Here is a 72,089-nt window from a genome sequence, read left to right on the forward strand (position 1 = left end):
TGACATAATATTTTTTGCAAATTGCAGTAGTGAATGGCTGACATATCAAGCAACATGCAGCTGTGGCTCTTTCTATATAGGCCAAACCTCACGACCATTAAGATTGAGAATTTCTGAGCATACCAGTGATATGAAGAATAAGCAATCAAGCAGTGCTTTATATAAACATTATTTAAAACATTCATCTGCCAAGCTTAGTTTCATGGTAATAGATATCATGAAAGGGAATAAATCCAACAAAGCAGGGTGGCATTCCATTCTTGACACTAAAGAGAAAAAAATGGTTTGTTAAACTGGGTGGTTTATTTCCACCTGGATTAAATTAACAATTTTAGATCAACCAATTACAAGCCTAATCTAATCAAATGCATGTATAAAAGAGTATCTGAAATGTATTTTATTTTACACTGAGGAAGGCTGTGTTGGGTACCAGCCGAAACCGGTTTGTTTGTGCATTGCATTAATTAAATAAATACATTTTTTCAGCCTTACAGTTTTCTGGCTTAAACTTTTGGTTCTGGATTTTACTTTTCTTAAGCCTTACAATTGCCTTTCGTGCAGGGGGAACTTTTTTGATGTAAGTAAGCACTGGGCCAAAAACTCAACGAGCACACTGCACCATCTACAACCTACCCAGGTGGGAGGCTACACCCCCACACCTCCCAATGTGAAGGGCTGCACCCCCACACCCCCCCTACATAAGTATACCAACTCAGGGATCACACTACAGTGAGAAAAGGGGTAAATCTCCTCTTGCTGGCCCAGTGTTTACTTACCTTAGGAAATGGTTCGACTTTGTGATCATTCGTTCATGTGAAGTTTTGACTTTCTCAGCTTGGTTATATGGTTTTTGTTTATGTGAAATTTTGGTATGTAAAGAACACCCATATATATATATATATATATATATATATATATATATATATATATATATATATATATATATATATATATATATATATACATATATATATATATATATATATATATATATATATGTATATATAGCTGCAGTGTTCATTAGTTCATTTGGTTGATCATTTAAAATATCGAACATTACTTTTGCTGGCTTAAGAAACTGAATTCTCTTCTGTGTGTGCAAAATCCTGGTACAGTGGGTGGGGGGATTTACCCTTTCCCTACCTATGTGCTGTCTTGAGTGTAGGGGGTGGGGTTGGGGATGGGGCTTGTCACCCTGCATCATTTTTTGAATTATTTTTTCATTATTTTGTGTTTTAGTGTTTTGTTATTCAAACAGTTGAGTAATCGATATTTCATTAGCTATTCAGATTGCTAGATAGAAAGACATGGAAATTTGGATTGATTTTGTGTGCGTGTCTGTGTGTGTGTGTGTGTGTGTGTGTGTGTGTGTGTGCGCTCATATATAGATTGATAGAGATATAGATATTGCTACATACATAATATACACACACATATCTATGCGTGTGCTCATGAATGTATGTGTACGTGAGTATGAGCTATGTGTGTTTGTATATATATATATATTTCTATATATATATGTATATATATATATATATATATATATATATTTATCTATCTACCTATATATATATATATATATATATATATATATATATATGTATATATATATCTTTAGATATATGTCTATGGATTCACTTTCAAAACTTTAAATACTAAAAATGCCAAATTTCAGTATCTCAAGATGGAAATATCAAAAGTGAAAATCACGAACCATGGAAATTGTCCCAGGGTAATTAAACACTTGTCCAAAACCACAAACTACATACCATAACCATCGTAAATCCACCTAGGTGGGGGGGGCCATGCCCCCCACACCCCCAATCATAATTACCAACTCCAGAATCGCACTACAGTGGGGAAAAGGGCATATCTCCCCACAATGGACAAGTATTTACTTGCTATGGGAGAATTCCCATGGTTTGTGATTTTTACTTTCGATATTTCCGTCTCAAGATACTGAAAGTCAACATTTTCAGTATTTTGAGATTTGAAAGTGAAACTATATATATATATATATATATATATATATATATATATATTCATATACATACAACAAAAATGCATAATATTGTCGCTTATCCCTGCAAAGTGGAAACCTCCAAATTTGTGGCTGGTGGAATTGCAGTCATGCTCCTTTATTTTCTCCTTTATATAGAAGCCCTCTTTTAATCAGTTTTAGAAAATGGGCTTGACTTTAATGGCACTCTTCTGGAGCATTGCCTAACAGGGTATTAAGGTATAGGTAACACTCAGTTAAAAGCAAGTCTTCTGCTTCACAGGAACATACTGAATCACTTTGAAGCACTGACATAAGAAAAATAAATAACTGCTATCTTTCTTACACTTGCTAAACACTTCTGAAATGCTGCAGTTCACAAGCCTGAAACAAATAATAAAAATAAAAAAATAATAATAAAACTAATGTGATTAATGTGATGACACTAGCTGCAGCAGCATTTACAGGGGCCTTCCATTTTCTTTGTTCAGTAAGTTAATATCTTAAAAAGCCATGCTTAGTGAATGTGGAAAAAATGAGTAGTGAAAATAATTGCAATAGCAGTTACAACTGTAACTCAACTTATTTGCTGAAGAATTCTGGAAAAAAACAAAATATAATGAGGGGAAACAATACAAATCAGGGACAAGAGTTAAGTATTACTCTAATTAATGTACAAACTGAATAAATCAACAAGCTTTGTTCTAACATGCATTTTTAAAAAGTGAGAAGAATGAAACTCTAATGTCTGGCATTACTTACTGATTATAATCTTTAGTGATTTACCAGAAAATCAAATTTTATGAGGGACAAGTCAAAAATATAAGTCAAATTCAGTGACATTTAAGAGGTATGACAATGAAGTGAAAGCATAAAGCTATTAGCATTAAATATGGAAGATATGAAGAAGATAACTGAAAAAGATTTATGGCAGACATAAGAATGACAGTGAGAGTTTAGAATAAATATGGAAGAAGGGAAAGCATTGTCTATGACATGGAATTATGATTCTTAGAAAGACTGTGTACTAGTGTACATTCAATGCTTATTTTAACAGAAAGTTTTGAAAGTGAAATGGTACAAGCTATTTTCAACAACAGGCGAAATATATAATAATGCTTTCAAGGGTGGGCATTATAGGGACGTAATAGACTGCCCAGTGGTGTTGTCCGGTCTGATACCACAGACAGAGGATCTCCCTATCCTTGGAAGGTCCATTGTTTCCCATTGACACTCACCCTGGAGGGCACTATTGCACTTTGAAAATGGTCTATCCATTAAATTGTTTTGTGTTTATTTGTTTTATTACTAGTATATATTTTATTTATATTTTTTATGTACACAATTCCTCTGCCTAATATTTCAAAGTTGCTTAAGTATATGTAATTTTGTTGGAGGAAGTACTTTACATCCAAAATGTAAGTTATACAAGTATTTAATAATGTCTAAACACACATATATGCAGACAGACAAACATTCCCATCCTCATTCCCACCCAGAAACTGTCCCCAGTCCCCACACAAGCTATAGAAACCTTCTTTGCGCATCTGTTTGCAGGAAGAGTTTTAGACTGGGGCCCAGAGGAGAGGAGGAGAAATGCGCACCCTACTAACCCTGTGTCAGAATACACTTATGCAGCCAAGGTTTGGGGCTGCAAGGTTACCAGAAGTTCTGAGCATCTACATGTTCTATTACACACTGTATGTCTTATTTGTTTGAAAGATAATTACTTGTTAAATATTACTTTAACTACTAACAGAAAAGTTATGTATATGTCCTCCAACATGTATACCTACTGATAAAATATGTAATATTTTTTCTCACATGAGCACACTGACACACACACACACACACACACACACACACACACACACACACACGCACGCACGCACGCACGCACGCACACACGCATGTATGTGTGTGTTTCTCTCTACTCTCTCTTTTTCTCTCTTTCACTCTTTCACATACTACATGCTTACTTACAGGCAAATTTTATTAATTCCAATTTAGCCTTTGGGGGTGCTGAAGGAAACCAAAACACCTGGATGCAACCCATATAGACACAGGAAATATTCCACACAGAAGAAGGTACAGCCAGGAACTCAACTGAGTGTCAAGTGATGTGGGACAGCAATTCTATTCACTATACTAGTGTGCCAGATATCAGTTCACACACATCCTGCCCAGACCAACAAAGATAGACATTTAATATGGCGATGTCTGACTGTTATAGAAAATAAAAGAAAATATGGCCAACATATTACTCTCAAGTATACTGCAAGACCCCCTTCCCCCCATATACGTGCACATATAAGCCTAAGCCATTCCAATGATCATTTTACAATGGAATTCAACAAATATAATATATTGTGTGAGGTTGCTGCGGCAAAGCCAGGTCAGTTATTTTTTTAACAATGAGCAAACAACAGCAGGGATAAGTCATTTTTTACCAGAGATGGTGCCTGTATCAACCCACTGCAATCACTTTATTGAATGTGTACATGTCATATGTCTGACTGCAATTTAAAAAATGACACAGTAAAATATCCCTACTTACTTTTCACAAATGAACATTAGTCGTGCAATGATAGATTAATGGCTGTTTAACTTGATCATGAGAGCAAGGTATGGTATTTTCATTCAAAGACAGTTCCTGTACCCAGTAGTTATACTACTTGCATCTCAGATGCCTGAATGTGGTAAAACTAAAGTAATAATATTCACAGTAATATATTTCAATTTTTTACAAAAACACATAATAAAGAGGGGCTTCCAAGATGGCTGCACATTGACTAACAGCTTGTTTCTAGCTCTCCCAGTGTGAAAACAGAAACTCAGCAGAGAAGGCCAGTAGACTTGTGCTTATGGGTAAATTTCAGTAACTGGCTAGTAAGTGCACTGTCTGGATGCCAGGAATAAAGAAATACAGAAGACCTGGAAAAAAATAGCTACAAAAAGTGAGGAAGAAACATTGACTGGGAAAAGTTCTGCAGCTTTTCAGCAAAAAGCAATGCAACCTTCAGATATGACTTCCAGTAACCTACAAGAAGATATAAGACAACTGCATACAGACCTGGTTAAAAGAAACACAGCACTGATGTAGTATATCAACAAAAACAACAAAAGGCTGGAAAAATGGAAGAAACTTTAAAAAGATATTCAGATGAGATGATAAAGCTGCAACAATCATAGGTCTAAATGAAGAAAAGGCTGGCAGAATATGAAACTGCTCAGGAAGAGATATTTCAAAAAATAATAGAATTAGAGAACAGAGCACATAGGGAAAACTTGAGATTTTCAGCTATACCAGAGAAACGGGAAGGAACAGACTGCATTCATTTTATGAAAGCACAGATAAGCAACTGGAATGGTATTCCACAGCAGGAGTTGTTAGTTGAAAGGGCACACCGTGTGTATGCTCCAAACCTAGCTATAAGAAAGCAACCTAGCTCTTCAATAATAAAGATGCACTCTTACCAGCAGAAGGAGTTGATTCTGACAAAACTATGGCAGAAGGACAAAATACTAAAAGTGGGAGACAGCAGAGTGTTTGTGGAGAATGATTACTCATTGTACACCAGGAAGGAGAGGAGTACATTAATTACACTATTCAAGACATGTTGAGACACAGGTGTGAGATTCAAACTGCTGTATCCAGCTATCTTTAAGGTATTCTTCCCTGGAGGCACAGAATCATTTTATGATGAAGTGCATGCTAAGGAGGAAATACAAAAGTTTGTCCAACAAAAAGTGAGCTGTGAAACAGAAAGAGATTCTATTTCTTGTTTTTCTGGTAACAAAGACCACAGAGAGACTGTACCTGTGAAACCTTTTCCAGTATTTCAACAGAAAATGTTGGAGTAAAGGAAGGGAGCACAAGAGTTGACTAGAAGAATCGAGAGTATGTTGTAAATGAAGCAGAGATAGGATTTGGGCAATGGAGAAGAACAGTAATAAAACCAGTAACTTACTGTGGGATTACAGTGCAATAATTAAATTAGTGAAATATGACACAACAAGAAAATCTGAAAATATTGGACTTTTTCAAAATCTGATGGACTCTGGGGGACTGTAAATTATATGCCCTACTTCATGTAATTAATGTTCGGAAAAATGCTTTGGGTAGAGGAAAGAGTGGAGAAAGATAACTGTATGTAAAGAAAACATTTTCTTTTCTTAATAGTACTGTATTTGTGGTGTATGGCTTTCTTTGCATGCTATTTTAAGTGTAATGGGGATTTTAAACAGGTGCTGTTGTATTTTTCCTCCCCTCTTCTTGCTTTCTTATTGTACAGTTTTGATAAATACAGGCAATGCAATGCAAAAAAAAAAAAAAAAAGCCTGGTTAAAAAAACATGACAAAGTTAAAATTAATGTGTTCTTTCTCATTCTTGCATGGGGGAATGACTGGATTAAGGACCTTAGATTGATTAGTTTTAAGAGAGAGCAAGTAAATGAAAAATAATATTGACTATTATGAGGCTTTTTTTCTAGTAAATGCATGTATACTTAGTTGTAAAGTCTGCAGCTGGTCTTCATGTTTCCATGGAAACAGTCTGATAAAGAGAAACTGGCTGCCTGGTTCTCATGTCTGCATGGAGACAATCTGATAAAGAGAAACTTGAGATAGTCTGGTGGAAGGGGATTGGCTGAGGGAAAAATAAAAGAGAAATTAGCTAGGATATAATGTTCTCTGTAAGCAATCAGGGGTTTTCCCAGCTGGGAGCTTTAAAGATAAGACATAACCAATTAGACTTGAAGTAAAGTTTTCTCAGATTTTTTTTTTCTTTTTCTCATTTCTTCTCTCTTTTTCTTTTTTCATTTTTAAAAAAATGTAAGAATTGCAATGTCAAAAAAAGAGGGGAGGAGAAGTGTGGGAGAGAAGAAAGGTCTGGTTAAGACAGTATGACAAAAATCAGTGCGCTTTTTCCTATGCTTTCATAGGGAAATGACTGGGTTAAGACCTTAGGCATTATCCAGTAACAAGTTTATTACAAAGAATGCAAATGAAAAAGAATATTGAATATTATAACGCTTTTTCTGGTAAAAAAATGTATCTTTAGCAGTTTTGTATCTGGTTTGCATGTCACTGGAAGAAAAATTGACAAAGAGAAATGGCTTGGAGAAAGTGATTGCTGAAAGCATTTAAGTGTCTCCTCAGCTGGGAGAGCTATAAAGATAGACAAAATCAAATAGCACATAGTAATAGCACAGGCTGTACCATGTATCTAAGCATGACTAACCTTTCTTTTTGGTTAACTCTAGCCCATCTGTGTGGTTATCAAGTTAAAACTTTTGTTTTTATTAGGAAGCAAAACCTTCAACATTTGAAGATGTACATAGTTTTGTGCGTTATTATAAAGTTGATAGTTTTTAGGGGGTGTTTGGGAGGGTTTGCTTGTTCTGTTTGAAGGTTTTCAAAAAAACAACATGTTATGTTAGACGTGGCGTAGGTTCAAATAGATATGACAAGAAACAACTGTATAAAAGACCAATCTGCTAATCAGTATATGCATGTAACATAAAAGCTGGAATTAGGCATTTAACAGCAAAGTAGTTATACATAAAAGATGGTAATAGTAACTCTATAAGAAAATAATGCTTTCTGTAATGTATTTTAATCTGAATGGTCTTACAGAAAAATATAAAAAAGAAAGAATAGTGAACTATATTAAAATATGTAGAGTGCGAATAGATATGCTACAAGCAACACACCTAAAAAGAACTGAACATGTGAATTTGATAAAGACAGGTTTTCAGGATGGTCATTCAGCAGAATATCTGGGGCAAATAAAAGAGGAGTACTTATATTAATTGCAAGAGGATCCCCAGTAGTGATAGAAGAGGAATGAAAAATATAATAAAAGAAGATATATAGTACTAAGGGGCTACTGACAAGGGAGGAGGATTATACTGGCATGCATTTACATTCCACCTAAAACTGCTATAATGAAGCTTATGAAAATTCTAGGAAAAATAATCAACTTTCAGCAATGAATATTGCTTATACGTGGAAACTGGAATTTCATTTGCAACAGTGAATATGTGTCTGGGGGGGCTAGAAGGGAAAATATAGCAAAAACGAATGAAAACATTTTGCATGGAAGATTTGCATTCAGTACTATGAGTTCGGAGTGAATTTACATATTATTCTCCAAGATACAAATTCTGGGCTGGACTAGATAGAATTTATATCTCCCAGGAACATGTGCATTTAATTGAAGGTCTTGAAATGCACCCAATAACTATTTCAGATCATGCGCCAATAATAACTAAAATAAAAATGCAAAGTAATGAAAGACAAATTTGACACTGGTGCTTTCCCACCTATTGGTTGAAAAGAAAGGAATTTAAGGAATGGGTTTTGGAATTCATTTAGGAGCTACTAGAGAAGATAGAAATTTCTTCTGAAAATATAGCTAGGGAGTGGGATAAAATGTTAATTGGAATTTAAAACTAGGGTAGAAATAAAGGAAGGGAGATATGGTTAAGAAGTAACAAGAATTATTTAGAGGGACTAACAAATGTTAAAGTATTGCAAAATAGGAAGAATCTCTCAGAACAGGAAAAGGAGAAACTGCAGAATGCTGACATAAAAAAGGGATTACCGCGATAATATGCATGATTTTAGAAAGATTGCTGTTAAGCAACTGTTTTTTGATAATAATTCTAGAGCACAAAAACTTTTAGAACAATGACTCAGGCAACAGAAAGTGGAAAGGGCTGTCACCAACCTTATAGAGCCTATAACAAGAAATATAATAAGAGATTCTGTGGATGTATTAGAAATATTTCAGAAATTTTATGAAAGTTTGCATAAAGCTGAGAAAAATGGAAATCAAGAAAGGGTACAAATGAAAATGTTTATGGAAGAATTAAATATGCCAAGGTTAGAGGTAGATGAGGTTCAAATATTAACAGTTAGGCTAGGAGGAGATGAAATAAAAATGGCTATGTATAACCAATCTACAGGAAAGCCCCCAGGAATAGATAGTATTCCTGTGGAAGTTTGGAAGTTAAGACAGAAAAAACTGATAAAGATCTGTAAGGTTTTGTTTAACAGCATTTTAAGAGGAGGAGAAGTACCAGCATCCTGGAAGAAAGTGGTGGTAATTGTAATACCTAAAGAGGGTAAAGGTCCATTGGATCCAGCTTCATACAGGCCCATTTCAATACTGAACTATGATTATAAAGTGTTTATGTCTATAATGGCTAAAAGAATAGATAAAGTGATACCAAAAGTGATAGATACTGATTAGTGTAGTTTTGTGGAGGGGAGACAAACATTTTACAATATTAACAGAACATTGATGATCCAGAAAGAAGCAGAATATAAGCAAATACCACTGTTATTGGTGGGTCTTGATGCAGAGAAAGCATTTGACAGAGTAGACTGGGACTTCATGAGCAGGGCAATGGAAGCATTTGCTTTCCCTGATACAATTATAAGGCTGATTAGGAGTATATATGAAGGATCAGTGGTAAAAATTAATGTGGACTGGGTCATCTCTGATAACTTATGCTTGAGTAGGAGAACCAGGCAGGCTTGTCCACTTCTCCTTTCTTGTTTGCATTATATTTAGAACCATTGGCAAATAAAATAAGGGATTCAGACATTCATGGATATAATTGGTATGGTAGTCAGGAAAAGCTGGCTGTATTTGTAGATAATAGTATGTTAGGCATGACAAAACCAGAAAGGGATATTACAGGGTTGTGGAATATTTTAAGACAGATTCAAATCTTCTTGGGATACAAAATTAATGAAGCTAAAACAAAGGCAATAGTGGTAAATTATGTACCCACACACAAACTGGTCCAACAATATCCATATTTATGGGGACACGATAAAATAAAGTATTTAGGAGTGTGGATTAGAAATAACTCTGCTGTGGCAGCTAAGGATATGTGGGAAGAGAGTAAATAGAAGATAATACAAAAACTGAGGAACTGGAAGCTTTGTTATATGGATGTGGGTACTTAGATACAAGCAATTAAAATGTTTTAATGCCTTTAGTCTTATACACAGGTCAGGCATATTTTTATCGACCAGAGGAGACGCTGTCTATAGCAACTAAAAGAGAGTTGAAGGATTTTATCTGGGAAGGGAAGACAGCAAGGGTCAAGTGGGATAAATGGATGATTCCAATAGAACAAGGTAGATTAGAATTACCCAATTTGAGGGGGTATTTTAGAGCAACACAGTTAAGGCTGTTATACATAGCACAAGCAGAAAGCTATAATTCAAAGTGGAAAGGAATAATGATGATATGGGGGAAGCTCAAGAAATAAGGAGAGATTGGGATCTTGGATGCAGAATCGGCAAAAGGAGGAAAAGTGCCAACTGTGTGTTTGCAGTGGATGGTGCATGTCAGCATTAATGTCTTGTGGTTTATTGCTGGTCCTGTGGTCTATTTTTCAAGAAACTGTGTGTCTGTGGTGGAAACGGCTATCTGAGTGCTTTACTGGATTTACTATCTTGGATGCAGACTCTTAAGGAGAACAACAAAAATCATTAAGAATATTATATTCATAAAATAGCAGGGAGTATTCTAAGAGCTAAATCAGCATGAGAATGGATAAAATAAATTCTGCCAGTAAGGATGAATGTGGTTTGAGATACAGATAATAGGGAAGAGGGGTGTGGAATCTATTGGAGAAAACTGGCAAAGGAACCAAGGTATTGGGAGCAAATAACTAGAAAGGGAAAGGTAATAGAATGGGAAAAAGCCAAGAATTTATTTGGACTGCAGGTTAGAGATTGCATTTCCTAGCAAGGATTGATATCAAAGTATAGGCAGAGGGAAAGAAAAAGGGGGCTCTTAAATGAAAGACCAGCACTGGTAGAGTTTTTAATAGAGTCTAGAACAGAAGCTGCTGCTATAAAAGGAATAATTAGTAGCATATATAAAATATTGCATGATAACTATAAGACTCAATCAGAGGAGCTTAGAAAGGATTGGGAAGACAAATTGGATAAGCAATTCACAAAAAGACAATGAGGAATATATGTGTATTTCCCAAATATGCAACAAAGTCTAGAAGATTTAGGATCTTTGCCTGAAAGTGTTTAAATAGGTATTTTTATACCCCAAGAAGACTCCAAAATTATTTTCCTCAGGTGGATAGCAAATGTTGGAGGTGTGACGGGCAGGAAAGAGGTGACTGGGAACATATTTTTTGGGAATGTAGTGAGCTGGCAGACTTTAGGGATTCCCTGCGGACTGGTGTGTTGAAGATGCAGGGTTAGTGGATTGCATTGACTGGGGAGATGATTTTTTGAGCTATGATACAGAATCAGAATTGCCTAGATATAGTAAAGGCTTGCTGAGTCTAATTATGGTGGCTGTCAAAAAAGCAATTACTAGAAAATGGAAATCAAAGTCTAGAATTGGGATCTTTAGAAAAGGGAAGGAGCAAACTATATAGGAAAAATGAGAACTGTGGGAACAATATATGCAGAGAAGGAATGAGGTTTAAGGGGCAGGATTTGAATGACCCATATGATGCTTAACTGACAATGACTAGATAGATTATAACTGATGTATAATGTTTGCAACTACAGTTGTTTCAATGGTGTCTGTGATATATAATGTTTGCAACTAAAGTGGTGTCAATATTGTTTGTTTTTCATTTATATAAATGTAAGGTTGTCTATGTAAAGAGTGGTAATTTAATGAAGATGTTTATTGGTAAAAAACACACAAAGTATGTCAACTTGCTTCGCACAAATGTACACTAACAATGAAAAGTCAGATAGAATGCTTAAACTGAGTAAATGTCAAAATGGTTGGTCACTTTGTTCAAGTCAGCCTGAACTCACTCATCAGTCAGTGCCATTCTGTTGATTGTGGAAAATCCAGAAGTATGATTGTAATAAAATAATAGTAATAATAATAACCACTGTTATGTATTTCTGTTGCCTCCCTATTGAAATCTTGACACTCCAAATACCTAGTGCTGACACTCTAAAAAAGACTGAAAATCCAAGAGAAGAGTGAATCTTCAGCATCGGCCTCCTTCTTTATGTTCTTTTTTTTTTTGCAGTGGGGAAATCACCCCACATTCTCAAACTTATATATGATAACTTCAAAATTGCCACACCTTGGAGAAAATGAAATATTCCAGGAAATCGCCATCTTGGACTATATATAAGTAAGTCCATTTTTGACCACTCACTCTGCATGTTTCAGGACCCATTAGAGTAGCTGTCAACATTTCAAATGACTACCATTTCTGTTTTGAATCACACAATTAGCACAACAAAACAAATCTAACTTGCTTCACACAATGAACTATAACCCTGCAAAGCCAGAATAGTGAGAAAAGAATAGGAGAATCAGTCATTTCCATCCACAGACAGATCTGGCTATACCTAGGTATTACAAATACTTCATTACCTTTGTTCCTGTCAAATGGCTGGCTATAATAAAACAAAAATAAATAAAAAAAGCAAACAAATTAAATACATAAAGAAAGAAACCATAAAAAGTGGCCACAGTAATGTATTTCAATTCTGTTTCACACAAGCACACAGTTTTCAGCCAGCCACAGTAAAGTACTCTCTCAAACATGAGTCTTTTAGAAATCCATCTGCTGCCCATAATATCTGGTTGTGAGTCACAATTAAAAAAAATACTTAACACATTCACTGAACTGTTGTCATTGTTTCACACATAGCCATCACATCCACTTTCCTGTTTAAACGTTATAGGCTTCTTTCTCCTCGCCATCCTACCTGATATTGAGACAATGAATTAGATTTGTTGTCTGGATCAGCAGTAGGACAGAGGAGAAAGCTTGCAAATTCAGTGGTCAGGCCAGGTTTATAGCATCTCCCCTTTAGGGTTTGGCAGCGATGGCTACTTTGAAAAGGGGCAACATGGACCACTTATTCATTTAACAGAAATAAACACTGCAACTATATTTCTTTAATAAAAATAAATAAATAAACATAGCAAAAGTACCCCTAGCTAACCACAGCCCTGAGCTCAACCTAATTTACCTAATGGTAAGGCAGCTATGTGAATACCTCATGTTTAACTTTCAAGTCTTTATATATGAACCTGCTTGAAAATATCCACATATAGGCTTTATCATTAATTTCCAGTTCTTCATGCTCCATATCATAAGTCTTCCCTCTAATGCCTTCCTTCAACCCCTTCCACATTTACAACCCTTACTCTACTCTAGCCCCAGTTTTCTACTTAAGCATAAGAAATAACAGCTTCTCATTTGTAATAACACTTCCTAATCTCTAATACTACTTTGGAACATTTTTTTTCTACCTACCTCATTTACAAAAGCAATGCTCCAGACTCACTGATAATCATCTTCTATAATAATATTAAGGAATACATTTATTTGATCAACAGCACAAAATGTTGAAAACTCAAAATACTGAAAACTTATTTAATGCAGGGGGCAAGACCCCCTTCACCCCCAATGTGAGGGGCTACCCCACACACACCTCTGCTAATTATACATACCAACTCCAGGATTGCATGGCAGTGAGGGAAAGGACAATTTTCAATATTTTTAAGTTTTCAACATTTTTCAATTAATTAATTAATTGATTGATTGGCATTTGATTACCAAGAAAGTCCGACTGGGTAGGAGCCCATTTTCAGCGGAGGCCATGGGGAAATAAGCTCTTAAGTATTACAAAACATTTTAATAACAATAATTTTACAGTCTTTAAAACTAATACAAAAACCAAATGCATTTTAAGTAATTATACCAAATTGACATCATATGAAAACATTTATTAAGAACAGATACAAGTTATATGACAATGATTTAATATTTAGGGAAGTTTTAGCCACTTTATAGAGACATTAAAGGTAAGTTAGTATAATACAAACCAGAATTGCAATAAGAAGTGGGAGAAAAGCAGGCTTGTGGAAGGTTTAGAGAGAAAGCCACGGGAGAGAAACTGATTGAAGTAAGTAAGCAAGTGAAGAAGGGAGAGTAAGGAGATGTAAGGTATTAAATAGGTATTTATTCACATTTAGGGATTTTGTGATTCAATATTTTGTTTTCAATCAAATGAATGCATTCCTAGCATTAACCATTGCAGTACTACATAGCTTCAGGTAAGAGTTGTTGCTGCCTATATGTGCACTTAATAACAGGTGACAGCTGGTATTTACAGAATCATATAATAACAGAAGGTGAGCCATAACAAAAGGTTGTACCTTATGCAGATGCAATGCCCCACTTCAGTAACAGAGAAATTTGTTGAATTATTTCTATCTCTGGTGATGGTAGAAAGATCATCTGTAATTCAACTGTTCGCTTCATGACTCCGTGCCTTACAGTACCATTATAACAATTCCATATTTCCTTCCTTTTATGCTTGACACATTTATATCCATAACTCTCATTAAACATTCTTTCCCTGTATTATTCTTCCTCTGCTTCCCATTACATTAAGTACTTTCCAGAATAATGCACCATTCCTTAAGCATTCCAGCCTTCCTACTTCAGCTACTTATTCTTCCACCTTTGCTTTCCCCTTCATTGCCAATACAGCTAATCATGACCAAAACACTCCACTTCCTATTTCTGCACATTCAGCCAACATGCTTTTTCTTCTACACTAATCTGAGCTAGCATTTATTCTACCATAGACAATTTTGTAAAATGCATAAAAATCACCCAGTTCCATTTAACTCTTCTACTAAAATCAGGAGATGCTAAATATAACTCTGGTCTCAGTATTGCCTCCTCTTCCCTCATTTGCTCCTCCCAAATCTATCAACCAAAAATTGCCTCAGTAGTAAATCCTGGCTTACAAAAGGTGACTGTCTCTCTTATTACTTAACCAGCCCCTCACCATAGCCTTAGGACTGATTGCCCTGACTGAAAAATTGCGTAGATGGATGCGCCATTCTGCTAATGAAAATAACATCTATAGTTTCTTCTTTATTTTGTATAAATTCAGTGTTAAAATAAGACCCATATGGAATTATTAAAATTACAAGGGCAGCAAAAGTATTCTGAATTTCTCCTCTGTCTGCCAAACTCTGTTAGAGTCTCCTCCCTAATAAACCACTCCCATGTTTCCTAACATGATTCGCTCCTTGGACAATTAAAGAAAGTTCTATTCTTCTAGATGACCTCAGTGTTAATTGGCTTAGACCCACACAAAACAGGCTTATGCAAATTGCATCTTTTCATGATGTACCAGAACTTCACCATCACTGCATCATGCTCAAAAACGTCCAAGCGTAATGATTCTTTATTTGAAGTTTTATTCACTAATTCACCATGTAGTCATCATCATGCCTTTGCTCTCCCCAACTTTATCAGTGACCACTGCCCATTCTTTTCACTACAGCCCTTCAAAAAAATCTGACATTAATGATCACTTAAACATTCTTCCCTTCTTATAATGAAAGATATTACTGGGAAGGCTCTGACTTCTGAACTAGAGCCCCACTTTACTCAATAAACAATCTTCAGGATGCCCTCAAACCTTTTCACAGAGTATTCATCTTAGTCAAATAACTCATTTAGCTAATTTATTTACTTAGCACTAGTTTCAGAGTTAGTCACTGTTACCGGATTATTAATATCTTTAAAAAATGCAAAAAATGAAAACTACATTTAGTACAGATGGAAAACTGCTAATAATCCTTCCCTACATTTTTACCACTAAATTGCTAGACAACAAACCCAGATTTCCACAAAATAGCCAGTCTAGTTATTGTAAAGCATTCCGGAACTCTGAACTTGGAAAAGAGATCCAAATCTATTCTGTAACACAAACAGAACATGTTGGATAGAAAGATATGTATCACAAAGATTACCACTTCTTTGGAATAGTTTTCTTCTCCACATAAAGTTCCAGACCAATTGGCTTAGAGCTAAGGGTCTGTGAATTCCAAAGTTGCCATTTCCTGTGATTTTCTAAATTACTGTTGCACTGTAATAGTTCTACAAGTTAGGGAAAGGCAGGGAAGTGTTTTCATTTTTTTGCCCATTCACCCTGTTGTAGTTGTGTACTTAAACCCAATGTATCTGTTGTTGCTTGCCCCCTACGATAATTTGACAACATAATTCTCTCCCCCTTCCACATTTATTGGCTGTAGACAACAAGTAATGCACTGAGCTGAATGTGAACTATGTTAACTACATTGAGACTAAAAATATAGCTAACCTACTTGCCGATAAAATGACCTCTAACTTTACCCCTCTCTCCCCTCAGTCTGTCCCTCAAGATATACCTGAAACTGGTTCACCTCCAGCTATCACACAATACCAAGTCCTGAAAGTGCTATCAAAAGCTAAAACACTGCTTTGATTGTCCTGACAATATCCCTGAATGCATCTTATACAGGATGTAGCACGATTTATCCACATACCTAACAATGCTGTTAAGTCTCATCCTCTGTACAGGTTTTATACCAGGCAAATGGAGAACAGCTACAGTCATTCCCTGCCTAAGGGAGGGCCTCCCACAGACTCAGGCAATTACAGACCCATAAGTCTGACCAGCCTCATATGCAAAGACCTATCATGGAATTATCCTCACACAAGAATGCTCCTGCAGGTAAAGCAGTGCACGGCTAAAACGGGTAAACATCCAAAAAACACAGCCAGCACTTGGAGAGTATGTTAGACCCAATTTCAATTATAAACTAGCAAGACAAGCAAGACAAACCAGTTTCGGCACTGATGTAGGCTTTGGTGTTTATGCTGAAACTGGTTTGTCTTGCTTGTCTTACTAGTTTATAATTAAAATTGGGTCTAACATACTCTCCAAGTGCTGGCTGTGTTTTTTGGATGTCTATCATGGAAATAGTCATGAAAACATAGGGAACCTCCATACAGTAGGCACATCTATGTTTGGATTCATCAAGAGGAGGTCATGCTTACTTAAACTGGTGGATTTTTTTTTGAAAAGGTCACCAAAACAATGGATAAAGGCAAAATGGTACACACCACATACCTTGACCTGGCCAAAGCTTTGACACAATTCCCCACTCAGGCATACTAAAAAAAAAGCTAAACTGGGAATAAACCCCTATGTTACCCACTGAATTGCCAACTACCTCACAGATAATCAACATAGGGAAGTTACCTGCACAAAGAGACCAGTCACCAGTGGAGTCCCCCCGGGTTCTGTGCTGAGACAGGTATATTTCATAGAGGATGCAACTGCTATGGAACAGACTCCCCATCCACATAAAACAAAGTTCATCGCTGTCCATTTTCAAGCACAACTTAGATATATAGATGGGAAACAGAATATTTATCCCATGATTGCCCCCTGTGCTACTAATAAACTGATGCAGTTCCTAAATTCTTTATCCTATGCATTGATCCCCTAAAATTATCTATGGTATAATCCCAGTTATTCTCATTAGGGGTAAATATATAATTATCGACCATGGCATGATTAAGGCCATTCTATATCCAAATGGGATAGGTTATTTCAAGCACAAAAAGAGAAATTGGCTAGGCTTAAAATGGCCAGCAAGGGCAGCAAGCCTAGTACTTACCTATGAACCTATAAAGCAAAAATCTCTCTTAATTTTTTCAAGCATAATATGGATGAGTGAATGGAAATCATAAATTCATCCTTAGTTTAGCACATTTGTTCATTATGGATACAGATAACATGTAAATGTCTGGATTCAGAGATGTTTGTTCTCAAAACACAAAGGCTCTGTTATTCACACTTGTTATACAGGGTGTATAAACATCTTGAGAATGTAAGGTTAGACATCAAATGATCCTCATGAATCAGCAGGTTTGTAAGTTCCTATGAACCTCAAAACACAGTAGTCCTAATTAAATTCAGTTCTAGACTACTCTCAGGGTCCGATGCCCACACCACTCAAAAATTACAACACACCCCATATACTGTTTGAATCTGCAAAGATCTTGGCAAACAGTTTAACTCTCCCATGTCTTCATGTCTTCTTCCACCCTCCTTACCCTTCCTCACTTCTCATTCTAACTTCTTTCTCACATAACAATTTCATTTTAAAACTCTTTTAACCAACTTAATATAAAAAGTTACTCATCAAAATCTAAACCAGCAAAACAATCTCCATATTTCTTCCTTATTCTTTCTTCCTAAAATAATAAAAAAATGATTATTATTCTGTCTTATATTGCTTACCTGTTGTTAGACACCTATAACCTTTCCTATGGTACCACCTGTGACAATAGGAGGTACTGCCAGCTATGCCAGGAGAAGTAGGGCAGTGGATGTATGACGTGTGCCAGCACAGCTAGCTGGGATTTTATAAATAATTATATGTCATCTGTATATCAAACTGATTTGTACAGATGCTTGTGCTGAAAATGTATTTGTGAGGTTTGCTTATGTTAAAATGTATCAACAGTGCACCTTGCTGGAATGAAAAGAAATGTGCATGTAATACTGTAACTGAATGAAATTATTTTGTTTTAAAAGAGGATACTGGGATAGCAGAGGTTAACCAGCTAGCTTACTTTAGGAAAAATAAGGGAAATATAAATGAGCTGTTAAATCATTAAAACAGCACCAAACAGTGCTAAATAGGACTGGAGATGGTGGGTCTGGAAAAAACCTTTATTTATTACCTCAGTAAAAATTGGAGATGCATGAGCACTATACACATTTAGATGTATATTGTAACTATCTGTGCTAAATTCCTGTCTTATCTTCAAAGGGGGATACTGTGAGAACCTAGAGTCAGGTGACCAGTTGAGGTCACTCTGCAAGCCATCTTGGATATTATATTTTACAGGGAGTAATTTATGAGTATTGAGTATTCTGTTTTGGGGAACTTGACTAGAAAGACTGTTCACATATTTCATTGTGCTTTGCTCTATCAAGTAAGTTATTACGGAATAGGAATTTTCCTAGATTCAGTCAGGAATATAGTAACGCTTAGTTTAGAGATAATTTTTTTTTAATTTGTATGAGAGTTTGTCCATCGATGTTATTTTCAATATTTCCTGTGATTTGAACTCAGTGGCTTACTATATATATATATATATATATATATATATATATATATATATATATATTTGTTATTGTTTGTCTTTTGGCGTTTTCCCGGTAAGGGGTCGCCACAGCGGAATAAATGACTAGTGGGAGTGAATCTACCTTATAGTCTGGGCAAAGTTGGTAGAGCGTGTAATCTCTGCCAGCCTTTCCCAGGTGTGTGTGTGAAAATGAAATCTCAGAGTGTGTGTGTCAGCTACTTGGGGCAAGTACACAAAGCACTATTTGCACAACGCCATTGGGGAGCCTTATTGAGGACCTAGGGAGAGTCAGATAGAGACACCCAGACCCTGGGCTGAATGTATGCCCTGTGTGCTATTAAAGGAAATTATGCTTGATGCAGAGAGATCTGCACCTGGAAATACTGAGTGTATCCATTTGTATTCCAAGTGCATATCCCTCGCCAGAGTCGGTGGTGAAGATTCAGACTCCTTGATTACTAGCCCAGCGTGGGGACATCACACCAGCATTATTCCATTAGAACAGAAACTGGTAATAATAATTCCCTCTGGACAAAATAACCAACCAGTTCCTGGGTCATTTCAGATCAATTACCAGACTCTCCTCTACAGCAAAATCTCTAAATTCAGTAAGCAATTCAATATTCTGTTTTTTCAGTGACACAGTTAGACCTTAATACGTTAATACAACATTAGGGTTTTGGTTTAAAGATTGCAAGAGGAAATTCTTTTACTTGTTTGATGTTTTGTAGTTTTGGTAATCATTGTTTTCGGTAATGTGAATGTTTGAAAGGCTTTTGCCACAATTTTTGTATTCAGTATTTTTACCTTATGAACATTCTACTGTAATCTTCTCTGCACACCATGGTTCATGCAAGTGTATCCAGGGCTCAGTTCTAGAACATATGCTCTTCCTTTTCATCCATAATCTTCCTTCTGCATTCTTCTGTCTAAATTATATTCTCTTTGTCAAAAAAAAAAAAACTATCCCAAAAGGGAAATAGCTCTCTCCACCATGAGGAACCTGCATTACAGACCAATTTTCTACAACTATACCCCTGGTCAGTAATCTACAGACTCACAGTGAATTACACTAAAAAGAAAAAAAAAACAGATGCCATAGTCCTTGAAATCAATCAAAAACTTTCTTCCTGCTTTACCCAAAAAATTATAGACCTCTTGCAAGTAAATGCATATAAATATTTCAATATTACTACTGACTCATTTCTCTCTTTTTATGACCACATTGGTTACATAACTAAGTCCAGAACTAGTTGCAAGTTACTTATGGATTTACTAATATTCTCACTCTTGAAGCATGTAAATAGCAAACCCTAATGACACCAATAGGTGTCTCTCCAGGAGTAGCCTAGTGACACTTCCAGGCATCTATTACCTATTCATATTTACCATAATAATTGCAAAGCAATGCTACATATCCATATTTTTGCTTTTCTAAAAGAAAACTTTATTGTATATTTCATTTATAAATCCAAACAACTGTATTCTCTGAGCAGTTCATGTTATACGTTGTAATATACATACCCTATTGTATGTATATTTAGAGGAGTTCCATTATAATATATTTAGATATAAACTATGTATAATTTATTTATTTATTTATTTATTGCATTTGTTTACCGGGAAGGTCCGCTGGGCAAAAGAATGCCCATTTTCAGTGGAGGCCTGGGGAGAAACATTCCACAGTGACATAGGTTCATAGGTAGGTACTAGGCTATTGGCCCAAGGGCCTACGTAAGCCTAGCCAACAAGATTCCCTGGCTTACGCCACCCAAGAAAGTTATTTTCCTGTGCCACTGTCGAGCAGAAACACAGAAGTGATCCCCAGGGTGTATTTCCTATTTCCCATCCACTCATCAAGATTTTTCTTGAAGAGTGCTAATGAAGAACTTTGCTTGACATAGATGGGTAGCTTGTTCCAGAATATGGGAAGTCTCTGGGACAGGAATCTATCCCTCCAGCATGTCCTGTTTATTGTGGTGACAAGGTTTAGGTTCCTAGAGCGTGTAGCTCAGAGAGATTGGGATTTCTTTAGGTGTAGCTCTGGGTTTGACATAGCTTTATATGTTAGGCAGAGATCACCTTGGAGTAGGCGATATGCTACGGAGTAAAGCTGGAGTTTTTTTGAGACGGTCAGTGTAGGGCATTTGTTTGAGGCCAGTAATCTTCTTTGTGAAGTACTTCTGTGGCCTTTCCAGCTGCTGCAGATATCTTGTGAGGTACATTCCAAAAGGGGCGTTGTACTCTATAATGGGTCTAATGAGTGTCAAGTAGAGGGGAACAATGGCCTCTTTTTTCCTGGATAAGAACCCTTTTATGATGAGGTGTGCCACATAGAAGGACTTCCTGACAAATGTGGTGATGTGACTATCAAAGGAGAGACTACTGTCCATCTGGATTCCAAGGTCTCTTATCACACATTCAGTGTTAAGTACATTGCTGCCTATGTGGTAGTTCATGGGTACAGAGTTTTTACCAAAGGGGATGACACTGCACTTTTTGGCATTGAGCTTGAGACCATGGCTCTGACACCAGGCATCTGTCTCAGCAAGGTCCTTCTGTAGGATGTACACATCATTTGGGGACTTGACTATGGCTCCTAGTTTGCAGTCATCTGCAAACTTCATTAGTCAGAGGCCTTCTGTGTTAGCCTGTACTTCAGACAAGTAAATACCAAACAGGAGAGGTCCCAGGACGTAACCCTGTGGTACTCCACTTGTCACTGCTTTGAGGTCAGATTTGGAGTTTGCAACTTTTACAGTGTGGGTTCTGTCAGTGAGCCAGTTGGCAACCCATCTTGTGACGTAGGGATTTATACCTAGTTTAGTGAGTTTAGCTATAATTCCAGAATGGGGGATGGTGTTGACAGCCTTGGCGAGGTCAAAATAGGCTGTGTGAGCCACCTTACCCTCATCTATGGCTTTGGTGACTCCCTCAAAGAAGTCAATCAGGCTCAGGAGGCATGATCTGCCTTTCAGAAACCCGAAGTGCATGGAATCCAGAGTTTGGAGGTTACCAATGTCTTTGTTTATGAGTTTCATGATGATACATTCCATGGCCTTGCAGACCAGGCTTGTCAGGCTAATAGGTCAATAGTTCCTGGGATCAGTGGTGGCTCCCCCTTTGTGGGGTGGGATAACGGTTGATGTGTGCCATTCAGTGGGCACAAAGCCTGATGCAAGGCTATTATTGAACATGGTGCTTAAGTGGGGAGCCAGTTTGTTCTGAAGTTCATGTAGAATGCAGCCTGGGATGTTGTCCGGTCCCATGGATGCTGTGTTTTTGGTTTTAGACAGTGCAGCTTTTACCTGCGTAGTTGTCATTACAGGGATTCTGCATTCTTCCTGTATAGGTATGGGCCCTTTAGGGGGTGGAGGGGTAAAGTTAGCACTGAACCTATCTTCCAGGATGTTGGCAATATCAGTTGGTTCTGTAATTTTCTTACCATTGTGCTCTAACTCGGAGCAGATCTGGGTGTTGCCATGGAGATTCTTGACATAGCTATAGAATGCTTTGTGGTTGTCCTTAGAATTAGTGGCAATTTTGTTTTCGTAGCTAGCTTTGGAGGATCTTATAAGGGATCTCAGCTTCTTACTGAGGCTGACCAGGGAGCTCCTCCACTCATGGAATTTTACTCTCTTTTGCAACAGTTTCTTCATTCTGTTGTACAGTTTGTTTATGGCAGGGGACCACCAGATTGGCTTCCTTTTTTTTGGAGGACAGCATCTTGGTTCTGTTTGGGATAGCACAATCCATGCAGTTGTGTAAGTGCTTATAGAGTGCATTTGCGTATGATTCAACAGTTGTAACTGTACTGTCCATCAGCATGGGTGCCATGAAGTTCACCACTTCTGTCTTAAGAAGCATGAAGTTGGCCTTGGAGAATTTTTTTACCGTGATTTCCTTAATGGGGGGTGGGGGTGGGATGTGGATATCAAGGGTGATTAGCTTATGGTCGGATCGGACCAACGAGGAGTTGACTTCAGGTGTGGAACACTGGTCACTCATATTGGTAATGACTAGGTCTAGGATATTGTTGCCCCTGGTGGGGGTGTGGATAAGTTGATCCAGGGCATTGGAGTTGATGAATTCCAGAAAGAGTTGAGCTAAGGAGTTGGTACACGAGTAGTTTTCCCAGTTAATGGTGGGGTAGTTGAAGTCGCCCATTATTAGGGTGTTTGGTTGAACCCTAATATTTTCCAGTACATCGATAAAAGAGGAGTGGGAATCCTGGGGCATGGTGGGGGATCTGTAGCAAGCTACAATTTGGATTGCAGTTTTGCCCAGAGTTAGTTGCACTTGGATAACCTCGTGTATTATGCTGAGCAACTAGCCTGGAGGTGTGGATATCCTTAATAAATATGGACACACCTCCGCCTTTGGTGTTTTGGTCTAGGTTACATGGACGAAAAGTGTGGTATAAGTTATAGCCTGGTAGTGCAGGAGTGCTCTCTGGAGCCTTGAACCAGGTCTCAGTCACTGCACAGATATCGATGTTCTTCATTTTAAGGAGTGCCTCGAGTGAGTGCATTTTGAGATTTAGACTTCTAGCACTGAGTAGCATTACCCTCAGTTTTTTCTTGCCTGTTCCTGTTATGGTTGTGAAGTTGTCATTTGAACCTTGCCTATAAAAGGCACTATAAGGGCAGCAAGAGCCTTAGCCAGTATCTGGAATCCCAGGGGTGACAGGTGCAGGCCATCTGTGGCAAAGCATCGTGGTCTGTCGACCATGTCATCCCAAGCAGACAGATACTGGATCCCCTTTGAATGACACCAGAAGCTTAGGCAACTGCTGAACTCAATAATTTTGTCCTTGTACTGCGGTATCATTCTGGGCGATGGCAGAATGCTACTCAGGGCTAGGGTCATACCTGCCTGGGCTACAAGATCGGAGAGCTCTTCCATGTCTCTTTTCATGTAGTCCAGGGAGGTACATCTCAGGTAATTCACACCAACATGGACAATGACAGAGTCATATTTGTACTTGTTGTGGAGTGACCTGAGTGCATGGGTTATGTGGTGGATCCTGGCACCCGACAGGCAGCAGACAGTAACCTTCTCCTTGTTTAGCCTGGTGAGTTGGACATCAGTGTGCCTGACTATAGAGTCACCTATGACTAGTGTGTTAGGTACGTTGCTTTGCCTTATTGGTTGTGGTTGAGTGGCACACTGAGTCTGTGGGCTATGTGTCATTTGGGTTGTGTTGTGGGATGGAGGTTGCTTGCGTTTCTGCTTTGGAGGTCTCTGTTGCTTAGACAGATTATTATTGAGAGCCTTCCCGAATGTTTTTGTGTTACTATGTGTGGATTTTGGGGGTGTAGATTTAGTGAGACTGTGATGAGTGTGATGTGGTACAAATATTTACCTTCTCCTCATGACTGTCAAGTTCATTCTAATACATACAATTAGTTTGAAGCTCAAATAAACAATACAATACATACTATTTGATAATAACAGCAAATGGTTTGTTAAACTGGGTGGTTTATTTCCACCTGGATTAAATTAACAATTTTAGATCAACCAATTACAAGCCTAATCCAATCAAATGCATGTATAAAAGAGTATCTGAAATGTATTTTATTTTACACTGAGGAAGGCTGTGTTGGGTACCAGCCGAAACCGGTTTGTTTGTGCATTGCATTAATTAAATAAATACATTTTTTCAGCCTTACAGTTTTCTGGCTTACACTTTTGGTTCTGGATTTTACTTTTCTTAAGCCTTACAATTGCCTTTCGTGCAGGGGGAACTTTTTTGATGTAAGTAAGCACTGGGCCAAAAACTCAACGAGAGCACACTGCACCATCTACAACCTACCCAGGTGGGAGGCTACACCCCCACACCTCCCAATGTGAAGGGCTGCACCCCCACACCCCCCCTACATAAGTATACCAACTCAGGGATCACACTACAGTGAGAAAAGGGGTAAATCTCCTCTTGCTGGCCCAGTGTTTACTTACCTTAGGAAATGGTTCGACTTTGTGATCATTCGTTCATGTGAAGTTTTGGCTTTCTCAGCTTGGTTATATGGTTTTTGTTTATGCGAAATTTTGGTATGTAAAGAACACCCATAGATGATTGATATATATATATATATATATATATATATATATATATATATATATATATATATATGTATATATATATATATATATATATATATATATATATATAGATATATATATAGATATATACATATATATATATATATATATAGCTGCAGTGTTCATTAGTTCATTTGGTTGATCATTTAAAATATCGAACATTACTTTTGCTGGCTTAAGAAACTGAATTCTCTTACTGATGGCTTCTGTGTGTGCAAAATCCTGGTACAGTGGGTGGGGGGATTTACCCTTTCCCTACCTATGTGCTGTCTTGATTGTAGGGAGTGGGGTTGGGGATGGGGCTTGTCACCCTGCATCATTTTTTGAATTATTTTTTCATTATTTTGTGTTTTAGTGTTTTGTTATTCAAACAGTTGAGTACTCGATATTTCATTAGCAATTCAGATTGCTAGATAGAAAGACATGGAAATTTGGATTGATTGTGTGTGCGTGTCTGTGTGTGTGTGTGTGTGTGTGTGTGTGTGTGTGTGTGTGTGTGTGTGTGTGTGTGTGCGCTCATATATAGATTGATAGAGATATAGATATTGCTACATACATAATATACACACACATATCTATGCGTGTGCTCATGAATGTATGTGTACGTGAGTATGAGCTATGTTTGTTTGCATATATATATATATATATATATATATATATATATATATATTTATCTATCTACCTATATATATATATATGTATGTATATATATATATATATATATATATATATATATATATATATATATGTATATATATATCTTTAGATATATGTCTATGGATTCACTTTCAAAACTCTAAATACTAAAAATGCCAAATTTCAGTATCTCAAGATGGAAATATCAAAAGTGAAAATCACAAACCATGGAAATTGTCCCAGGGCAAGTAAACACTTGTCCAAAACCACAAACTACATACCATCGTAAATCCACCTAGGTGGGGGGGTCATGCCCCCCACACCCCCAATCATAATTACCAACTCCAGAATCGCACTACAGTGGGGAAAAGGGCATATCTCCCCACAATGGACAAGTATTTACTTGCTATGGGAGAATTCCCATGGTTTGTGATTTTCACTTTCGATATTTCCGTCTCAAGATACTGAAAGTCAACATTTTCAGTATTTTGAGCTTTGAAAGTGAAACTATATATATATATATATATATATATATATATATATATATATATATATATATATATATATATATATTCATATACATACAACAAAAATGCATAATATTGTCGCTTATCCCTGCAAAGTGGAAACCTCCAAATTTGTGGCTGGTGGAATTGCAGTCACGCTCCTTTATTTTCTCTTTTATATAGAAGCCCTCTTTTAATCGGTTTTAGAAAATGGGCTTGACTTTAATGGCACTCTTATGGAGCATTGCCTAACAGGGTATTAAGGTATAGGTAACACTCAGTTAAAAGCAGGTCTTCTGCTTCACAGGAACATACTGAATCACTTTGAAGCACTGACATAAGAAAAATAAATAACTGTCATCTTTCTTACACTTGCTAAACACTTCTGAAATGCTACAGTTCACAAGCCTGAAACAAATAATAAAAATAAAAAAATAATAATAAAACTAATGTGATTAATGTGATGACACTAGCTGCAGCAGCATTTACTGGGGCCTTCCATTTTCCTTGTTCAGTAAGTGCATATCTTAAAAGCCATGCTTAGTGAATGTGGAAAAAATGAGAAGTGAAAATAATTGCAATAGCAGTTACAACTGTAACTCAACTTATTTGCTGAAGAATTCTGGAAAAAAACAAAATATAATGAGGGGAAACAATACAAATCAGGGACAAGAGTTAAGTATTACTCTAATTAATGTACAAACTGAATAAATCAACAAGCTTTGTTCTAACATGCATTTTTAAAAAGTGAGAAGAATGAAACTCTAATGTCTGGCATTACTTACTGATTATAATCTTTAGTGATTTACCAGAAAATCAAATTTTATGAGGGACAAGTCAAAAATATAAGTCAAATTCAGTGACGTTTAAGAGGTATGACAATGAAGTGAAAGCATAAAGCTAATAGCATTAAATATGGAAGATATGAAGAAGATAACTGAAAAAGATTTATGACAGACATAAGAATGACAGTGAGAGTTTACAATAAATATGGAAGAAGGGAAAGCATTGTCTATGACATGGAATTATGATTCTTAGAAAGACTGTGTACTAGTGTACATTCAATGCTTATTTTAACAGAAAGTTTTGAAAGTGAAATGGTACAAGCTATTTTCAACAACAGGCGAAATATATAATAATGCTTTCAAGGGTGGGCATTATAGGGACGTAATAGACTGCCCAGTGGTGTTGTCCGGTCTGATACCACAGACAGAGGATCTCCCTATCCCTGGAAGGTCCATTGTTTCCCATTGACACCCACCCTGGAGGGCACTATTGCACTTTGAAAATGGTCTATCCATTAAATTGTTTTGTGTTTCTTTGTTTTATTACCAGTATATATTTTATTTATATTCTTGATGTACACAATTCCTCTGCCTAATATTTCAAAGTTGCTTAAGTATATGTAATTTTGTTGGAGGAAGTACTTTACATCCAAAATGTAAGTTATACAAGTATTTAATAATGTCTACACACATATATACAGACAGACAAACATTCCCATCCTCGTTCCCACCCAGAAACTGTCCCCAGTCCCCACACAAGCTATAGAAACCTTCTTTGCGCATCTGTTTGCAGGAAGAGTTTTAGACTAGCTGGGGCCCAGAGGAGAGGAGGAGAAATGTGCACCCTACTAACCCTGTGTCAGAATACACTTATGCAGCCAAGGTTTGGGGCTGCAAGGTTACCAGAAGTTCTGAGTGTCTACATGTTCTATTACACACTGTATGTCTTATTTGTTTGAAAGATAATTACTTGTTAAATATTACTTTAACTACTAACAGAAAAGTTATGAATATGTCCTCCAATATGTATACCTACTGATAAAATATGTAATATTTTTTCTCACATGAGCACACTGACACACACACACACACACACACACACACACACACACACACACACACACACACACACACACACACGCACGCACACACGCACACACGCATGTATGTGTGTGTTTCTCTCTACTCTCTCTTTTTCTCTCTTTCACTCTTTCACATACTACATGCTTACTTACAGGCAAATTTTATTAATTCCAATTTAGCCTTTGGGGGTGCTGAAGGAAACCAAAACACCTGGATGCAACCCATATAGACACAGGAAATATTCCACACAGAAGAAGGTACAGCCAGGAACTCAACTGAGTGTCAAGTGATGTGGGACAGCAATTCTATTCACTATACTAGTGTGCCAGATATCAGTTCACACACATCCTGCCCAGACCAACAAAGATAGACATTTAATATGGTGATGTCTGACTGTTATAGAAAATAAAAGAAAATATGGCCAACATATTACTCTCAAGTATACTGCAAGACCCCCTTCCCCCCATATACATGCACATACAAGCATAAGCCATTCCAATGATCATTTTACAATGGAATTCAACAAATATAATATATTGTGTGAGGTTGCTGCGGCAAAGCCAGGTCAGTTATTTTTTTAACAATGAGCAAACAACAGCAGGGATAAGTCATTTTTATCCAGAGATGGTGCCTGTATCAACCCACTGCAATCACTTTATTGAATGTGTACATGTCATATGTCTGACTGCAATTTAAAAATGACACAGTAAAATATCCCTACTTACTTTTCACAAATGAACATTAGTCATGCAATGATAGATTAATGGCTGTTTAACTTGATCATGAGAGCAAGGTATGGTATTTTCATTCAAAGACAGTTCCTGTACCCAGTAGTTATACTACTTGCATCTCAGATGCCTGAATGTGGTAAAACTAAAGTAATAATATTCACAGTAATATATTTCAATTTTTTACAAAAACACATAATAAAGAGGGGCTTCCAAGATGGCTGCACATTGACTAACAGCTTGTTTCTAGCTCTCCCAGTGTGAAAACAGAAACTCAGCAGAGAAGGCCAGTAGACTTGTGCTTATGGGTAAATTTCAGTAACTGGCTAGTAAGTGCACTGTCTGGATGCCAGGAATAAAGAAATACAGAAGACCTGGAAAAAAATAGCTACAAAAAGTGAGGAAGAAACATTGACTGGGGAAAGTTCTGCAGCTGTTCAGCAAAAAGCAATGCAACCTTCAGATATGACTTCCAGTAACCTACAAGAAGATATAAGACAACTGCATACAGACCTGGTTAAAAGAAACACATCACTGATGGAGTATATCAACAAAAACAACAAAAGGCTGGAAAAATGGAAGAAACTTTAAAAAGATATTCAGATGAGATGATAAAGCTGCAACAATCATAGGTCTAAATGAAGAAAAGGCTGGCAGAATATGAAACTGCTCAGAAAGAGATATTTCAAAAAATAATAGAATTAGAGAACAGAGCACATAGGGAAAACTTGAGATTTTCAGCTATACCAGAGAAACGGGAAGGAACAGACTGCATTCATTTTATGAAAGCACAGATAAGCAACTGGAATGGTATTCCACAGCAGGAGTTGTTAGTTGAAAGGGCACACCGTGTGTATGCTCCAAACCTAGCTATAAGAAAGCAACCTAGCTCTTCAATAATAAAGATGCACTCTTACCAGCAGAAGGAGTTGATTCTGACAAAACTATGGCAGAAGGACAAAATACTAAAAGTGGGAGACAGCAGAGTGTTTGTGGAGAATGATTACTCATTGTACACCAGGAAGGAGAGGAGTACATTAATTACACTATTCAAGACATGTTGAGACACAGGTGTGAGATTCAAACTGCTGTATCCAGCTATCTTTAAGGTATTCTTCCCTGGAGGCACAAAATCATTTTATGATGAAGTGCATGCTAAGGAGGAAATACAAAAGTTTGTACAACAAAAAGTGAGCTGTGAAACAGAAAGAGATTCTATTTCTTGTTTTTCTGGTAACAAAGACCACAGAGAGACTGTACCTGTGAAACCTTTTCCAGTATTTCAACAGAAAATGTTGGAGTAAAGGAAGGGAGCACAAGAGTTGACTAGAAGAATCGAGAGTATGTTGTAAATGAAGCAGAGATAGGATTTGGGCAATGGAGAAGAACAGTAATAAAACCAGTAACTTACTGTGGGATTACAGTGCAATAATTAAATTAGTGAAATATGACACAACAAGAAAATCTGAAAATATTGGACTTTTTCAAAATCTGATGGACTCTGGGGGACTGTAAATTATATGCCCTACTTCATGTAATTAATGTTCGGAAAAATGCTTTGGGTAGAGGAAAGAGTGGAGAAAGATAACTGTATGTAAAGAAAACATTTTCTTTTCTTAATAGTACTGTATTTGTGGTGTATGGCTTTCTTTGCATGCTATTTTAAGTGTAATGGGGATTTTAAACAGGTGCTGTTGTATTTTTTCCTCCCCTCTTCTCGCTTTCTTATTGTACAGTTTTGATAAATACAGGCAATGCAATGCAAAAAAAAAAAAAAAAGCCTGGTTAAAAAAAACATGACAAAGTTAAAATTAATGTGTTTTTTCTCATTCTTGCATGGGGAAATGACTGGATTAAGGACCTTATATTGATTAGTTTTAAGAGAGAGCAAGTAAATGAAAAATAATATTGACTATTATGAGGCTTTTTTTTCTAGTAAATGCATGTATACTTAGTTGCAAGTCTGCCCCTGGTCTTCATGTTTCCATGGAAACAGTCTGATAAAGAGAAACTGGCTGTCTGGTTCTCATGTCTGCATGAAGACAATCTGATAAAGAGAAATGTGAGATAGTCTGGTGGAAGGGGATTGGCTGAGGGAAAAATAAAAGAGAAATTAGCTAGGACATAATGTTCTCTGTAAGCAATCAGGGGTTTTCCCATCTGGGAGCTTTAATGATAAGACATAACCAATTAGACTTGAAGTAAAGTTTTCTCAGATTTTTTTTTCTTTTTCTCACTTCTTCTCTCTTTTTCTTTTTTCATTTTTAAAAAATGTAAGAATTGCAATGTAAAAAAAAAGAGGGGAGGAGAAGTGTGGGAGAGAAGAAAGGTCTGGTTAAGACAGTATGACAAAAATCAGTGTGCTTTTTCCTATGCTTTCATAGGGAAATGACTGGGTTAAGACCTTAGGCATTATCCAGTAACAAGTTTATTACAAAGAATGCAAATGAAAAAGAATATTGAATATTATAACGCTTTTTCTGGTAAAAAAAATGTATCTTTAGCAGTTTTGTATCTGGTTTGCATGTCACTGGAAGAAAAATTGACAAAGACAAATGGCTTGGAGAAAGTGATTGCTGAAAGCATTTAAGTGTCTCCTCAGCTGGGAGAGCTATAAAGATAGACAAAATCAAATAGCACATAGTAATAGCACAGGCTGTACCATGTATCTTAATATGACTAACCTTTCTTTTTGGTTAACTCTAGCCCATCTGTGTGGTTATCAAGTTAAAACTTTTGTTCTTATTAGGAAGCAAAACTGTCAACATTTGAAGATGTACATAGTTTTGTGCGTTATTATTAAGTTGATAGTTTTTACGGGGTGTTTGGGAGGGTTTGTTTGTTCTGTTTGAAGGCTTTCAAAAAAACAACAAGTTATGTTAGACGTGGCATAGGTTCAAATAGATATGACAAGAAACAACTGTATAAAAGACCAATCTGATAAACAGTATATGCATGTAACATAAAAGCTGGAATTAGGCATTTAACAGCAAAGCAGTTATACATAAAAGATGGTAATAGTAACTCTATAAGAAAATAATGCTTTCTGTAATGTATTTTAATCTGAATGGTCTTACAGAAAAATATAAAAAAGAAAGAATAGTGAACTATATTAAAATATGTAGAGTGCAAATAGATATGCTACAAGCAACACACCTGAAAAGAACTGAACATGTGAATTTGATAAAGACAGGTTTTCAGGATGGTCATTCAGCAGAATATCTGGGGCAAATAAAAGAGGAGTACTTATATTAATTGCAAGAGGATCCCCAGTAGTGATAGAAGAGGAATGAAAAATATAATAATAGAAGATATATAGTACTAAGGGGCTACTGACAAGGGAGGAGGATTATACTGGCATGCATTTACATTCCACCTAAAACTGCTATAATGAAGCTTATGAAAATTCTAGGAGAAATAATCAACTTTCAGCAATGAATATTGCTTATACGTGGAAACTGGAATTTCATTTGCAACAGTGAATATGTGTCTGGGGGGGCTAGAAGGGAAAATATAGCAAAAACGAATGAAAAAATTTTGCATGGAAGATTTGCATTCAGTACTATGAGTTCGGAGTGAATTTACATATTATTCTCCAAGATACAAATTCTGGGCTGGACTAGATAGAATTTATATCTCCCAGGAACATGTGCATTTATTTGAAGGTCTTGAAATGCACCCAATAACTATTTCAGATCATGCGCCAATAATAACTAAAATAAAAATGCAAAGTAATGAAACACAAATTTGACACTGGTGCTTTCCCACCTATTGGTTGAAAAGAAAGGAATTTAAGGAATGGGTTTTGGAATTCATTTAGGAGCTACTAGAGAAGATAGAAATTTCTTCTGAAAATATAGCTAGGGAGTGGGATACAATTTTAATTGGAATTTAAAACTAGGGTAGAAATAAAGGAAGGGAGATATTGTTAAGAAGTAACAAGAATTATTTAGAGGGACTAACAAATGTTAAAGTATTGCAAAATAGGAAGAATCTCTCAGAACAGGAAAAGGAGAAACTGCAGAATGCTGACATAAAAAAGGGATTACCGCGATAATATGCATGATTTTAGAAAGATTGCTGTTAAGCAACTGTTTTTTGATAATAATTCTAGAGCAACAATGACTCAGGCAACAGAAAGTGGAAAGGGCTGTCACCAACCTTATGGAGCCTATAACAAGAAATATAATAAGAGATTCTGTGGATGTATTAGAAATATTTCAGAAATTTTATGAAAGTTTGCATAAAGCTGAGAAAAATGGAAATCAAGAAAGGGTACAAATGAAAATGTTTATGGAAGAATTAAATATGCCAAGGTTAGAGGTAGATGAGGTTCAAATATTAACAGTTAGGCTAGGAGGAGATGAAATAAAAATGGCTATGTATAACCAATCTACAGGAAAGCCCCCAGGAATAGATAGTATTCCTGTGGAAGTTTGGAAGTTAAGACAGAAAAAACTGATAAAGATCTGTAAGGTTTTGTTTAACAGCATTTTAAGAGGAGGAGAAGTACCAGCATCCTGGAAGAAAGTGGTGGTAATTGTAATACCTAAAGAGGGTAAAGGTCCATTGGATCCAGCTTCATACAGGCCCATTTCAATACTGAACTATGATTATAAAGTGTTTATGTCTATAATGGCTAAAAGAATAGATAAAGTGATACCAAAAGTGATAGATACTGATTAGTGTGGTTTTGTGGAGGGGAGACAAACATTTTACAATATTAACAGAACATTGATGATCATCCAGAAAGAAGCAGAATATAAGCAAATACCACTGTTATTGGTGGGTCTTGATGCAGAGAAAGCATTTGACAGAGTAGACTGGGACTTCATGAGCAGGGAAATGGAAACATTTACTTTCCCTGATACAATTATAAGGTTGATTAGGAGTATATATGAAGGATCAGTGGTAAAAATTAATGCGGACTGGGTCATCTCTGATAACTTATGCTTGAGTAGAAGAACCAGGCAGGCTTGTCCACTTCTCCTTTCTTGTTTGCATTATATTTAGAACCATTGGCAAATAAAATAAGGAATTCAGACATTCATGGATATAATTGGTATGGTAGTCAGGAAAAGCTGGCTGTATTTGTAGATAATAGTATGTTAGGCATGACAAAACCAGAAAGGGATATTACAGTGTTGTGGAATATTTTAAGACAGATTCATATCTTCTTGGGATACAAAATTAATGAAGCTAAAACAAAGGCAATAGCGGTAAATTATGTACCCACACACAAACTGGTCCAACAATATCCATATTTATGGGGACACGATAAAATAAAGTATTTAGGAGTGTGGATTAGAAATAACTCTGCTGTGGCAGCTAAGGATATGTGGGAAGAGAGTAAATAGAAGATAATACAAAAACTGAGAAACTGGAAGCTTTGTTATATGGATGTGGGTACTTAGATACAAGCAATTAAAATGTTTTAATGCCTTTAGTCTTATACACAGGTCAGGCATATTTTTATCGACCAGAGGAGAAGCTGTCTATAGCAACTAAAAGAGAGTTGAAGGATTTTATCTGGGAAGGGAAGACAGCAAGGGTCAAGTGGGATAAATGGATTCTTCCAATAGAACAAGGTAGATTATAATTACCCAATTTGAGGGGGTATTTTAGAGCAACACAGTTAAGGCTGTTATACATAGCACAAGCAGAAAGCTATAATTCAAAGTGGAAAGGAATAATGATGATATGGGGGAAGCTCAAGAAATAAGGAGAGATTGGGATCTTGGATGCAGAATCGGCAAAAGGAGGAAAAGTGCCAACTGTGTGTTTGCAGTGGATGGTGCATGTCAGCATTAATGTCTTGTGGTTTATTGCTGGTCCTGTGGTCTATTTTTCAAGAAACTGTGTGTCTGTGGTGGAAATGGCTATCTGAGTGCTTTACTGGATTTACTGTCTTGGATGCAGACTCTTAAGGAGAACAACAAAAATCATTAAGAATATTATATTCATAAAATAGCAGGGAGTATTCTAAGAGCTAAATCAGCATGAGAATGGATAAAATAAATTCTGCCAGTAAGGATGACTGTGGTTTGAGATACAGATAATAGGGAAGAGGGGTGTGAAATTTATTGGAGAAAACTGGCAAAGGAACCAAGGTATTGGGAGCAAATAACTAGAAAGGGAAAGGTAATAGAATGGGAAAAAGCCAAGAATTTATTTGGACTGCAGGTTAGAGATTGCATTTCCTAGCAAGGATTGATATCAAAGTATAGGCAGAGGGAAAGAAAAAGGGGGCTCTTAAATGAAAGACCAGCACTGGTAGAGTTTTTAATAGAGTCTAGAACAGAAGCTGCTGCTATAAAAGGAATAATTAGTAGCATATATAAAATATTGCATGATAACTATAAGACTCAATCAGAGGAGCTTAGAAAGGATTGGGAAGACAAATTGGATAAGCAATTCACAAAAAGACAATGAGAGATATATGTGTATTTCCCAAATATGCAACAAAGTCTAGAAGATTTAGGATCTTTGCCTGAAAGTGTTTAAATAGGTATTTTTATACCCCAAGAAGACTCCAAAATTATTTTCCTCAGGTGGATAGCAAATGTTGGAGGTGTGACGGGCAGGAAAGAGGTGACTGGGAACATATTTTTTGGGAATGTAGTGAGCTGGCAGACTTTAGGGATTCCCTGCGGACTGGTGTGTTGAAGATGCAGGGTTAGTGGATTGCATTGACTGGGGAGATGATTTTTTTGAGCTATGATACAGAATCAGAATTGCCTAGATATAGTAAAGGCTTGCTGAGTCTAATTATGGTGGCTGTCAAAAAAGCAATTACTAGAAAATGGAAATCAAAGTCTAGAATTGGGATCTTTAGAAAAAGGAAGGAGCAAACTATATAGGAAAAATGGGAACTGTGGGAACAATATATGCAGAGAAGGAATGAGGTTTAAGGGACAGGATTTGAATGACCCATATGATGCTTAACTGACAATGACTAGATAGATTATAACTGATATATAATGTTTGCAACTACAGTTGTTTCAATGGTGTCTGTGATATATAATGTTTGCAACTAAAGTGGTGTCAATATTGTTTGTTTTTCATTTATATAAATGTAAGGTTGCCTATGTAAAAAGTGGTAATTTAATGAAGATGTTTATTGGTAAAAAACACACAAAGTATGCCAACTTGCTTCGCACAAATGTACACTAACAATGAAAAGTCAGATAGAATGCTTAAACTGAGCAAATGTCAAAATGGTTGGTCACTTTGTTCAAGTCAGCCTGAACTCACTCATCAGTCAGTGCCATTCTGTTTATTGTGGAAAATCCAGAAGTATGATTGTAATAAAATAATAGTAATAATAATAACCACTGTTATGTATTTCTGTTGCCTCCCTATTGAAATCTTGACACTCCAAATACCTAGTGCCGACTCTCTAAAAAAGAAGACTGAAAATCCAAGAGAAGAGTGAATCTTCAGCATCAGTCTCCTTCTTTATGTTCTTTTTTTTTTTGCAGTGGGGAAAGCACCCCACATTCTCAAACTTATATATGATAACTTCAAAATTGCCACACCTTGGAGAAAATGGAATATTCCAGGAAATCGCCATCTTGGACTATATATAAGTAAGTCCATTTTTGACCACTCACTCTGCATGTTTCAGGACCCATTAGAGTAGCTGTCAACATTTCAAATGACTACCATTTCTGTTTTGAATCACACAATTAGCACAACAAAACAAATCTAACTTGCTTCACACAATGAACTATAACCCTGCAAAGCCAGAATAGTGAGAAAAGAATAGGAGAATCAGTCATTTCCATCCACAGACAGATCTGGCTATACCTAGGTATTACAAATACTTCATTACCTTTGTTCATGTCAAATGGCTCGCTATAATAAAACAAAAATAAATAAAAAAAGCAAACAAATTAAATACATAAAGAAAGAAACCATAAAAAGTGGCCACAGTAATGTATTTCAATTCTGTTTCACACAAGCACACAGTTTTCAGCCATCCACAGTAAAGTACTCTCTCAAACATGAGTCTTTTAGAAATCCATCTGCTGCCCATAATATCTGGTTGTGAGTCACAATTAAAAAAAATACTTAACACATTCACTGAACTGTTGTCATTGTTTCACACATAGCCATCACATCCACTTTCCTGTTTAAACGTTATAGGCTTCTTTCTCCTCGCCATCCTACCTGATATTGAGACAATGAATTAGATTTGTTGTCTGGATCAGCAGTAGGACAGAGGAGAAAGCTTGCAAATTCGGTGGTCAGGCCAGGTTTATAGCATCTCCCCTTTAGGGTTTGGCAGCGATGGCTACTTTGAAAAGGGGCAACATGGACCACTTATTCATTTAACAGAAATAAACACTGCAACTATATTTCTTTAATAAAAATAAATAACTAAACATAGCAAAAGTACCCCTAGCTAACCACAGCCCTGAGCTCAACCTAATTTACCTAATGGTAAGGCAGCTATGCGAATACCTCATGTTTAACTTTCAAGTCTTTATATATGAACCTGCTTGAAAATATCCACATATAGGCTTTATCATTAATTTCCAATTCTTCATGCTCCATATCATAAGTCTTCCCTCTAATGCCTTCCTTCAACCCCTTCCACATTTACAACCCTTACTCTACTCTAGCCCCAGTTTTCTACTTAAGCATAAGAAATAACAGCTTCTCATTTGTAATAACACTTCCTAATCTCTAATACTACTTTGGAACCATTTTTTTCTACCTACCTCATTTACAAAAGCAATGCTCCAGACTCACTGATAATCATCTTCTATAATAATATTAAGGAATACATTTATTTGATCAACAGCACAAAATGTTGAAAACTCAAAATACTGAAAACTTATTTAATGCAGGGGGCAAGACCCCCTTCACCCCCAATGTGAGGGGCTACCCCACCCACACCTCTGCTAATTATACATACCAACTCCAGGATTGCATGGCAGTGGGGGAAAGGACAATTTTCAATATTTTTAAGTTTTCAACATTTTTCAATTAATTAATTAATTGACTGATTGGCATTTGATTACCAAGAAAGTCCGACTGGGTAGGAGCCCATTTTCAGCGGAGGCCATGGGGAAATAAGCTCTTAAGTATTACAAAACATTTTAATAACAATAATTTTACAGTCTTTAAAACTAATAAAAAAACCAAATGCATTTTAACTAATTATACCAAATTGACATCATATGAAAACATTTATTAAGAACAGATACAAGTTATATGACAATGATTTAATATTTAGAGAAGTTTTAGCCACTTTATAGAGACATTAAAGGTAAGTTAGTATAATACAAACCAGAATTGCAATAAGAAGTGGGAGAAAAGCAGGCTTGTGGAAGGTTTAGAGAGAAAGCCACGGGAGAGAAACTGATAGAAGTAAGTAAGCAAGTGAAGAAGGGAGAGTAAGGAGATGTAAGGTATTAAATAGGTATTTATTCACATTTAGGGATTTTGTGATTCAATATTTTGTTTTCAATCAAATTAATGCATTCCTAGCATTAACCATTGCAGTACTACATAGCTTCAGGTAAGAGTTGTTGCTGCCTATATGTGCACTTAATAACAGGTGACAGCTGGTATTTACAGAATCATATAATAACAGAAGGTGAGCCATAACAAAAGGTTGTACCTTATGCAGATGCAATGCCCCACTTCAGTAACAGAGAAATTTGTTGAATTATTTCTATCTCTGGTGATGGTAGAAAGATCATCTGTAATTCAACTGTTCGCTTCATGACTCCGTGCCTTACAGTACCATTATAACAATTCCATATTTCCTTCCTTTTATGCTTGACACATTTATATCCATAACTCTCATTAAACATTCTTTCCCTGTATTATTCTTCCTCTGCTTCCCATTACATTAAGTACTTTCCAGAATAATGCACCATTCCTTAAGCATTCCAGCCTTCCTACTTCAGCTACTTATTCTTCCACCTTTGCTTTCCCCTTCATTGCCAATACAGCTAATCATGACCAAAACACTCCACTTCCTATTTCTGCACATTCAGCCAACATGCTTTTTCTTCTACACTAATCTGAGCTAGCATTTATTCTACCATAGACAATTTTGTAAAATGCATAAAAATCACCCAGTTCCATTTAACTCTTCTACTAAAACCAAGAGATGCTAAATATAACTCTGGTCTCAGTATTGCCTCCTCTTCCCTCATTTGCTCCTCCCAAATCTATCAACCAAAAATTGCCTCAGTAGTAAATCCTGGCTTACAAAAGGTGACTGTCTCTCTTATTACTTAACCAGCCCCTCACCATAGCCTTAGGACTGATTGCCCTGACTGAAAAATTGCGTAGATGGATGCGCCATTCTGCTAATGAAAATAACATCTATAGTTTCTTCTTTATTTTGTATAAATTCAGTGTTAAAATAAGACCCATATGGAATTATTAAAATTACAAGGGCAGCAAAAGTATTCTGAATTTCTCCTCTGTCTGCCAAACTCTGTTAGAGTCTCCCTCCCCTAATAAACCACTCCCATGTTTCCTAACATGATTCGCTCCTTGGACAATTAAAGAAAGTTCTATTCTTCTAGATGACCTCAGTGTTAATTGGCTTAGACCCACACAAAACAGGCTTATGCAAATTGCATCTTTTCATGATGTACCAGAACTTCACCATCACTGCATCATGCTCAAAAACGTCCAAGCGTAATGATTCTTTATTTGAAGTTTTATTCACTAGTTCACCATGTAGTCATCATCATGCCTTTGCTCTCCCCAACTTTATCAGTGACCACTGCCCATTCTTTTCACTACAGCCCTTCAAAAAAATCTGACATTAATGATCACTTAAACATTCTTCCCTTCTTATAATGAAAGATATTACTGGGAAGGCTCTGACTTCTGAACTAGAGCCCCACTTTACTCAATAAACAATCTTCAGGATGCCCTCAAACCTTTTCACAGAGTATTCATCTTAGTCAAATAACTCATTTAACTAATTTATTTACTTAGCACTAGTTTCAGAGTTAGTCACTGTTGCCGGATTATTAATATCTTTAAAAAATGCAAAAAATGAAAACTACATTTAGTACAGATGGAAAACTGCTAATAATCCTTCCCTACATTTTTACCACTAAATTGCTAGACAACAAACCCAGATTTCCACAAGATAGCCAGTCTAGTTATTGTAAAGCATTCCGGAACTCTGAACTTGGAAAAGAGATCCAAATCTATTCTGTAACACAAACAGAACATGTTGGATAGAAAGATATGTATCACAAAGATTACCACTTCTTTGGAATAGTTTTCTTCTCCACATAAAGTTCCAGACCAATTGGCTTAGAGCTAAGGGTCTGTGAATTCCAAAGTTGCCATTTCCTGTGATTTTCTAAATTACTGTTGCACTGTAATAGTTCTACAAGTTAGGGAAAGGCAGGGAAGTGTTTTCATTTTTTTGCCCATTCACCCTGTTGTAGTTGTGTACTTAAACCCAATGTATCTGTTGTTGCTTGCCCCCTACGATAATTTGACAACATAATTCTCTCCCCCTTCCACATTTATTGGCTGTAGACAACAAGTAATGCACTGAGCTGAATGTGAACTATGTTAACTACATTGAGACTAAAGATATAGCTAACCTACTTGCCGATAAAATGACCTCTAACTTTACCCCTCTCTCCCCTCAGTCTGTCCCTCAAGATATACCTGAAACTGGTTCACCTCCAGCTATCACACAATACCAAGTCCTGAAAGTGCTATCAAAAGCTAAAACACTGCTTTGATTGTCCTGACAATATCCCTGAATGCATCTTATACAGGATGTAGCACGATTTATCCACATACCTAACAATGCTGTTAAGTCTCATCCTCTGTACAGGTTTTATACCAGGCAAATGGAGAACAGCTACAGTCATTCCCTGCCTAAGGGAGGGCCTCCCACAGACTCAGGCAATTACAGACCCATAAGTCTGACCAGCCTCATATGCAAAGACCTATCATGGAATTATCCTCACACAAGAATGCTGCTGCAGGTAAAGAAGTGCACGGCTAAAACGGGTAAACATCCAAAAAACACAGCCAGCACGTGGAGAGTATGTTAGACCCAATTTCTATTATAAACTAGCAAGACAAGCAAGACAAACCAGTTTTGGCACTGATGTAGGCTTTGGTGTTTATGCTGAAACTGGTTTGTCTTGCTTGTCTTGCTAGTTTATAATTAAAATTGGGTCTAACATACTCTCCAAGTGCTGGCTGTGTTTTTTGGATGTCTATCATGGAATTTGTCATGAAGACATAGGGAACCTCCATACAGTAGGCACATCTATGTTTGGATTCATCAAGAGGAGGTCATGCTTACTTAAACTGGTGGATTTTTTTGAAAAGGTCACCAAAACAATGGATAAAGGCAAAATGGTACACACCACATACCTTGACCTGGCCAAAGCTTTGACACAATTCCCCACTCAGGCATACTAAAAAAAAAGCTAAACTGGGAATAAACCCCTATGTTACCCACTGAATTGCCAACTACCTCACAGATAATCAACATAGGGAAGTTACCTGCACAAAGAGATCAGTCACCAGAGGAGTCCCCCCGGGTTCTGTGCTGAGACAGGTATATTTCATAGAGGATGCAACTGCTATGGAACAGACTCTCCATCCACATAAAACAAAGTTCATCGCTGTCCATTTTCAAGCACAACTTAGATATATAGATGGGTAACAGAATATTTATCCCATGATTGCCCCCTGTGCTACTAATAAACTGATGCAGTTCCTAAATTCTTTATCCTATGCATTGATCCCCTAAAATGATCTATGGTATAATCCCAGTTATTCTCATTAGGGGTAAATATATAATTATCGACCATGGCATGATTAAGGCCATTCTATATCCAAATGGGATAGGTTATTTCAAGCACAAAAAGAGAAATTGGCTAGGCTTAAAATGGCCAGCAAGGGCAGCAAGCCTAGTACTTACCTATGAACCTATAAAGCAAAAATCTCTCTTAATTTTTTCAAGCATAATATGGATGAGCGAATGGAAATCATAAATTCATCCTTAGTTTAGCACATTTGTTCATTATGGATACAGATAACATGTAAATGTCTGGATTCAGAGATGTTTGTTCTCAAAACACAAAGGCTCTGTTATTCACACTTGTTATACAGGGTGTATAAACATCTTGAGAATGTAAGGTTAGACATCAAATGATCCTCATGAATCAGCAGGTTTGTAAGTTCCTATGAACCTCAAAACACAGTAGTCCTAATTAAATTCAGTTCTAGACTACTCTCAGGGTCCGATGCCCACACCACTCAAAAATTGCAACACACCCCATATACTGTTTGAATCTGCAAAGATCTTGGCAAACAATTTAACTCTCCCATGTCTTCATGTCTTCTTCCACCCTCCTTACCCTTCCTCACTTCTCATTCTCACATAACAATTTCATTTTAAAACTCTTTTAACCAACTTAATATAAAAAGTTACTCTTCAAAATCTAAACCAGCAAAACAATCTCCATATTTCTTCCTTATTCTTTCTTCCTAAAATAATAAAAAAATGCTTATTATTCTGTCTTATATTGCTTACCCTTTGTTAGACACCTATAACCTTTCCTATGGTACCACCTGTGACAATAGGAGGTACTGCCAGCCATGCCAGGAGAAGTAGGACAGTGGATGTATGACGTGTGCCAGCACAGCTAGCTGGGATTTTGTAAATAATTATATGTCATCTGTATATCAAACTGATTTGTACAGATGCTTGTGCTGAAAATGTATTTGTGAGGTTTGCTTATGTTAAAATGTATCAACAGTGCACCTTGCTGGAATGAAAAGAAATGTGCATGTAATACTGTAACTGAATGAAATTATTTTGTTTTAAAAGAGGATACTGGGATAGCAGAGGTTAACCAGCTAGCTTACTTTAGGAAAAATAAGGGAAATATAAATGAGCTGTTAAACCATTAAAACAGCACCAAACAGTGCTAAATAGGACTGGAGATGGTGGGTCTGGAAAAAACCTTTATTTATTACCTCAGTAAAAATTGGAGATGCCGCAGGCACTGCCATACACATTTAGATGTATATTGTAACTATCTGTGCTAAATTCCTGTCTTAGCTTCAAAGGGGGATACTGTGAGAACCTAGAGTCAGGTGACCAGTTGAGGTCACTCTGCAAGCCATCTTGGATATTATATTTTACAGGGAGTAATTTATGAGTATTGAGTATTCTGTTTTGGGGAACTTGACTAGAAAGACTGCTCACATATTTCATTGTGCTTTGCTCTATCAAGTAAGTTATTACGGAATAGGAATTCTCTTAGATTCAGTCAGGAATATAGTGACGCTTAGTTTAGAGATTTTTTTTTTTAAATTTGTATGAGAGTTTGTCCATCGATGTTATTTTCAATATTTCCTGTGATTTGAACTCAGTGGTTTACTATATATATATATATATATATATATATATATATATATATATATATATATATATATTTGTTATTGTTTGTCTTTTGGCGTTTTCCCGGTAAGGGGTCACCACAGCGGAACTCTGGTCCGCTAATGATTGGCAGTAGATTTTTACGAAAAGCTGAGGTGCCAGCTCGATGCCCAACCTTCAACTAAGGCACGCCCATTTATGCATGCATGTCTTTCGAATGCTACCTAACCATGGGGAGGACATGCAGACTCCACACAGAAGGCACTCCCAAGCCAAGCCAAGAATCGAAAGGGAGAACCTCTTGTTGTGAGGTAACAATGCTACCGCCGTACCACTGCAGCATATTTTCTTGTTCATTTATTTATTATTAAATATATTTAAACTTTTCATTGTGGCTGGTCCTTTCTAGAAAATATTTAAGCTTTGGAAGTATTTGCATGTAATTATTTGGTGAAAACTCTGGCCACTCCTGAAAGCCTTGCTGTTTGGTTAACATTGCTATTTGTATTAATATTAACTTCAATCAGCATAATTGGATACCCTTTTAAGAATCTTATAATAAATGACTAGTGGGAGTGAATCTACCTTATAGTCTGGGCAAAGTTGGTAGAGCGTGTAATCTCTGCCAGCCTTTCTCAGGTGTGTGTGTGAAAATGAAATCTCAGAGTGTGTGTGTCAGCTACTTGGGGCAGGTACACAAAGCACTATTTGCACAACGCCATTGGGGAGCCTTATTGAGGACCTAGGGAGAGTCAGATAGAGACACCCAGACCCCGGGCTGAATGTATGCCCTGTGTGCTATTAAAGGAAATTATGCTTGATGCAGAGAGATCTGCACCTGGAAATACTGAGTGTATCCATTTGTATTCCAAGTGCATATCCCTCGCCAGTGTTGGTGGTGAAGATTCAGACTCCTTGATTACTAGCCCAGCGTGGGGACATCACACCAGCATTATTCCATTAGAACAGAAATTGGTAATAATAATTCCCTCTGGACAAAATAACCAACCGGTTCCTGGGCCATTTCAGATCAATTACCAGACTCTCCTCTACAGCAAAATCTCTAAATTCAGTAAGCAATTCAATATTCTGTTTTTTCAGTGACACAGTTAGACCTTAATGCTTTAATACAACATTAGGGTTTTGGTTTAAAGATTGCAAGAGGAAATTCTTTTACTTGTTTGATGTTTTGTAGTTTTGGTAATCATTGTTTTCAGTAATGTGAATGTTTGAAAGGCTTTTGCCACAATTTTTGTATTCAGTATTTTTACCTTATGAACATTCTACTGTAATCTTCCCTGCACACCATTGTTCATGCAAGTGTATCCAGGGCTCAGTTCTAGAACATATGCTCTTCCTTTTCATCCATAATCTTCCTTCTGCATTCTTCTGTCTAAATTATATTTTCTTTGTCAAAAAAAAAAAAAAACTATCCCAAAAGGGAAATAGCTCTCTCCACCATGAGGAACCTGCATTACAGACCAATTTTCTACAACTATACCCCTGGTCAGTAATCTACAGACTCACAGTGAATTACACTAAAAAGAAAAAAAAAACAGATGCCATAGTCCTTGAAATCAATCAAAAACTTTCTTCCTGCTTTACCCAAAAAATTATAGACCTCTTGCAAGTAAATGCATATAAATATTTCAATATTACTACTGACTCATTTCTCTCTTTTTATGACCACATTGTTTACATAACTAACAAAGTCCAGAACTAGTTGAAAGTTACTTATGGATTTACTAATATTCTCACTCTTGAAGCATGTAAATAGCAAACCCTAATGACACCAATAGGTGTCTCTCCAGGAGTATCCTAGTGACACTTCCAGGCATCTATTACCTATTCATATTTACCATAATAATTGCAAAGCAATGCTACATATCCATATTTTTGCTTTTCTAAAAGAAAACTTTATTGTATATTTCATTTATAAATCCAAACAACTGTATTCTCTGAGCAGTTCATGTTATATGTTGTAATATACATACCCTATTGTATGTATATTTAGAGGAGTTCCATTATAATATATTTAGATATAAACTATGTATAATTTATTTATTTATTTATTTATTGCATTTGTTTACCGGGAAGGTCCGCTGGGCAAAAGAATGCCCATTTTCAGTGGAGGCCTGGGGAGAAACATTCCACAGTGACATAGGTTCATAGGTAGGTACTAGGCTATTGGCCCAAGGGCCTACGTAAGCCTAGCCAACAAGATTCCCTGGCTTACGCCACCCAAGAAAGTTATTTTCCTGTGCCACTGTCGAGCAGAAACACAGAAGTGATCCCCAGGGTGTATTTCCTATTTCCCATCCACTCATCAAGATTTTTCTTGAAGAGTGCTAATGAAGAACTTTGCTTGACATAGATGGGTAGCTTGTTCCAGAGTATGGGAAGTCTCTGGGACAGGAATCTATCCCTCCAGCATGTCCTGTTTATTGTGGTGACAAGGTTTAGGTTCCTAGAGCGTGTAGCTCAGAGAGATTGGGATTTCTTTAGGTGTAGCTCTGGGTTTGGCATAGCTTTATATGTTAGGCAGAGATCACCTCGGAGTAGGCGATATGCTACGGAGTAAAGCTGGAGTTTTTTTGAGATGGTCAGCGTAGGGCATTTGTTTGAGGCCAGTAATCTTCTTTGTGAAGTACTTCTGTGGCCTTTCCAGCTGCTGCAGATGTCTTGTGAGGTACATTCCAAAAGGGGCGTTGTACTCTATAATGGGTCTAATGAGTGTCAAGTAGAGGGGAACAATGGCCTCTTTTTTCCTGGATAAGAACCCTTTTATGATGAGGTGTGCCACATAGAAGGACTTCCTGACAAATGTGGTGATGTGACTATCAAAGGAGAGACTACTGTCTACCTGGATTCCAAGGTCTCTTATCACACATTCAGTGTTAAGTACATTGCTGCCTATGTGGTAGTTCATGGGTACAGAGTTTTTATCAAAGGGGATGACACTGCTTGAGCTTGAGACCATGGCTCTGACACCAGGCATCTGTCTCAGCAAGGTCTTTCTGTAGGATGTACATATCATTTGGGGACTTGACTATGGCTCCTAGTTTGCAGTCATCTGCGAACTTCATTAGTCAGAGGCCTTCTGTGTTAGCCTGTACTTCAGACAAGTAAATACCAAACAGGAGAGGTCCCAGGACGTAACCCTGTGGTACTCCACTTGTCACTGCTTTGAGGTCAGATTTGGAGTTTGCAACTTTTACAGTGTGGGTTCTGTCAGTGAGCCAGTTGGCAACCCATCTTGTGATGTAGGGATATATATCTAGTTTAGTGAGTTTAGCTATAATTCCAGAATGGGGGATGGTGTTGACAGCCTTGGCGAGGTCAAAATAGGCTGTGTGAGCCACCTTACCCTCATCTACGGCTTTGGTGACTCCCTCAAAGAAGTCGATCAGGCTCAGGAGGCATGATCTGCCTTTCAGAAACCCGAACTGCATGGAATCCAGAGTTTGGAGGTTACCAAAGTCTTTGTTTATGAGTTCCATGATGATACATTCCATGGCCTTGCAGACCAGGCTTGTCAGGCTAATAGGTCAATAGTTCCTGGGATCAGTGGTGTCTCCCCCTTTGTGGGGTGGGATAACGGTTGCTGTGTGCCATTCAGTGGGCACAAAGCCTGATGCAAGGCTATTATTGAACATGGTGTTTAAGTGGGGAGCCAGTTTGTTCTGAAGTTCATGTAGAACGCAGCCTGGGATGTTGTCCGGTCCCATGGATGCTGTGTCTTTGGCTTTAGACAGTGCAGCTTTTACCTGCGTAGTTGTCATTACAGGGACACTGCATTCTTCCTGTATAGATATGGGCCCTTTAGGGGGTGGAGGGGTAAAGTTAGCACCGAACCTATCTGCCAGGATGTTGGCAATATCAGTTGGTTCTGTAATTTTCTTGCCACTGTGCTCTAACTCGGAGCAGATCTGGGTGTTGCCATGGAGATTCTTGACATAGCTATAGAATGCTTTGTGGTTGTCCTTAGAATTAGTGGCAATTTTGTTTTCGTAGCTAGCTTTGGAGGATCTTATAAGGGATCTCAGCTTCTTACTGAGGCTGACCAGGGAGCTCCTCCACTCATGGAATGTTACTCTCTTTTGCAACAGTTTCTTCCTTCTGTTGTACAGTTTGTTTATGGCAGGGGACCACCAGATTGGCTTCCTTTTTTTTGGAGGACAGCGTCTTGGTTCTGTTTGGGATAGCACAATCCATGCAGTTGTATAAGTGCTTATAGAGTGCATTTGCGTACGATTCAACAGTTGTAACTGTACTGTCCATCAGCATGGGTGTCATGAAGTTCACCACTTCTGTCTTAAGAAGCATGAAGTTGGCCTTGGAGAAATTTTTTACCGTGATTTCCTTAATGGGGGGGGTGGGGGTGGGGTGGGATGTGGATATCAAGGGTGATTCAGGTGTGGAACACTGGTCACTCATATTGGTAATGACTAGGTCTAGGATATTGCTGCCCCTGGTGGGGGTGTGGATAAGTTGATCCAGGGCATTGGAGTTTATGAATTCCAGAAAGAGTTGAGCTAAGGAGTTGGTACATGAGTAGTTTTCCCAGTTAATGGTGGGGTAGTTGAAGTCACCCATTATTAGGGTGTTTGGTTGAACCCTAATATTTTCCAGTACATCAAGAAAAGAGGAGTGGGAATCTTGGGGCATGGTGGGGGATCTGTAGCAAGCTACAATTTGGATTGCAGTTTTGCCCAGAGTTAGTTGCACTTGGATAACCTTGTGTATTATGCTGAGCAACTAGCCTGGAGGTGTGGATATCCTTAATAAATATGGACACACCTCCGCCTTTGGTGTTTTGGTCTAGGTTACATGGCCGAAAAGTGTGGTATAAGTTATAGCCTGGTAGTGCAGGAGTGCTCTCTGGAGCCTTGAACCAGGTCTCAGTCACTGCACAGATATCGATGTTCTCCATTTTAAGGAGTGCCTCGAGTGAGTGCATTTTGAGATTTAGACTTCTAGCATTGAGTAGCATTACCCTCAGTTTTTTCTTGCCTGTTCCTGTTATGGTTGTGAATTTGTCATTTAAACCTTGCCTATAAAAGGCACTATAAGGGCAGCAAGAGCCTTAGCCAGTATCTGGAATCCCAGGGGTGACAGGTGCAGGCCATCTGTGGCAAAGCATCGTGGTCTGTCGACCATGTCATCCCAAGCAGACAGATACTGGATCCCCTTTGAATGACACCAGAAGCTTAGGCAATTGCTGAACTCAATAATTTTGTCCTTGTACTGCGGTTTCATTCTGGGCGATGGCAGAATGCTACTCAGGGCTAGGGTCATACCTGCCTGGGCTACAAGATCGGAGAGCTCTTCCATGTCTCTTTTCATGTAGTCCAGGGAGGTACATCTCAGGTAATTCACACCAACATGGACAATGACAGAGTCATATTTGTACTTGTTGTGGAGTGACCTGAGTGCATGGGTTATGTGGTGGATCCTGGCACCCGACAGGCAGCAGACAGTAACCTTCTCCTTGTTTAGCCTGGTGAGTTGGACATCAGTGTGCCTGACTATAGAGTCACCTATGACTAGTGTGTTAGGTACGTTGCTTTGCCTTATTGGTTGTGGTTGAGTGGCACACTGAGTCTGTGGGCTATGTGTCATTTGGGTTGTGTTGTGGGATGGAGGTTGCTTGCGTTTCTGCTTTGGAGGTCTCTGTTGCTTAGACAGATTATTATTGAGAGCCTTCCCGAATGTTTTTGTGTTACTATGTGTGGATTTTGGGGGTGTAGATTTAGTGAGACTGTGATGAGTGAGATGTGGTGCAAATATTTACCTTTTCCTCATGACTGTCAAGTTCATTCTAATACATACAGTTCGTTTGAAGCTCAAATAAACAATACAATACATACTATTTGATAATAACAGCAAATATAACAGATTAATTAGTGTAAGAATTTTTGACAAAGAAAAAAGAAATATATCAGTTGTCAGTACATTTGCACACAGGTGCAGAAGGGGTTTATCTGTCAGGAGTAAAGGTGAAGGTATAGGAGGTAGTAAGGGAAGGTGGAAGGAAAGGTGGAAGTAGAAGAAGAGAAGAGACAGTGTCAGGTTATGGGTTGTGAAGAGTTAGGACATGGGCATTGCCAGTGGGAGGAGAGGGGATGTTTCAAAGATTTTTTAAGATGGATGTATTGCTAGTGGATCTAAGTGAGGGTGGGAGAGAGTTCCACAGTTTAGCAGTGGAAAAGGAGTGGAGCCATTGTCCAGCGGAGAGGTTATTTTTTCTGCCTGTAGGAGAATTTGATTTTCAAAACAGAGGTGTTTGTTTGAGTGGTATGAAGTAAATAGTTTGAAAAGGGCATGGCAGTTGGATGAGTTATGTATTAGTTTATGGGCAGTAGTTAGCTGAATATATGAAAGGTGATGAGGCAGTTCTAGCCAGTTTAGTGATGGCAGTGAGGTGCAGTGGTGGGTTAAGTGGCATCCATTGGTGATAAACTCTGCAATTTTGTTATAGCATGAGTGTAGTTTGGATTTTAGACTGACCTGTATATTGGTGAATAGAGGAGCACTGTAAAGTAGAGAGGGGGTTAGGAAGGTGGAGGCTAGGGCTATTATGGTGGAGTGATTGAGGAATGTTTTGTCGATTTCTGATGAGCTTTTTTGATATTGTTGTGAATATGCATGTCAAAAGTTAGGTGTTCATCTATGGTGACACCTAGAAGTTTAGTATGAGTGACAACCTTGACAGGAGTGTTGTTGTGAGAGAGGATAGAGAAAGTGTCTTTGTTTATGGTGCTGGACTCCTTATGGGTGAATAACAATAGTTTTTTTTTTTTTTTTAGGATTTAATGCTAGATGGTTGTAAGCCATCCAAATTTCAGTGGAGCTGAGGGCTGATTGGGTAAATTTCTGAAGTTCGTGTGGGGAGTCGGTAGTACAGATGATAGTCAAGTCATCTGCATACTGAATGACTATTCCTTGAGTGAGACTAGAGTGGAAGTCATTGCTGAAAATGTTGAAAAGTATCGGACTTAAGATAGACCCTTGGGGAACACCTGTAGTGGTGTTAAGGAAAGGAGAGAAGGAGTTTTGCCACTTTGTGGCTTGTTGCCTGACTGACAGGTAGTTGGAAAATCAGTGCAGGGTAGAGGGAAAGATACCTATGTTGGATGGTTTACTAAGAAGAAGAGGGTGGAAGATAGTATCAAAGGCTTTGGACAGATCGAGAAATAGGAAGGAGGTAAGTTTTCTGGCATCACGGGCCCGCTTGATAGAGTTATAGAAGGAAATTAGAGCTGTAGTGGTGCTATGTCCTGGTCTAAAACCATGCTGGGTAGGTGATACTGTTATTTTCAAGTAGGTAGTTAAGGAGTTGGCTGTGTATACATTTTTCGCGGACTTTTGAGATAGGAGAAAGAATGGCAATTGGTCGAAAGTTAGAGATGTCTATATTATTCCCTCCTTTGTGGAGTGGGAGGATAAATGCTTTTTTCCAAATGGAAGGAAAATAAGACTCTTGAATGGACCTATTCAGAAGTATGCTGACAGGGTATGAAATGGAATTAGCTGCTTTTTGTATGAATTCTGGAGGCAGGTTGACAGGGGCATTGGTGCATGGTTAAATTTCAGAAGCAGTTTCTTTACTATGGCTGTGGGAATAGGAGCTGGACAGAAGTTGGGTATATGGGCTGGGAGGTATTATTAGAAGGAGGGTTGGGTTGATTATAATTGGTTTGTGGGATGTTGGTAGTGAGATTTCTCATGAAATTAGTGAGATTTCACTCATTTCTTCTTCTCTTGAATGTAGATGTTATATTTAAGCAATAACTGATGCCGTCGGTGTGGTATACTAAAATGTACCCATGATTGGTGTTCGCCCTTGTGATTAAATAAAGCCATCCATGGGTAAATCTTAATATACCACACCACGGAGTCAGTTATTGCTATTATACAATGACATTATTTAGGAAAATAAATAATTACTTTTCTTAAATAATGTCTTTGTATAACGGCGCCGTGCTCTCCTTCTGCAGCTGGTAGATATTCTGTTGCCTTTTTTGATGTACTGCGCATGCGTGTGGGACTTGCATGCATTCCCATGCATACCCAGTACATCAGTGCTTTGGAAAGGAAGCAACAGAGAAAAGAAGGTCTCCATTATTCCGCTTTTGTTTTCTTCTTCTTTTTTTTTTCAATAAAAAAAAAAAAAAAGTTTTGGACAGTTTAGGGGTAGAAGAGAGACAGAATGGAGGAAATACAAGGAGAATCAGGTACATGTCTTAAGTTTTGATTAACGTACCTGATTTTTTTAGTATTTTCTCCATCTTGTATCTCTGCTATGTCCAGAGTCCAGATTATAGATTTTTTTTTTTATTTTTATAAAAATAAATAAATAAAAGTACATAGCAATGGAAAAAAGTCCAGGCGACCAGACCTTTTTCCATTGTTATATGCCAGGATTTGCAATAGGCACGCTGATTGGCCCAATCAGCGTGCTCATTTTGGAATATTAATGACCAGTCATTGTATGGTGGTGGTGCTGCGGTAGCGTTGTTGCCTCACAGTTAGACGTTGCCCGTTCAATTCTCAGTTAGAGCGTCTTCTGTGTGGCGACATGCGTGAATGGGCATTCCTTCGTTGAAGGTTGTGCATTAGGCCCGGCAAGCCAGCACGTAAAACTCTACTGCCAATCATTAGAGGACCAGAGTTCCACTGTGGCGACCCCTAACCAGGAAAAGACGAAAGACACAAACAAACAAACAAACAAATGACCAGTCATTGTATAATATTTGTTCTGTCATCCTTTGCTTGAAAAGTGTTTCAGGACTAGCCCATTCACCTGGCTAACAACTACAAATAAAAGTAGAGGTATACTACATATTTTTATTTTAAATAGTTAATTTTATTCCTGATTATTTTTAGTTGCAAATTTCTATGTACTGTGTCTTTTCTGTCATGCACAGACATTTATTTGAAAATACTATACAACAATGAACTACTCCCAGTTACAACAATTAGCTATTCTCAAACTCTGAACAAGTTTAGGACAAAATGTTTGTAAATTACTGTGCTTTGAAGTTTGATTCAAATGTTAATTGCATTATAAGGAAATGTTATAGTATCAAGCTGGATATATTCTACAGAATAACATCAAGACAATCTGAGGTATTAATCCCCCTGTATAACAGCTTAGTTACTATGTATATAAAATACATCAGCTCTTTAATAGAGCCAGTGAGGACAATGCACAATCATTTTCCTCATTGGCTCTATTAAAAAGGTGGCAAGGATACAAAGATCATCCAGAAGGAGAACTGTTTCTGCAAGACATACCGTATGTTCTATAAGAAGTGAATTGGACAAGCTTAGTTGTTTGCTGAAAGCCATGGCCTGGGAGGAGGGATTTATTTTATTTATTTTACATTTGTTAACCGGGGGTGTCTGAGTGAGCCGAAAAGGCCCTTTTCAGCAGAGGCCCAGGGAGAAAAGCTCCACATAGAAAAATCACAGATACATTTAGATATACTGGTATTTAGGTATTTTAAAGATTATCTCCTGGTATAACCTGTAGGTATTTACATTTAAGAACAGATGCATACCCACTGAAAACAATAATATTTCATTAGATGTGAATATGTATAAAAGTTCAGTAATATATATATATATATATATATATATATATATATATATATATATATATATATATATATATATATATATATATATATATTTATATATATACACATACATACATACATTTTTTTCTTCAAAGATTAACTAGGATTTAGAACTACTTGCCAGAGTATATTAGAAGAACACTTGCTACGGTAAGTTTTAAGTTCTGCTCTTTCTCATTGCATGGTAGTAAACTTTTTGAACTTGATTATTGGATATAAACTCCATGATAACGTCTTCAGAGATTGGCCCCCTAAACACACTGTAGGACAACAACATTCTTTTATTGCAATTTCCTTCCACATAAATAGATAATTTGTACATTTTTTTGGTGAGGAAGTACCTACTGAACTTTTCAATTAATATTTTGCAGTATGAAGAAAGTAAACCTTCTGCTCAATTAGAAAAACTACATCTTATCCAATAACTGCCACCCTTAATTTTCAGATTGCTTAGTGGGTGCCATTTTTTATTATTTTACATGGCATACTTTCTTTTTCACACCATTTTTTGTTGCATATCTTGTGCACCTTAATACAGTTCACAAAAGCTTTGGCCCATGCATAGCCCTTGACTATGAAAATGTTTTCAGTTTTAGAATTCCCATTTCATCTTAGGTACAATAATTTTTTTTTCTGTTCAAGTTATTTACTTATATGTTTCCTGTTTTGGCATATTCTTTTCCACAAACAATTAAAATACTGCTAACTTGTTTTTTTTTTAATGAAACTGCAATTTATTTTTATCCTAAGGAAAACTATCCTTAAGATATCTTTGCCAATAGTGTTAATGGAGATTTGTGTTTGCTGTACTCTCATTAATCTATGTAGAGATTATGTTATCAACAATATTTTATATATCTTTCTATCTCTGCAAGTGTGCATGTGTGTGTCAGATTTAAATTTGAAAGCTCTAAAAGGATTTTCACTTACATCAGTTCTAATAGAACATTTCAGAATCCACCACTATCATTGTTTTATAGCAAATTTGTCATAGACCAAAAATGTAAACATACAAAACTACTCATGACTTTCTTCTTCATTGTGAACTAGCCTGGTGGCATAGAGGGTAAAGCCCTGACTATAACCTAGGGAACCTGGGTTTGATTAGTGGCTTGGGTCGACTGATGGTGCTGGCAGGGAGGATTGGTTGTGCCTATCCTAGGAAAGGGAGGGAGGTGATTTCCTAGCTGGCTGGGTTTGCTGCTCCATGATGTAAGGAGAAGGTCTCACAAACCACTGAAAGCAGGAGCTGATTCAGAGTTGTGTGCAGTTTGATTGTAGAAGCAGGTGGTGGTATCTCCAACACATCACATAGGAGGTAGACATACATCTTTGGACGGATGGAGTACTCGGCAGCACCTGTCGTGATGCAGTTGTGTAAGTCACCACCTGGGGGGTGGGGTTAAGGCCATAACAGAAAAAAAGGCTCTCAACTGCTGAAATGTTGGTGGGAGCATAAGCACTCCTGATGTCTGCCTAGATGATGCCCCCTCATACAGGGTCTTGCCTTGGTGAATTTGTAGGGTAATCCCACACCTCCAGGGGTTTAAATGGGCTCATCTTAATATTAGTGTGGCTTGGTGTTGTCAGGCAGAAGGGAGAAAAAGATACAGAAAAAGGTGCTCCTCTTAGCTGTGTTCTTATTTTTAAGCTGTAATTTAGGAAAGCAGTGCACTGGATGCAGTACTAGATTACTGGCCTCATAGATCTGTGGCCAAAAATTATAAGGCTCCTATTTCTTTGTTACAGAATCACAGGAGTTCAGACTAAACTAAGACTAGAAACTGCAAGGCCTATTTCTGATGTGTGGGTTTTGAGGTGCAGCTCTTTCACCTCCTTTTTAATCTGGCCTGATTGGAAGAAAGGAGCAGATGCCACCTGATAATGGCAGCAGAAAAAAAACTCAAACAAAAATCCTTCCTTAATAACCTGAATCTACTTAATCCAAAATGGTTAAATATGCAGAATTTAAAACATCTAATGCTGCTGCATCAGTGACAAGAGAACATTATCAGAATTCACTTTCACTAGAGAGACTTTTGGAAGCCTTTACATCCATGAAGTAAATATTTTTAGTATTCCATAGGAGAAAAAGTTACAAATGAGTAACCTTACTGGATAAAAAAGGAAAGACTTTTTGATGTTATGGGTTGCAGTTTAACAGCAGAGGACTTAAGACATAAGGTGGTATTCAGGAAAGGGGCCTTAGTCTGTAATGCCTACAGCCCATTGAAAGGTAGGCTACTGGATAGTAATGTGATGGTCATTTGGCACATTACACAAAATGAGACACCCACCAGAAAGCTAAGCAGGTGAAATGCTTAAACAAATATCAGTATGTACCTCAGTAGCATTGTGGTACTGAAATTAGTGGATAGACAGCATAGCATAGCATACTAGGCCATAGCTTATGTACCAAGCAGGTTGAAAAGTAGAGGGGGTTCAAATAAGAGGAGAGGTTAACCATTGTCTTCCCACTGAAAGAACTGTTGCAGAGTCTGGTTGCAGATACTCTGCTGAAAAGGTCCCAGCCACTAACAGGAGGAGTAGACTGGAACAGAAACATCAACTATGCCAGAAGAGATGATGTGGACAAGGCATTGCAGTTACCACCAAGATGGCAGAAAGGGCAGGCAATGCACCTCAACCACTGCTAGGTAGGGAGATAATGGCACGCAGGGTACTCTGAATACTATCGGGGTAAGTGAACAGCTATAAATGTGCGGGTTGATGGGTGACACTGGGTGCCGGGATGGTTGAGAGTAAAGACTGATAAGTAGAAACAGATTACTGCTAGCATGGGTCAGGTGTTCTGAGTATAACCACTGTTACAATAAGTGTGGACCATGAGCACCAATCATCAAGAAGGGAAATGTTTGGGGTTGATGCCACTTGGCGCCATTGTACACATACTGGGTCAGAAGCAGTTTGCAGGGTATCTTTATGCCAGTGTTTTATACATTCTCTGCAAGATCCACTTCCAGCAGCAGTCCAGTTTATGAATCACATCCCTGCACTGGCAGAAAAAGTGTGTTGAGGCTAGCATTCAAGTCATTAAGAATCATAATTTTCCAAGACACAAAAATATTTGAAGCAATGGAGTACAAAGATGAGAAATGTCATTCTTTGTATTTAACCAGATGTCTATATTATAAAATCCAAGATAAAATGGGGATGAAATTTACAGGATTTTGGGGGAAAAAATTATTGTGCTAGAAATGCCAGAAAAAATATACATATGGGAACATCATGCAAATATTTTTTCCCAGAACTACTTCAGTGTAGAGTGTACAGAAATAATCGGTAAAGCTAAAAGAACACTGCTTTCATAACGTGTACCCTCGACACTAACATCTGTCTTTTTTAAGGTTAGCCACATATACTATTATCAAATAAGGAGCAAAAATGAATCTGAAGACTAAATAACATCAGAACCACAAAGGCTCTTATAAATTTTATCTTAACAAAAAAAAAATTAAAGTTATGTACTCACTATAATTATGCGGGCCTATATTAAAAGAATGAACTTACCCGAATACCTAAACGCCGACACGTCTTCATTGAACCACGAAAACATCAATCATCCAGAAGTGCGAAATTGGAAATGTCGAATCGTCATGACTGGCCCTTCTGCGGTATAGCTCCGTAAGGTAAGTGTGCAATAGTTACAGACCTTAGGGTTAAGGTGCGGGTTAAGGTAAGTGCATAGATGGTAATGTATGTTAGATTTAGTGTAGGGTTAGAACTAGGGTTTTATTAAGTGTATGTGTGTGGATTAGTTAATTTGTTTGGGTGCAGCTTTTTAAGGTAAGTGTGCGATAGTTACGGACCTTAGGATTATGGTGCGGGTTAAGTGCATACATGGTGGTATATGCGAGATTTAGTGTAGGGTTAGAAGTAGGGTTTAGTTTAGGGTTAGATGTAGGGTTTTGGTTAGTGTATGTATGTGGTTTATTTAGTTTGCGTAGGTAGTATGTAGAGGGCGGTGGGATGGGACAACTATGACATTTCGAGTTTTTGAATTTCACGGTTTAGGGCATTCGGTGTATTTGCGGTTTGTGGAATATGTGTCGGGGTTTAGGTATTCGGGTAAGTAAATGTTAGTGATTATAATATAGGACCAATTATGCAGCTGTGTTATCTATTTTCATTCTTCCTCAATGACTTGGGTCTTGGACGCATTTACAAGACTCTCGGCTCCAACTCTCAAGCTCCTCTCTCTACCCATAATGCCCCAGTCAAACTGCTATACCTCATATCAAGTTTGCTGCCTTAAAAGCCCTAGAAGTAATTAATCCTAAGCATAGTCAAAGAGTAGCAGTAGCAGTAGCAGTAGCAGAACTGGGGATCAAACCTGGAACAGAAGTTCAACAATAACCACGAGGTCACTCCAAGAGATGATAGGAAGGGAGTAGAAGGGTGGGGAGTTGAGGAAGAATGAAAATGGACAACAAAGATGCATAGTATTAGTGAGTACATAACTTTAATATCTGATGTTGTCCTTTACATTTGTTTTTCAATGATTGGGACAGAGTCCCCAACTATGTGAACCTTGGGTGGCCCTCATGGAAGGATATTCCAGAGTACTGTAGAACCAAAGGCATCTCTGTTCCTGGAAGTCAAATCCAATTTGTAATGAACAATAAAGGTATGAGCATTAGACCAGGTAGCTGCTGCACAAATGTCATCAATAGAAGTTCTAGACCAAAAAACCTTGCTGACTGTAAACAAAGAAAATTCAATCAGTAATACATTTGGCCAGGACCATTTTGGAAACTGGTGAGTCCAATTTGTTTGGTGAGAAGGAGACAAAAAATTGTTCTGATTTCCTGAAATCTTTTGGTCTGTGGAGATAAAACATAGTTGCTTATGTACATCCAAAAGATGGAGCATGTAGTATTCTTTGTTAGCAAAGTTGGGAATGAAAACAGGCAAATTAATGGCTTGATTAATATTTGTTTTTCAGGCTACCTTAGGCAAAAAAAATATTGATTGGTCAATAAAGTAACCCTGTCTTTATGGAGAATAAGATAAGGAAATTTGGAAGAGAGAGCCTGGAGTTCAAAAACTCATCTTGCAGAAGTAATGGCTAACAGAAAAGCTGTTTTCCATGGCAAAATTTTAAATCAGACTTGGATGATGGTTCAAAGGATTTGTGAGTTAATCATTACAGCTCACTGGGAGCCTAAGCAAGAAAGTACCTTTGAGAAAAGCCTTGCACAACTTTGAAGAAGCTGATGAGGAAGCATTTTCTCCTGGCTGAAAATTAGATATGGTTGCTAATTGCACTTTGATAGTAGAAAAACTAACTCCTTCTTGAAAAATAGATGCTAAAAATACTAGGACCAATGAGATAGACACTTTGAAGGGGTCCAATTCCTACTGTAGAGCCCAAATAGAGAATCTTTTCCATTTACTTTTGTAAATCTTCCTTGTAGAGGTCTTGTGGGAAGACAGAAGTATCTGTTGGACTGGGGAGGAAAATCTGGGCTGTTTAGTTATCAGTGGAATTGGAGAAATCATTTGGTCAACTTGAGTCCTGGAATGTCTGGATGATCCATGCTGGAGGGGTGCAAAAGCAAGTCTGGACTGGGGTCCAGTATCCATGGTGGATAATGAAGATGAGACCAAAGGAAGAGGAATCACACTTGCTGAGGCCAAAAGGGGCCAATGAGGATAAGTGTGCTCTTCAACCAAAGTACTTTCTGTAAGAATTTTGGAACTAGAGGTATTGGGGATAAGCATAAAGGAGACTGGAGGGTCAAACATGGACTACAGCATCTCCAAGTGGCTCCCCCTCAGATGGATTAAGGCAAAGAACCTGCTTCACTTACTGTTATGGGGGATGCAAAGAGGTCACAGCAATGTTAGCCCCAATGGTGGAAAATTCTCTCTGCCACTGATTGATTGAGAGATCACTCATGAGGCATCAGAATGGACCTAATAAATTTGTATGCTAAAACACTGGACTTCCTCGGTATGTGCCTTGCCATTAGAAAGTGGTTGGAAGAGATTGCCCACTGCTACACTCTCATTGCTTCTTGACAAAGGGGGTAAGATTGAGTTCTGCCCTGTTTGTTGATGTATCAAACCACACACATATAGTCGGTTTGTATTGCAATTCTCCCAAGAGGAGGCATGTCTTGTAAGGCTTGCAACACTAGGAAGGCCACTCTCATCTCTAGAACATTGATGCGTGACTTGGTCTTTTCTGGGGCCCATGTGCCTCGGACCCTCCATCAGAAGAAATCCCCCCCACCCCAGTTGGGAAGCATTCATGGTTACCATGGCTACTGGGGGTGAAAGTACAAAAGGATGGCCTAGTAAAACTTCGTCCGACTGAATCCACCAACAAAGATGATCTTTGCAAACTAAAGTGAGTTTAACCGGAAAGGACAAGGGATGATGAAGAACTGACCACTGAACAGCTAGGATCCATTGAAGGAATGTGCATATAAAACTGGGCCATAGCAACTAAGGTTATGGCAACTGCCATAGTCTGGCTGAAACAGAAAGGTATGCAATAATGTGCTCCATCTGGTACCCAATTATCTTTTCCTGATGTGATGGAAAAGAGGCTCTCTGACTAATTGTGTTCAACTGGGCAACTATGAACTCCAGGGTGTGAACAGGCTGAAGATGAAATTTGCAGATGTTGACCAAGATGTCTAGTGATTGACACAAGTGGAGCAGGTAGTCCCTGGAGTTCTCTGGGAGATGCTTGCTTAGGGCAGTGAGGAGTCAGTCATCTAGGTATGGAAACACTCTGAATCCCAGCAGTCTCAAGTAAGTTGCTACCACTGTTAAGCATTTAGGAAACACCCTGAGGACTATGGTGAGACCCAGGGCAGGGATCAGAACTAGTAGTGTCTGACCCCCAGCTGAAAGTGTGGAAATCTTCGGGCTAACCTGTTTATCTTGATGTGTTAGTACGCATCCTGAAGATTAATGGAGCACATCCAATTATCCTTGAGTAGAAACAAGAGAATGGCCTGAACTGTGACCAATCAGAACTTTGACTTTTTCAAAAATTGATTTAGTTTACTCAGACCCAGAATTGGTCTCGGGTCCCTAGTTTTCTTTGGCACCAAAAAGACTCTTGAGTAAGTTCTGCATCCTTTGTGGTCTGGTGGGACCTCCTGGATTACTCTTTTTGTCTAGCAGCTTTCAAATTTCCTCAGCTGCCACCTCCCTCTGACTGGGTGGGACATCAGGGAGCCTTTTTCTTTCTGTTGGGGGAATCTGGAAAAATGGTATGTAATAAACTATGGATATGATTTTTAGCACCCAAGAATCTTTTGTTATTGATGCCCAGGCATCTGGGTGCAGAGACAAATGTCCCCTACTCCCTCCAGAGTTGAGCAGTCAGGCAACCTTTCAGGAGTGCTGGAAGGGTTTATCCAAAAGGGAGTCTCAGAAACCCTGTTTGTTCAAGCCAACTCTGCCACGAGGATGGAGGCTTCCATTTGAACTCCCCCCTCTATCCCTGAGGGAGTTATCCCCACATGAATCCTGGAAAGGACCCAGAGACTTACAAAACCACATTTTCTTACTTCCTCTTTGATTCCTGGAAAAGGATCATTAAGGGGTAGAAAAGCATATCCCTACGGCAGACAGGGTCTTTCCATCCTGTTCACTCCAAGAAAGCATTTTGTTTACATTAGGCCCAAGCAAAGATGTTTTATCAAAAGGAGCATTGATGAACGAAGACTTGAAAGGCTCTGGAAAGTCACATAGCAGCATCCAGGCATGTCCTCTAACAGCTATGCCTGAACCAGCCAACTGTGAGGAACCCTCCACAGCACTGGATATTAGCTTCATAGATGCATTAAAGATGGATAACAGAGTGGCCAGTTGTGAAGAAGACTTCTTGTAGTCCTCCATGGATGTGGATTCAGAGAAAGATTTGGAAAGTTCCTTAGTCAAATCCTGCTGTAATGTTGTGAAATGCACCATGTAATTCAGAGACCAAAAGGCAAAGGTTGCTAGGTAAAAATGCGTTTTCCAAATCTGTCCACTGCCCTGGATCCTCTGTTAGCGGGATGATCAGTGGAGCTCTGCTACATCAGCTCCTTCTTTGTGGCTGCTGCCACAACCACTGCATCAGTACTAACTCCCTTGCTCCAGTTTGGCCTGTCTTTAGGTGGTGCAGGAAATTTATCAGGGTGACAGAGAACAGGTTCTACAGTATATGGTTCCTTCCACACTTGTTCAGAGACTAAATTTATAAGCTCATCTGCCAGGGAAGTCACCCAAGACATAGATGGCCTGGACCCAAAACTTCCAGAAAGACTGACTCTCCTTGGGAGGGAGTATCAGAGGACCATCCACCCTTTTGCCTGACAATCTCTAAGATGTCTCTGAAGGAGATGTAATCCAGTGGAAATATGAGGTACCCCTCCCCTTCATCTGAGTCAGTGTCTTTGGTGAGAGACTCCATGGGGGAATCTATATATCTCCTCTTACACGTTCTCTTTCTGAGAACCTTCTCAGTAGGATGATCTGGAGAGGTATCTGACAAGAGGGAAAAATCCTCAAAGGGGAGTGTCTGGATACTGGATGGGGCCAGCTGTCCCTGTGGAGTAGGCCTGAGAGAAACAGAGCTTGGACCTGAAGTGGGTATGGCTGTAGAATCCCAAGAGGATAGAGAAGTCAAATCTCTCAGACAAGAGAAAACCCTTTCCACTAACTTGAAGGTAGAAGAAGTAGGAGAAACTGTTGCTGGCTGCACCAGAACCAAAGCTGCAGATGCTACCACTCTGTGACCATGCCTGGATCAATGCCTTGAAAGTGGAGTCAGACCCGAGCTGTTCAACACTGAAGCTCCAAGGGGTAGGGACAGCTCTGACAAGATTAGAGTGGAACCTAGCCCCACAGACCTGGCGCTGATGCTTCAGCTCCAAGACTCATTCTGGTCCAAGGGAATCAGGGCAAAACAAGTCAGGGAAGCAGCTGGAGTCAAAGATCTGGCTATCTTCAGATCCGATGTAGATACTCTTGGGTCTCTCTGATTCAAATGCTCCAAAACCATGGGTTGGATCAGTGAAGGAGAGATCACTGCATGAGAAGTAGAAGGGAGACTCATGGATCTGATGGGAGACAGAGACAGGATAACCCCAATCTGAATCTGAGCTCTGAGGAACCTCCACATCATCCTATCCACTTTGGCTTCTGAAAGGCTCCTGGAGGACCTGATGGAAGAATTGGTGGACTGGGGCTAAGACTCTCTCCTTGGGGTTCCCTGAAGGAAAGGGGAATGGAGCCTAGAAGAAACAGGCTCTACAATGAACCCTGGGGATTCGGTTCTTGAGACTTGGTATGAATAATTCTTGGATCCGAGGAAGTGGGATCTGAATGCTTCCATTTCATATCTGAAGAGGTCAGATCCAATTTCTTTTCAACCTTTTGAGGAGGCTCCAAAGATGAAGTAGTCTTTGGAGAGCAGATTGGAAACTGCTTACATGAATCTCTCACCTCTGAAGAGGCTTTGGAAGATTTAGTGGGGGTTTCAGCTCCTGATGCAAGCACTAGGGGTCCTGAAATTAAAGGTTGTGCAAATAGAGCAGTCTGTGTATAGTCAAGAAGCTCCGGGGCTGTAGAGATACTCCCTGTGGGCATCAGAGTTAGGGATCTTATGCCTATAGGAAGTGCATTTTTTGAAACCCGTTGGTTTCTCAGCCATAATATAACAGCTCACGACTATGCTAATGAGAGACAGAAAAATGGAAAAAGAAAAGTTTTTTTTATATATATTTTAACTACCAACAATGGTAGACAAAGAAAAAAGGATAGGAAAAAGTACCAATAGTGGTACCAAGAGCTACCTGAGGCAGAAGATACAGAAGAATTAGATAACTGCAAGGTAAAGAAACTCGAAAAATTAATAACTAGATGGGGGAGGTGGGTGAAAAAAGCATGATATTAAGACAGGAGGTTCTCGAGACAAATAATATTAAACTTACAGCAATAGAAAACACCCAAAAAGCTCTGAGATGGATCTGTATCTGTAGTGATAGGGAGGCAAACAAGATCTGAGATATAGCAGATTGACTGGGGCATTATGGGTAGAAGGAGGAGCTCGAGAGTTGGATCTGAGAGTGTTGTAAACACGTCTGAGTTAGATTCGACAGATCTGAGATCCCAATCGTTGAGGAACAAATGAAAAGGACAACATCAGATTATTTACATCAGAGATGCTAACTAAACTGGTTGCATTATGTTTTTTTATATGATTTTCAAGCAAACCATGAGATTTCCTTGGTGAGAAAAACTATTTTGTTTCAGCAAATGAAGTTGTGATGGAGTTTTAAACCACATCACAGTTCAAGACTAAGTACATGATTAGGAAAGAAAAGAGTATTATTTTCAACATGTGCTTTGTCTTGATCATTGTTATATTTGTATTTTCACTGATAAGGCTGATTTCTGCATGTACATATGTATGCATTAATATATGTAAATGTTTACGTATTTATGCATGTGTGTGTGTGTGTGTGTGTGTGTGTGTGTGTGTGTGTGTGTGTGTGTGTGTATGTGTGTGTGTCTATATGTATTTATGTATGAATAGGAGAGCTGGACCATTAAGACCCCTTTTTAGTTACAACTTGGATGCAATACAAGAATAACAATACATAACAGAAGGAGTAATCACATCATTGAATTAAATCATAAAATACATTACTGAGACACTACTAATGAACATATTGTTGCTTATAATAAAACAAACCTTTTATATATATATATATATATATATATATATATATATATATATATATATAAAATACACATAGGTGGTAGTCCCCTAAATACGGAAGACGTAATAACAGATCTGGGGACTCAATTAGATAGTAATCCCTCCTTTGATAATCACATTGCCAAAGTGGTTAGAAAATCCTATGTGGCCCACCTAATCACAAAAGGGTTCGCATCCAGATCAAAAGAGGTAATTGTGCCCCTCTGCTCATCAATCATCAGACCCATCATAGAGTACAACGCCCCATTTGGGATGTACCTTACAAGACACCTGCAACAGCTGGAATGACCACAGAAGTACCTCACCAAGAGGATCACTGGTCTCAAACAGATGCCCTATGCAGCTCGACTGAAGAAACTCCAGATGTACTCAGTTGCATACTGCTTACTCAGAGGTGATCTCATAAAGGCCATGTCCAACCAAGAATTGATGGACATGCTCCACCTAAAGAAAACCATATCCCCTCGAGCCACACGCTCTAGGGATCTAAACCTCACCACAACAATAAATAGGACATGCTGGAGGGATAGATTCCTGTCCCAGAGACTTCCCATGCTTTGGAACAAGATCCCAATCTACATTAGACAGAGCTCCTTGCTAACACTCTTCAAGAGAAACCTTGATGAATGGATGGAAAACAGAAAGTTTACCCCGGGGATCACTTCAGTGGCTCTGCTGGACAGAGGCACAGGGAACTAATCTAAGGGGGCGCAGAAAGCCAACACATTCTGGCTAGGCTTATAAATGCTTTCGGGCAGATTGCCTAGTACCTACCTATGAATTTATAAGTGAAAAGGCTTATGAGAATCTGCTACAACTTGAAATGTGAATGCGTATAACAGAGTATGTTACTTTTGTTACTCTGTTTTTTGAAGCACTTCCCTTAGTGAGGATTATGATAATAGCAAACTGAAGATGGCAGACCAGACTTCTCTATCCCTAACAGTAGTCTCCAACTTATTCTGTCAAATCTAAAGGCATTTTTGGTGAGCTGAGAGATATAATCCATCCAGCATGCCCTTAGTCTGCCCAGGAACTTCCTTCCAGTGGGAATTCCCGAAGATTCAGAAAGAATTCCTGCATTCATATTATGGGTTGCTGTACAAAAGACAATGTTTCCATGATACCTTATTTTGTGATTCAGAGACACATTAACCACAGTGAAGAAACACTTCATTTCTGGCTAATCTATGAGTTTCAGAATCACTGTTAATTATGGTTAGTGCTAATTAGCACTTCACTTTGGTAGCTAACACTGGCAGCTGATGCATCTTGTTAGCACAGGCGCACCTCATTGATTCTCTCAAACACACACACACACACACACACACACACACACACACACACACACACACACACACACACACACACACACACACACACGTACCACACTTGTCCTTGTGTTCCAGAATGTCCTCGATGTTGCCTTTCTTCTTGTTCTTATAAATCACGGATTATGGTTAGTCATTAATGCCAGACATTAAAGTTTCGCACTTCGTATCCTTCAAAACTTGAGTTTTAAAAATGCCAAATGACATCTTTAAAAGGAATTTCTTTAAACATTAATGGATTGAATAATCCGTGTAAAAGGGCAAGCCTAATAAGATACATTAATCTACACAAGGCCAATCTAGTCTTCCTGCAAGAAACCCATCTCTTGAAAAAAGATATTGATAAACTAGCCACTAATAAGTATACAGTATTGGTTAGTTCAGAGCACACTCAGAAAAAAAGAGGAGTGGCTATTTTATGGAATAAAAGTATGCCCATTCCTAAAACCATTGTCTTATCAGGATGACAAAGGAATGTTTTGTATGGTTACAATACAAATTAATGGGAAGACTTACATTTTAATTAATGTATATTGGATACCTGGAATTGGTATTAATACAGTGAAACATCATATTGATAAGATCATATCATTCTCTATAGGGGATATTATTTTAGCTGGTGATTTTAATTGTATACTACATGAAAGTGATACTACCACTATAAAGAAAAAAAGAATTACATCTAATGCAAAACATTTAAATGATTTTGCTAATTCTTATCATTTGAATGATATTAATAATCAGATAGAGTCAAAATCATTACCATACACCTTTTTCTAACAGATACAAAACTTATTCAAAAATAGATAGGGTCTTTATTTCTAACCAGATGGTAACAGATTTAATTAATTCCAACATCATTTCATGTCCTATATCTGATCATAACTCAATTGTTTTTGAATTCATGATAAAAAATACTCATAATGTTCAGATCAAAGGATACCAGCATACTTAACTCAGCTAAAAGACTATAAAGAATATATACTTTCAGAAGTACAACATTTTCTAGACATAAATAATACTCCTGAAGTCTCCATTGTCTATGTTTGGGATGCCTTAAAATCATATCTATATGGACAAAGTATCAGATGGTATAATAACAAAAGGAAATCTTGGGATAAGGAATTGTTAGATATTCAAAGTAAACTAGACTCTTATAAACATAATAATAAAGAAAATATCATGGACAAGAAAGTTATTGAAGAAATAAACAAACTAAATGAGAAATACAAAGAAATTTTAACTCATAAAGTTAAAATAACTTTAGAGAAATACAAGTTTTGTCTTATTCAATAAGCCCCAAATACTTACATAGACTTAAAAATAAAACAAAAAGATTGAATAAACAAAACCATATCAAAGAAATCTTTTCTCTAAGGAAAAAGAAGAATGTTTCTAGTATACCAGAAATACTGGACAATTTAGAAATCACTTTCACAAGATTAACCATAACAACATTAACATGGAACCTAAAGATAAAATAAAGGAGTTTATAACCACAAACATGAATAAAAAGCTTAATAAACAACAGATTAAACTATTGGACAAGAGTATTTCATATACAGAAGTTATTACACAAATAAATAAGCTTAAATCAAACAAAGCACCGGGTAATGATGGTATTATACCAGAGATATATAAAATCCTTTCTAAAACTACATATTCATTAATACATAAGGTTTTATTCTGGCCCAAACTGAGTTAATATCCCCCCATCTTGGCAATATACATTTATTTCACCAATTTTAAAACCTAATAAAGATCCAACTAGATGTTCTTCATATCGACCCATCTCATTACTTAATGTTGATTATAAAATGTTTATGAGTATTTTTGCTGATAGATTGAAGACAATTATCCCCCATTATAGACATAGATCAGATGGGCTTCATTGTAAATAGAAATACTTTTGATAATATAAGAAGAACTTTAACATTAATTGATTTTGCAAATGGAAAAAGAAAGATTTAACACTTATTAGTCTTGATATAGGTTCAGCATTTGATTCAGTAAGTTAGGACTATCTGTTTACCTTACTGAAATGCAAATTTCTCTGATGCATTTGTAAATTTAATTGAGCATTTATACAAAGGAACGCTGGCTTATATTAAGGTAGGAACATATGTTTCACAAAAATACCCATTCTTAAAGGTACAAAGCAAGGATGTCCACTTTCTCCACTATTATTCACTTTAGTAATGGAGCCTTGGGCTAATTTGATTAGAAACAGTACTGACATAGAGGGTTTTGAAATAGAAGAAAATACAACATCAAAAATTCAACTTTTGCAGATGATGTTCTAATTACATCAGCAGGATCTAATTCTTCTATGCAGTCTTTATTTGATAAAATGATGAATTTTAAAAGTATTTCTGGTTTAATATTCAATGAAGAAAAACTAAAATACTACCTATATATACGAAAAAATACTCTCATTAGTGATTTTACTAAATATGTACCCAACTCAGGTCAGATAACTTATTTAGGTATAATACTATCTAAAGATATTAAATCTATTATATATAATAACTATAATACCTGTTTTCTTAATATACAAAATCGTGTTAATACCTGGAATAATATGTTTTTACTATGGAGAGACTTACAATTATTAAAATGATAATATTCCCCAAGATTTTATACTTAATAATCAATAATACTTTCACCTACAAAATAACTATCAAAAACTGAATACACTAATGTTAAATTTCTTATGGGCACCTAATAGACCTAGGATTGCATTAAAGAAACATACTAATAGCTGGTCTCAAGGGGGTATTTCTTTTCCAGACTTTAATTTATATATTATCTCTTCTATTATAAAAGTTATTACTTTATTAATAGACCGGTCATATGTCGCAAAATGGAAAGATTATTGGGAGCTAATTAGTATGCACTTCATGAAAATCTCCTTAACACATAAAAATATGATTATAAATAACTCCATGTTGTGGTTGCTAAAGGAATTTTGTACTTCACCTATTACACCTAAACAGTTACCCATTAAATATTATTATTAGTTATCGTAACTTTATATTCATGCACCCTAAGTATAGGGAATGGAATTTTATTGTATTCCCTATAATTTATACTCAGGGTATGCTTATGTCATCTACTTCTGAAGGAGCTCATTTAGCTATAGATAATAATCTAAAGTACTGGTATCAGCTGATATCTGATAATAAAGTCAAAAATCTAGATTTCTTAAAACAAGAATTTGATCTAAGAGAAACTTGCTGGTTAGAGGTTCAGATCTTTAGACAACATCTCATTGATAGAATAGATCTAATGTCTATAACAGTTAAAGAATCTATTCCAAAACTGATTGATTACTTGATAATAAATTTACAGCATAAAGTTTCTGATAAAGGTAAACTTTCATATATACATAAAATTATCAGACAAGAAACTTTTTACAATGTAGATTCATACTGGAATTATTTCACCTCTATTAATGGGGACCCACCAACTCAACAAGATAAACAATATATATTGGAATCTGCTTATAGAACTACATCTTCCATTGTCTGGAGACTTTATACATGGAAATTTTACATAGATCTTTTTATACACCTTTGATGATGAATAAAATTAATAATAAAGATAATCTATGTAAGAGATGTAATGTAGACATTAATGCTGACTGGGCTCATATGTTTTATGACTGTATGAAGTTGAAAGAATACTGGAAGTCAATTAATGAATTTTGCAGGCTCTTCTACAGATAATTTCATTATTTCTAAGTCTCTAATATTATTCAACACACCTGTACCTCAATGTGTTAAAAAGATTAAGCTTCCCTTGTTATGGTCTATCCTAGCAGTGGCTAGGAAAATAATAACTAGAAATTTTCAGATACACCTCCTTCGTTCAATGAATTTAAAAATGTTATGAATATAATGTGTCATATGGAAATAAGCACAATTAGAATGAGAACAACTAGAAAAACATCACATTTTATTGTATGGGATACTTTACAAAATTTGTTAAAAAAATTCCAATTTCAATAGCACAGTATTTTAGTTTAATTAATTGATCTGATTGTAGTGGATGTCTTTGTAAATACTTTAGTTGTTTTGTTGAATATTATAATAATACCTATTTTTAATTATTTGTATAAAATTGTTATGATATTTCTCTTATATGTTAAAACAATAAACTTGTTTTGAAAAAAAAAATAAATGTATGCTAGTGTAAAAGCTGTTATTCTAGTGACTTTTTGTGTTTATAAGAAGAATAATTACAATTCATCCCTGATTGTGTATTCCCCCTCCCCCGTTAATTTTGGCTTTGTCAAGATGTCTTGTGCTACAGGGTTGAGAGATATGTTTATATGTGCCCTGCACCTCTTCCTCTTCATAACTCCCAAGCTGTTACAGGCATTGAAAAATGCCTGAGATCCTCATTTTATATATATATATATATATATATATATATATATATATATATATATATATATATATATATATATATATATATATATATATATATATATATATAGATATATATATATATATATATATATATATATATATATATATATATATATATATATAGATATAGATATATATATACATTGCTGTGCTACCTAACCAGTTAGCACAGTTGCTTAATGCTGATGTTTCCCATGACAAGGGTACAGAGTTTGAAGCCTTTTTTTCTGCTCCCTTGTAATTCTTTGCTACGTTTAATTTTAATTCTCATCAATTCTCTGGTGTTTAGTTGTGATGCAGAGGACTAATATCTTCTGTAGGTAGTGGGAAGCTGCAGGGTTAGAGTCTTTTTTGTGGCATTAAGACACACTTTTTATAGTATCCCTAGTGTCTAGTAGTCCTTCTATCCATGTTTTTTGCAAGTGTCATTAAGACACTGAAGAGTCGTCCTGGTATCTAGAGTTCCACCCTTCCACATCTTTTGTAAATGTTCATTACCCTGTGGGAGTGTGCAGGTATGACAGCCTCCATCCACACATTCATACATTCATTCAGTACACACACACACACACACACACACACACACGTACTCGCACTTGTGGGCCCTCACATACACACATCTCCTAAAACTAAATGAATGCTGAATTCCCTGGCACATACCTGTACCATGATGGATGAATATGGCCTTTTGGCCATGTTGGCCAGGAAAAGCTGTGCTAATTTACTTAGCTAAGTGATTCTCTGAATTCTTGGGGGGGGGGGGGCTGGAGTATATGGCTAACTAATGCCTCTCCTGCTGGTATGGCTGTAGAGACAACCCACCTCAGTGCTGCACATCTTCATGCTAAAGCACTGCAAAATACAAAAAAAAGTTACCATGAGGTATACATGAAGTACATGTACACCTCACAGTAACTTTTTCTGAATTCAGACCCTTGCCTGGCATACCTCACTTAGGGGAAATGCAAGGTCTCCAACTACCTCAACTGACTACTCTCAACATAAGGGAGCCATGACTGCATTCCACAGTCCTCTCAGACAACAGAGCTCTTCAGTCTAGCAAAGAAGATGAGTCTGGCATCTCTGTGAAGGAACCTCTTTTGTGCCCCTTGTTTCTATGATCTCATCACCTTAGGTACTACCTGAAGTTTATGACCATATCTGAGGACAGGGTCATAGATTTGCCAGTAAATTGACAGCCTCATCATATAACACAGCTGTCTCTTCAGCACCACGCTGTGGTACAATACCTGCTAATATCACTGCTGCTGTACCCATCCACTGGTCCGTCTCCAAATCTCCTCTACCTTCACTAATGAATAAAACCCTAATATAAAAATAAGTAAAAATCCTACTCATGAACCATGATCACAAAAGAAATAGTATTCAAACCATAAGTTAGAATCCACCAGCTTTCACATTAATACAGTGCTTCCTTGTATCTCCGACCTGACCCTGTTTTGAAATTATGTGCCTACTTTTAGTTGTGATTTACCCCTTTACATGCTGCACCTATTTGTGCGGGGTGACACTAATAATTTAAAAAAAGAATAAAACAGTGTTCGCATGTTTCAGTTCCCTTTTTCAGAAACAAAAATAAATTACTCTATGAGGTTAATTTTTGCAATATCATTCATTTCTGTGTGCAGATTACAAATACGCTTATATCTTTGTGTCATTGTTGATATTTCATTTTTTAAACTCATGCTTCTGAGTAGCTTCTCAAAATCCTTTTTGAAGTGTGAAGAGTTATGTGCTGTAGTTACCTAAAATCCTAATGGAAATGAGAAGAGTTATGTACTATTCAGTATTCAAATATTAGGCTAATTTAGGCACCCAGATTTTTGGCTGGATGTACCTACTTTTCATGAGTCTTTGTACCTGTTTTCAATGCCTGCAGTTTGAGAGGTGCAGTGGATAGAAAAAGTGCACACACCCCTGTTAAAACACCAGCTTTTTGTGATATAAAAAATGAGACTACAATAAATCATTTCAAAACTTTTCCCACCTTTAATGTGACCTATAACCTGTACAATTCAATTGAAAAACAAACAAATCTGTTAGGGGGAAAAATATAAAAAATAAAAAATGTACAATAAACTGGTTGCATAAGTGTGTACACCCTTAAACTTATACTTTGTTGAAGCACCTTTTAATTTAATTACAGCATTCAGTCTTCTTGGGTACACACCTGACATCAATTAAAGATTCTCTGATTAACCCCAAATAAAGTTCAATTGTTCTAGTACGATTTTCCTGACATTTACTCAGTTGCTTGCTACAGCAAAAGCCATGGTTCACAGCATCAATAGGATCTCATTGTTGAAAGGTATCAGTCAGGAGAAAGGTACAAAAAAATTTTCCACAGCTTAGGATATTTTATTTATTTATTTTACATTTGTTGACCGGGCTAGTCTGGCTGGATACATGTCCATTTTCAGCAGAGGCCCGAGGAGAAAAGCTCCACTAAATACTAAGTATATTACATAAAAAATCATTACTCTAAGATATAGCAAAAATCGGAAGTCATAAAAACACAAAGAATGAAAGATAATTTCAAAGCGAAACAAGTTTACAATATGCAGTTCATTACATGTTAGCAATTGTACATAAATGTACATACTTAAATCTGAACAGTAAAAGGAAGAGAAATGAAAAAGGTAGAGATGAAAAGAGTGGAGGAGAAACAG

Source organism: Protopterus annectens, chromosome 3.part0, assembly GCF_019279795.1.
Source record: "Protopterus annectens isolate FY-2018-M chromosome 3.part0, PAN1.0, whole genome shotgun sequence".
NCBI classification, from domain to species: domain Eukaryota; kingdom Metazoa; phylum Chordata; order Ceratodontiformes; family Protopteridae; genus Protopterus; species Protopterus annectens.